At 33.2% G+C, this 72089-nt stretch overlaps 5 protein-coding genes across 5 annotated transcripts; 2 read left to right on the top strand and 3 right to left on the bottom strand.

The window, feature by feature from the left end:
• Positions 1–14608: 14608 nt before the first annotated feature.
• LOC125833681 (furcatin hydrolase-like) lies at positions 14609–21633 on the bottom strand. The gene is made up of 13 exons (XM_049512848.1): positions 21437–21633; positions 20839–20908; positions 17630–17688; positions 17444–17519; positions 17275–17352; positions 17091–17178; positions 16500–16755; positions 16282–16397; positions 15918–16138; positions 15792–15823; positions 15605–15707; positions 15407–15509; positions 14609–14916 (listed from the first exon to the last, which is right to left on the bottom strand). The coding sequence occupies exons 1-13, from the start codon at positions 21617–21619 to the stop codon at positions 14748–14750; spliced, it is 1554 nt and encodes a 517-aa protein (XP_049368805.1). The 5' UTR covers positions 21620–21633; the 3' UTR covers positions 14609–14747.
• A 9356-nt stretch (positions 21634–30989) lies between these two features.
• LOC125833587 (uncharacterized) lies at positions 30990–36961 on the bottom strand. The gene is made up of 5 exons (XM_049512741.1): positions 36633–36961; positions 34407–34608; positions 32427–32495; positions 32170–32302; positions 30990–31549 (listed from the first exon to the last, which is right to left on the bottom strand). The coding sequence occupies exons 1-5, from the start codon at positions 36850–36852 to the stop codon at positions 31055–31057; spliced, it is 1119 nt and encodes a 372-aa protein (XP_049368698.1). The 5' UTR covers positions 36853–36961; the 3' UTR covers positions 30990–31054.
• Positions 36962–39402: 2441 nt separating this feature from the next.
• On the top strand, positions 39403–46092 carry LOC125833584 (uncharacterized). The gene is made up of 8 exons (XM_049512738.1): positions 39403–39641; positions 42068–42542; positions 43282–43447; positions 43533–43583; positions 43732–43914; positions 44048–44147; positions 44697–45463; positions 45553–46092. The coding sequence occupies exons 2-8, from the start codon at positions 42079–42081 to the stop codon at positions 45904–45906; spliced, it is 2085 nt and encodes a 694-aa protein (XP_049368695.1). The 5' UTR covers positions 39403–39641; positions 42068–42078; the 3' UTR covers positions 45907–46092.
• A 928-nt stretch (positions 46093–47020) lies between these two features.
• LOC125833772 (histone H3.2) lies at positions 47021–47613 on the top strand. Its single transcript, XM_049512957.1, has one exon. It carries the CDS (start codon positions 47055–47057, stop codon positions 47463–47465), a length of 411 nt encoding a protein of 136 aa, XP_049368914.1. The 5' UTR covers positions 47021–47054; the 3' UTR covers positions 47466–47613.
• A 20840-nt stretch (positions 47614–68453) lies between these two features.
• LOC125833570 (disease resistance protein RPM1-like) lies at positions 68454–71303 on the bottom strand. Its single transcript, XM_049512727.1, has one exon. It carries the CDS (start codon positions 71301–71303, stop codon positions 68454–68456), a length of 2850 nt encoding a protein of 949 aa, XP_049368684.1.
• Positions 71304–72089: the final 786 nt, after the last annotated feature.

Below are 72089 nucleotides of genomic sequence, written 5' to 3'. Positions count from 1 at the left end.
GTGTGTATCACACGCACCTTAGGTGTTTAAGCCACATAGGATATCAAGTCAAAAAAGGTTCAAGATATTGTGTTCTAGTAAGTTTAAGGGTTTAGTTGACAAAATGATAAGTAGGAGGGTTCAACTGACAAAATGAGTCAAGTACAAAGATCTCTCAGGTCATTCTGCTATTAAAAAATAAAAGATATTTTTATAAAAATATTTCTCATTTACCAAACAAACATTAAAAAATATTTTTTCAAAAATAATTTTCTACTCACCAATCAAACATAAGAAAATAAGTTATAAATCAACTTGTTTTTTAAGAAAACATTTTCCACGCACCTCATGTCTTTTTCAATCGCAGAAAACATTTTCTACGCACCTCATGTGTTTTTTAGTTGTTGAAAACGTGGGATCCTCCCTTTAATTTCTTTGGCACTTGTTTTATTGATCCTCCCTTTTTCTTGTCTTTCTCCTTGTCATTTAACTTAAAATGAATTACTTCTTTCATTTGAGATTTTCATTTAAAAAATTATAACTAATCATATTATCTTCATTTTAAAAAATTATAATTAATCATATTATCTTCATTTTAAAAAATTATAACTAATCAAATTTTATAAAATAAAAAAAAATCCTACAAATTTATCACTAGACAATGTCTAGTGGCCTTTTATTAAACATAAAAAATATCAATAGAGATAAGTGCAGGCAAGAGGGGCTAGGCCTTACCTTACTAATCCTAATGAAGTACCTAACGTCTACTACCTAACAAGCATGAAGAAAATAAGAGCTAGAGAGAACTAAGTATTTTCTGATCACACAGAGTTTGTAATACACTCCGTGATGATATTACAAATGAGGATGCTTAAATAATGTAAAAATCTGTCAATCAAGAAGAAAGTTGAATTATCAGCCTCAAACTTTCTATTACAAACGCATGAATTAAAAAAGATTGATTGCCCATTAAAAGTAACTTGAAGTATTTTTCTCTTGTCTTCTTCTTCTTCAAACTTATCCAACAGCACTTGATAATTCATACTTTCTTTATGGATTTATTGGATCTTGTTGAACCTATTGATACTGTCAAATGGTTATGTTTTGCCTGTCGCATCAGTAGGTGCCTTGGAACAAACTCCTCATATATTTTACCGTCCCAACTATGTTGCCTTCCATGTGTCTTCTTTTTACTTTTGTTGCTTCCACTTCTTTGTTGCCTAGGTGATATATCTCCTTCCCTAGCCACTCTATCAAAGCATATGTCCAGCATATCTTCCTCATCTTCATCAAGAGAATCCTCGCCCAAATCAAGCATATTGTCTTCCGCAATTTCATCAAGAGAATCCTCGCCCAAATCAATTGTATTTGACACTAAGGCCCTTGACTCATTCTTCTTTGCAATCACACATTTTGGCACAAAAACAAGAGCTTCTGGACTTAATTTGCTATTCAAAGTAGGTGGTGAGACTTGTTTTTCTTGGATCAAATTGTTGTCATTCTCTGTTAACCTTACTTGCTTTCCAATAGTCTTCGATAAAGCATCAAAGTTATTCGAACATAATAGGTCTCTTGAGGCATTACTAATATCTGGCCTCTTCTCATTGCCATGAAAATTTTCAGTCGCGCCCTTTTCACTACATGGAGAATTATTTTGACTAGTTAGGGAAAGGCTTCGATTACTAGTTAAATTTTTGTGTGAAACCAGTGTCCAATTTTTAGTTGCATTCTTGGTTTCAACTTTCAAAACATGCTGCCCAGAATTTTCAGCATCTTTAACATCAGATGTATCCATTAGTTTGTGTCCTGAATCCATTATTTTTTGGTCTGGACCAACACGCGGTGCATCAACCCCAACTCTTGGTGTTTCTTCTTTGTTTTCGGTAGTTGTTTGGACATTAATATTACTTGTAACAACATCCACTGAGTGTGCATGATTTTGCTCAGAAGTGACAACAATCAATTGTCGATCTAAAGAAGTATCTTTACTTTGATCGACATCTACAACCTTTCTTTTTTCATTTAGTATTTCTCTCGCATCACCTTGATACTCACTGTCGATAGTACCTTTTGAAGCAACTTCAATGGTATCATCAATTTGTTTGTTATTTTGATTTCTTTTCGAGATCAAACAACAACTATCTTCATCATGACCTTGGTGCTTACAATAATTGCAATACAAAGGTAGATTATCATATACAATCTCTTGAAAAACCTCGATCAACTTACCAAATTTTCCATCCACAAACTGCAATCTTATACGATTTGGAAGTTTTTACATTATATCAAGTATAACCTTGACCCTAGTTGTGCTGGGTCTTGACTTGATTTGCGTAGCTTTATCTATAGCTATTGGTTTCCCAACTGCTGATGTTATAGACAACAGAGACTTTTTTGCAAACAGATCTGGAGATAAGTTCGGTAAAGAAATCCAAACCACAGCTAACGTCATTTCCTCTTTAGGATTATATCCAATGGACCATGGAAAAACCCTACATTGGTTCTCCTCTCCATTGTAGAGAAGATAATTAACTGAGCGAGATAAAGCTAGTACATAATCTTCATATTGATCAAATCTCAACAAAATTTGTCTTGGAGCAAGTAAGCCAATTAAACAATTGCCCTTGGTACCAAGATGTTTCGGTAAAATTGACCTTAATACCTTTAAATTTGGTGCACCATGGGATAATTTAAGCACCACTGCTTGATGCAATCCCTCTTCAATCACAAAGTTTTGCCTTTCCTCCATTGAAATTAATTAGAGCAGATTGTTTACGATTTACAGTATTGAAATTGAAAAGGGTGGTGTATATGGTGGTTTGGGGTGGTGGGGTGGGTTGGACAGTCTCGAAAGGAGGCCGTCCAGTGGCTGTAGCAGCCATGAGAGTTGTGCAACTGCTAGCTAGGAAGGAACCCTAGGTCAGCCGTTTTTTTGAATCTCGTCCTAATTGAGACGAAGATGATTATGATTATGATTTATTTCATTCAAATTTTATAATAAACATGGAATAATAGCATAAAAAGTAAGTTTGATTAAGTAATGTCATTAATTGTAATTTTATGATAAAATTAATTAAATATATCGACGACCGGTGAAATAAATTATATTGTCTTTATTATAATTTTAATATTAGAAAAATAAGAAAGTATTATAGTACCAAAAAGACATTTTTCAATGCATTATTACTTTTTATTACTTTATTTTATATTTAAAAATTAATGAGAAAACTCTCGAGTCCCAAATTGGGTTGGGTCGGCTCACATTTTTTGTGTTAGGTCCAGAATTAGGATTTGAGATCGAATCTCGAGTTAGGTGTCTAGGTTGGGTTCGGAATAAGGTGTCGAGGTGGAGTTTTGAGTCAAGTGTCAAAGTCAGATTTATGATCGAGAGTAGAGGTCAAATCACATATCAGTTTGTCAGGTTCGAGTCCCGAATCCATCATGGGTCAGGGGTCGAGTGTAGGGGCCAAACTAAAATACGTAAGTCAGGTCCTAGATTAGATATCAAGTTCGAGACGTAATTCAAAAGTCAAGTCCATGATTAAGAGTCGGGGTTAGGTTTCAATTCAGAAGTTAGGGTTGGGTCTCTGTTTGAAAGCCGGATTCTGGGTCGGAAGTTAGGGTCAGGTACCGCATCAGGTGTCAAGGTCAAATTCTTATTCGAAAGTTGGATCCCGATTAGGTCCTAGATCGAGAGTCAGGTCGGGTCCTAGGTTGCGTTTTTGGGTCGGGTCTCGAGTCGAAAGTTGGATTCCAAATTAGGAGTCACGGGTTCTAATTTTGAAAAGGGATCCCACATCGAGTGTCGAGATTAGGTTCAAAAGTTGGGTCTTCGATCAGAAGTCGAGGTGGGGTCCCGATTAACATATTGGGACCCATTTTGGATGTCAAAGACGAATCTTGATTTGAAAGTTGGGTTTTGATTTTGGTGTTGGGTCCCAATTTATCCGTTGGTTCGGGTTCTATTCCAAAATGAATATCTCGATTTACCCTAAATTAGTCATTGAGGTCGGGTGTAAGTGTCGAGGTTAGGGTCAGTTTCAGTTTGAATATGTCATAGTGAGAGTCGGGATTAGGTCATGAATTGTGTGTCGGAGTCGGATCCTGGATCTCAATGGGGTAAGGAGTCGGGGTCGGGTCCTAGTTAAAAAATAGGACCCATTTTGGATGTCAAAGTCGGATTTTGATTTGAAAGTTAGGTTTCAATTAATTAGGTGTCGGGTCCCGATTCAGGCAGTGGGTCGGGGTTTATTCTGAATCAATATGGATATTAACCTTGAATTAGTTATTGGGGTTGGGTGTTAGTGTCGAAGTTAAGGTCGGTTTCAGTTTGAATGTGTCGGATTGAAAGTCGGGGTTAGGTCTCGAATCGTGTGTTAGAGTCGGATCCTAAATTAATCATTGGGGTCGTGTCTAGGTTTGGGTGTCATGGTCAGATCCCCCGTTTGAATGTCGAGTCCCGAGTCGAGAGTCTGATTCAGGTCTTGGGTCAGCTTTGTGTTTGAACTTCGGGGTCGGATAAAAAATATTTTCTACTCTCTAGCAAAAAATAAAAGATATTTTTTGAAAAATGTTTTTCATTCACCAACCAAGCATTAAGAATTGATTTGAAGTAATAATAAATTTTATATTGGTGATATATAATAATTGTTTTATGAGAAAGTAATTATATGAATTGTAAATTTTATTTACATATGACATAAATGGTTAGTAGATATAAATGTGAGTTTGTTTTTACAAAATTTAATTTGTGGGTCAATTTTTGTATTTGAAATTCTCAAATCATGCATTTTGGAGAATCTAAAATTTCATCTTAACATGAAATCACATGTTCTAACGTTGATTTCATCTCATGAGTTTATGTCGCGATATGAAATTGCATGTTCAAACAATCAAACGTCGCCTAATCTGAGTGTAGGTAGTACTCATTATTATCGAGGCTCATTTTTTCCAACAGAAATATTGATAGGAAACTTGGTCCACATGATGTAGATATCCTTTGACATTTGCTAAGTCTTAAATTTTTCTCATTATGAATATATTTCGATGTCATTCAAATCTTACACTAGACATGCTACTTGTTAATTTTGTATTTAATTAAGAAGAAATTTCTTCAGCCAAAGAGCAGAATGTTTGGGATATCTATTTAGATTATCATTGTAATCAACATAATTAAGACCAAATCTTTGAGTGTATCCTGAACTCCATTCGAAATTATCCACAAACGACCATGCAAAGTAGCCCTTTACGTCCACACCCTTCCTGTTTATAACAAATAAGAATTAAAGTTAAAACATGAATGTAAATTATTAAATTTACAAAACACTAATATATATATTCCCCCTTTTCCCTCGAGGCAAATTGAAATTAAAGTGAGTGTTATAGAGCGAAAACCTAAAGGGAAGTCTGTGAAGTTATCCGTTGTTTGTAACTAAATCTTCAATATTAATGTAGCATTTCTTTTTTAATATTGTTCAATTTTCATAAAATATATTGAATAAATAAGAGTAACTTATATATTAACTTGTAAGATAATTGCGTTTCAAATATTAGTATTAGCATAAAAGAAAGGGAAAGATAAACTATAATTAATTAAATTAAGAAGATAATTAATTACTTACTTAAGGGCTGCTTTAAGGGCCAAGAAATGGCGACGTAAGAAATCCACTCTTTGCAAGTCATTCACTCCTTTCTCAACCATTGTTACATTTGCATCACTCATACCTTTTTATGACAAAAAAATAATTAAAAAAAATTAAATTAAATTTCTACAAAAAATAATTCTGTAAATTAATTATGCCAGTTTTAAAAAATATTTATTATTATACCGTTCTCTGTTATGTAAATTTTTGGATTATTATACTTTTCTTTTGTATAGACAAGAACTTCTAAAATTCCTCTAGGAACAACATGGAAAACTGCCGATCCTGTCTGCATCCAAAAAAAAAAATATTAAAAACAAATGTTATATTATTAAAAAGATTAATCATTGAATAAAATTAATAATAATAATAATAATTAAGATTAAGAGAATTAAGGACATGCCGTTTCACCAATAAGCTTTCCATTTCTTTCAACTACATAAGAAAAGAAAACAACATAAGATGAAGTGTTATAGTTTTGTGACTAAAATATTATTACGTTTCTTTTTTACTTGTTACATTCACTTTTCAAGAGTTAAACGATATGAACTCTGATTAATATGCTATAATTTCACCATATTGATATGAGAAGGATTGTAACTTATTAGTATTTTTCATATAATTTTCGAACATTTACATGTTAAATAAAAAATGCTGAATTATTCTAATTCAAGTTAGCTCCAAAAATTTGTCAGATTAACTCTAGTGAAGTGAATCATGTGACAGTAAAAATGATTACATTCGCTAGTCTAATATACACTATTTCATTCCAAAAAGGTATATATACATATCATATATCAATATACAATAAGAATATAAGATACCATATTTATGGACTATTATTTTTGTGGGCGACTATTTGTTTTAATTTCTAAAATAATAATAATAATAGTCAATTAATTACCTGTTTGATTTACTTGAAAATCTGATAGGTAGCTAATGTTTTCTTTATTTGGAGTAACATTAAGATTTGCTGCATACATTGTTGTATAGTAATTTAGTCCCATGAAATCAGAGGAACCCTTCACCATCTCAGCTTCTTCTATTGTGAATTTTGGTAAACGATTTCCCACGATTTTGCACATAATTTCTGGATAATTACCATATATTAATGGATGTATAAACCTGAAATGTAATTTATCGATGTCACGCTTCATTTGAACTATTGAAATTTTATAATTCGATTCAATTCAATTTGTTTTTATCTATATATGGAGATTGTACTTACCATCCAAGCGAGAAGTCGATTGCTCGTTGTGTTGCGTCTATATCTTTCTTCCTCTTGGAATAGGGCTCGAACCAACTAGCCACTAATACTATTCCAATCTCTCCTTTCTGCGATACCTATATATAACATATACAAAAATTATATTTCTCAAATATAAAATATTTATCAGATGGCAAGAAAATAGAACAATCTATAATTATGATGATACTTTTTTTCCGATAGAAACGACTAAATTAAGAATATTCATAATTCAATATTTAGGAAAGAATCAAACTATAATTACATATTTTCATTTTTAGTCCTCTCAAAATAAAAGTTGTCTTTCTATATTTAAAAATAATTTAATTTTAAACTTCTCATTTATCCTTAAACAATGATTTAAAGTCACACAAATGTTTACAACTAGTTTTAGACTGCAATTCTAGAGGTTTTTTTTTTCCGGTTTTCCACCCGGTGTCCAAAGCATACTTTGAAGCCCCGACTAAATCTGGATCGCACACTGCAGGGCTCATTCGGAGGGTGACTCTCTCATAAAGATTTTTTCCGTATTCAGAGCTCGAACACGAAACATCTGGTAATTAAGGGTGAAACAGTTTGACCACGCACCACAACCCATATTGGTTCTAGAGGTTTTTCTTGATTGTACTTGATTACCATCCAATCAAACAGTACTATATAAATTGAGACAGAGAGAATACCTGATATTTGTCTCTATATATCTTGGCTGTTTGTGCATGAGCAAGAAGCAAATGATGGGCAACTATGTAAGGCTCAGTGGAAGAGTTACCAGCAAAACAACCAGTGGTTCTCCAAGAAGAGCATCTCATAGGAGGAAAAATGCCAATGTCATAACCAGTAATTGCATAGCCACTTGGTTCATTTATTGTGGTCCAAAGTTTAACTCTATCACCAAATTCTTTGAAGCACAATTCTGCATAATCTTGAAAATCATAACTACAAAAAAAATGTTACTATCTCTATTCTTTCAAAAATTTGAGAAAAATTGTTTTACACTTACATAATTTGTGTGTTTAGAAAGCCAAGATATTCATCTTCAAGGACTTGGGGTAGATCCCAATGAAATAGGGTAACCATAGGTTGTATACCTGGATGAATTTTTGGGATTATAATTTAAATATAACGTACGTATTTTCACTCTGGATCGAAATAACGAAAATAAAATATTAAGAGATAACCAACCTTTAGCTAGAAGCTCATTGATAAGATTATTATAGAAGGCAATGCCTTCTTTGTTTACTCCTCTACAAAGCTTCCCATCTGAGATGACATAGTAAAACATAAGAAGATTTATTATATTAGTGGGGAAATTGTTATTGTTACCTAGTTATGTATCACTGTACAAAAGAGATATTTAATGATAAAATATTTCTTAAGCGGGTAATATCTATTGTCGCAAATATATTTAGCAGTAATTGAGTTAATGTCATTGAATCTAGAGTTGCTAAAGCCTTTAGCGATATTTATATAAAATGTTGGTTTTAAATACCATATTTATTATTACTACTAAATATATTATAACGATAATTATATTATTGCTGTAAAATCTTTTATTTGTTGCAGTGCGTTCTATGGTAGTATTATTTATTTGTGGATGCACTATAGCCCTCAATTAATTACAATTTCATAATTACCCTTTGTGGCATAACATAACCTTTTGGTGAGATGACCTCTAATTATGACGATTTAAAATTTGAATAGAGGAAAATGATTTTTTTCATATTGTAAAATCGAAAATGCTGTAATAAAAAAACTTAAAGCTAAGAGAAGAGTAATCTTACATGGTAAAACTCTTGACCAAGATATGGAAAATCTGAAACCATTCAATCCTTCAAATTTCATTAGCTTGATATCATCCTAATTAGGAACATTGAAGAGAAGTGTAGATGTGTAGCAATTAGAAGTTTAGAACCATAGGCCAAAATATTTCGATTTGTTGTATTTTTTATAATATAAAGACGTAGTACTTGATATATTTATTAAATTAAAATACCTTGTAACGATGGTAAAAATCAATCGCTATGTCACCATTACTATGGTCAGCTATCCTTTCTATAAAATTAAACATCACATAAATCGTAAAAAAAAAAAAAAAAATCCATAAAAAACATTTTTTTGGCAACCGCATTACCAGGATGGTTGTGGGTAAAGGTATCCCAAATACTAGGACCTCTACCATCTTCATTAGCTGCTCCTTCATACTGTAAAGTGTAAATCAAAAATAAAATATTTGAAATCTTGTTTGATCCGATATAAAGTTTAAGAATAAGATATATAGACTTGTGATTTAAAATATGTCATAGACATTTTTATGTGAAATTCTTTTAAAATATATACAAACATAAAATTATCAGATAGATTAAAAAGGAAAGTGTGCTTAATAAATTAAAATTGAGGGAATAAGAATAATTTTAGAAAAACCTGATAAGCAGCAGAGGAAGTTCCAAAGATGAAATCAGATGGAAAACTGGTTTTATTAAATGGAACTGACACGTTATTATTATAATAATAATTGGGCACAGAAGAACTTATAACTGGTACAAAAATCCCAATTAAGAGGAATAAAGAGATCTGAATTAGTAATCCCATGGCTTAATTAGAGTATGTTTTAAGAATTCCATATTAAGTCCATTATATAGTTAACTTGTGCCTAAAAATTAAATATTCTATTTTTTTCGTTTTCTTTTAACAATTTTGACAACGTCAAATTATTATTATTATTATTTTTGTTTTAAAAAGTTAAAAATGGACAGACTTGCCGTCTATTTGGATTAGAAAGGAATCTTCATAGTAAATTTTTTACTAATTTTTCCTAAAAGATTTATAGCTAGTCTGATCCCTTGCCGTCCCTCTTTAACATACTTCATAAGCAATTAATTATAAGTTAATTAATTCTTAATTATAGATTATCGCTTCGAGCCATGAGAATGAAATCGAGTTTAATAGAGAAAATACAATACCCATCCAAATAACTAACAATTTCTCAACTAATTCTTTCAAATAATTAAAATGGATACAGTCAATGCATCGATTTAATATAAATTATACGATGCTATAGACATTACTTCTTCCTTTTTCTTGAATGGGATTTTCTGGATGTCCCAGAAATAAGGCCTCCAACTCTATGTTATAGCCTTCATGCCCTCGATCCGACGGTCCTCATTCTCCCACTTGTCGTTACTGTGAACAACAAAGTCAAGGATGCTTCCAGAAACCGTCTAGGTTCTTCCTAGGAAGATTCCTTCTTTCTTTTTTGTCCTACTGAGAGGATGATCACTGGCCATCGTCTGTGGTGTTAGATCAGAAAGGTGACCACATCTAGTTTCGAGGTTGGCCTAACCTAACTTGATGACACGCTTATAGAGTTTTCCGACCTGAAATACTGCGTAAAGTGTCTTTCTTGCTCGGTGGTTCGTCAATGAAGTCATTCTGGATCCCTGACTCATCTCATTCTGAGCCTTTGGTCAGTTTGACATTGGGTCAAATCTGCCGTCTGGGCATCGTCCCTTCTCTTGATCTACTTCGGTTACAACTCGATAGTGAGTTTTGAGGGTCAAGTAAGGGATTGGGTTGAGAGGAGGGTCACAGTCCTGCTATATACGAGATACTTAATAGCTAAGACGAACAAGTGATGTAATTTGATCCAAAATTAGCTGACATTACATGTTGTTGTAAATCGGTCCAAAACCATAGAACCTCAAACAATTGCTTCAAATAATTCAAAATTTAAGTTTTATGAATTCAATCTTTATCGTGTCTCAAATATGAAGTATTGTTCCCTTTATTGAATAGCATAAGTACCATCAACCATGTATCAAATTTATGAATAGAATTTATGTTAAAGAATGACAAAAGTCACATTGATAGTTAATGGGATGGGTAGAGTACTCCTTATAAGGCTTGGACAATTTTCCTCCTTTTGAACTTGCTTTTGGGGTGTGAGTTAAGCTCAAGACCTAATTTCACATGGTATCACAGCAAGGCTCATCTCACCCAATGTTGGAGCCCAAAAAATCAATATTGTCCATGTATCAGATGTTTGAAAGTTCTCCATTATATATTGTTACAAGAATTTTATTTCTTCTCCTTTTATTACAAGAGAACATTGTTGACACCCAATTTTGGCCCTCCACAATATAAATTAATCATCAAGCTTCTTCAATTTCAAACAATTTAAAATAATTGGTTTTTAAATAAAATAAATATAGTTTGCAAGTTATTTTAAATAGTTTCATCACTTTTTTTTTATAATTTTTTAAATAATATATATGTTTTACATAATTATGTAAGTAATTAGTATATTTCATGAATATTCAAAAATCGTCTCAGAAATAAGTAAATTAGTTTTACTTAAATATCGTGCCAATTAGTTTGGTTTAAGTAATATTTTATATTTTTTAACTAGTTAGTTTATAATTAAGTTTATTAATTTATTTTGTTAAAATTAAGAAGTTTGTTAACTAATTATATATTAACTCATCTTATTTTAATTTTGGCCGAATTCAACCAATTGCCTCAACTTGGTCGAAATTGCAATATTACGTGGTTATATTCTTAAGACCGAATTCTTGAATTACTTTTCAAAACCCGTTTTCATCCAATTTCCAGACTCAAATCTCAGCCCACTAAACAATTCCAAACACAATTTTCAATCATGCCCACTTTTAACACCCATCAGCCCATTTTTCAATTCCCAACCCATCAAATAAATACCCAATTCAATTCCATTTTCAGCTTTCTAATAAGCCCAACCATACCCAAAACCCAAGCCCACAACAATACAATACATATAACAACAATACCATACGTACATACAATACACAGCAATTCCAAAACAAACCCAGAAACCAAAATCCCATCAGCATTCCCAATTCCAGCATGCGACTCTACTATCCCATTATCATCTTCTTCATCCAGCAAAAATCCCAGAAAATCCGAAAAATCCCACCAAATCGCAGAAATCCAGCAACCTTATTCAAAAGGGAACTTCAATTTCAAATTCAAATTCCTCCTTTCCATTCGATTTCCCCGCAAAAATGATTGTTCTTTTCCCCTATATAAACTCTCGACCAGTCAGTGTTTGAAGGTTTTTTTTTTTTTTTTTTTTGGTTTTTTCTTTGGATCGAAAATTGGATTTTATTTTGACTAATTTGCTATTCTAAAAAAACAGAGAATTTTCATCAAGAAATAGGAGTGTTGAATAGTTGAAATACCACTTTAGGTTTAAGATTTTCTCAAGGGAAACGTCCTTCCCTTTGTTACTTTCGAGCAGTTCACCGAAACTCATCTCACAGTGTTGGAAGTTCTTCGTGGTTAAGCTCGTCGTCCCAGTCGCTGCCCAGAAAAAGGTAATATCAGTTTTCCTTTGTTAAATTCCTCTATATCTCGTATTTCCATTATTTGAAATTTTCGATTTTGATCATGCTGCTGCTGTTTTCTTTCTGGTTCCCTTAATGATGATACCGAGTTGTCGTTTTGGCATCTGAATATAGCTAAGTGTTACTCTTCTCGCTGATGAAGTAATATGTTGTGCTATAAATTTAGTTTAAGCTTGTTTGAATTTGATTACTGTGATTTATTAAACCATTGGCTCGTGATTGTGAGTTTGTGACTCATGTGCTAATATTAGCCAAAAGTTATCTTACCTTGTTTCTTTTCTTATATTATTGTTGGTATATATGTATATAAAGGTACTGTTGTCTTTTCCCCCAAAAAATCTTGATATTCCTTGTCTTGATATGGGTAGTTATTTGTCCTTCTTTGTTTAATATAGAATATTGGTACAAATCCAATTGTCTTTGCGATTATTGAAGCTTCTCTTCAACTCATTTCATTTTTGCTTTTTCCCAGTTAACTTTTGTCCCTTTGTTTGTTTGGTGTTAGATTCCTTACTCTTTTCATGAACTCACACTTTGTCATGTTGGGAGTCATATATGTTGGGTTTATGTTGTGACTCGTGCTTATTGTTCGAGCTAGATTTCAACATGATTTAGAGTCGGAAATTACATGATGTTAGTTTATTTGTGAATTAAGATCGGATATTGATAGTAGAGTTGTAATAAGGTAATTTTAATAAACATGGGTTTGAAATCACCAATGTGCTCCTTGAGATTTGCCATTTTGTTGGTTTCTTTGGGAAGCATATTTCTATAGTATGATTTGTATGGCGTTTGGCTATTTTTGGTGGTGTAGCATTAGATCATTTGCTGAGCTTTAATTATTATAGTTCAATTATTTTGGGCTTGATCATGAATAAGCTAGAGTTATAAGGAACACATATCTTTTGGTTTGGCAATGTTATCCGTTACTAGTTCATAACCCGATTAGCTTTCCTTTTATCATATATATATATATGAATAGTAATCATTCTAGTCTTTGGTTTGCTGATACTTGTCTTGAGTTATCATGGCTTCATCATGTTCTCTTATCTTATGAAAATTTATCTTCTTCTTTGCATGTGATACCAATTCGAGTTCACTTTGGACTCCACTCTTACATATCCTTGAGTCGTTTCGAGTCGTCCTCATATTTATGGTGAAAGAGAAGTTGAAACAGGCCCCGGAAAGTCTGAAAATGGACTGTATACCGGTCATATACAGCTGTATACACTGATATACAGGTCGAAAATGTGGGAATACAGGGCTGAGGCGAGATACAGGTGTTCGGAAGCAAGAGATATATGAAAAGAGCTGATATATACGCTCATATTCACTAATATACACCAGGTGTATACAAAAACGGGTTTGGTATTAACCGCAGAAAATTTTCAGCAAAATTGACCCAAAAAGGGGGCCGAAAGTCATTTCTCCTTTACCTTTAAATTATTTAATTGTCTTTATTTATTGTTTGTTTTTCTTATCATTAACTCTAACTTTAGGATTGTTAATTAGCTTAATTAAATTCCCCAAAAGATGAGTTATTTTCTTTGTGTTGGTTTAATGTTAATACATTTCATGTTTTGTGTTCATTTATTTTAGTGATCAAGTATATTGGTCAAAATTTTAATCTTCAATTAAGTTAAACCTTTTTGTACTTAAAAAGAGACGTTCTTTAATGTTTTTCACTTAATCCCATTTATTCATTTTAAAATTATTTTTAAGTTAAAGTATTTTTCTTAAATAAACTTTAAAAATGTTAGTTAAAACCTTTTCAATTAATTAAAAAAAAAGAATATACACTTACCTAGTCATTTTCTCAAAAAGGTTAGACAATTAATTTAAAACGATTTTCATGCTTTAGTTTATTAAATTGGGTTAAATTACTATTTCAAAATGAATTAAATAAATTTTGATTAATCTATTTTTATTAATAGTCTAATCACTTGTATTTCTAGTCAAATGTTTCATTTTTGTGTCCCTTTCTCTAAAAAAAAATAAAAAAATGTGTCATTTATTTAATTATTTCTTCAAAGTTAATCAAATATTGTAAGTTATTATTTTTTATGTTAAATCATTATTTTCCTAAAAATAGTCAAATATATTTTAGTCAAGTTGCAGGTCAACCGCATGTTAGCGGGCACTTCGAATGCTTAAACCCTTCTCGAAGTGTAAATTGAACCCCGAACCCTCTTTGGTATTTTCAAATGATTTTTTCTGTTTAAATCTTTGAAAATTATAAGTTTTCTTAATTTCTTTAAAAAATTAAGTGGAGACTCTTTACTAAGTATTTTTCTCAAATTGTTTTATACTTAGAACATTTCAAAAAATGATTTTTCTAAAGATAGGAAAGTTACGGCACAACAAACATCCCCTCAATTTATCCATAAATAGTACTCCTTAACAAACAGATTAATACTGAATTTAAGGACAATAGACACACGTAATTAGGTTGTACAAGATTTGATATAACTAAATGACACATACATGATATTACTAATAAATTTATTTGAGAAGAAATTTCTTCATCCAAAGAGCAGAACGCTTGGGGTATCTCTTTAAGTTATTCTTGTAATCTACAAAATTGATGCCAAATCTCTGTGTGTATCCTGATCCCCATTCAAAGTTGTCAAAAAATGACCATGCAAAGAACCCCTTAACATGTACTCCCTCCCTGAAAATTAAATTAAATTAAAAAACAAATATTAATTATACCATTCTAAAACATTAACAAAAACAATTTGGCTTATTTATCTTCTTTAAGGCAGGGGTAAGGTTGCGTTCTCCTAGACTATGTTGACGTTGTTCCTAATTGAAATGACAAAAACTATTTGGTTTAGATTTATGTTTTTCTTTAAGCGCATGTTATACAAAGTTTACTTGGGGAAAATTCGAGATATACAAAAATAAATATCTAAAAAAGTCAAAGGGATTTTGTTATAGATACATAGATTGAAATAAATTATTCTATTTACTTAATTTACTAAGGTGTCAATTGACTCCACTTGAATAAGGACATCTAGCGTTGGTATGTAGGCCCACTGAGGATAAATTGTGCTTCAAAAGGTCTAATGTTTCCCGGGTTCAAACCGAAACCTTTGGTTATAACAAAAGAATTCCAACCATGCATCGATACTACACGCTAATTAAAAAAAAGTACTGACCTAAAAGCCCTATAAAGAGCCTTAATATGGCGTTGGTAGAAATCAACCCTCTGAGCATCATTGATACCTTTTGCAACATCATCAATATTGGACTCACCCATTCCTGATATATAACCAATTTCAATTTAATTAGCAAGTACTATAATTAAGTATAATTCAAACACATTAATTAGTTTATTATTCTATAATTTCACTTACCACATTCTGTGATGTAAACAATTGGATTCTTGTAAAATTTCTTAATATAAACAAGAAGCTTATAAAGTCCCTTTGGAGCAACATAGAATATACTCACACCAGTCTGCATGCAAATATTAAAAATTAATACTATCATAATTTATACTAAGAATATTTGAAAAAAATTGAGTGAGATATATATACTTACTGGATCACCAATCAACTTTCCATTTCGCGATGCTACAAAAACATAAATTAATTTTAAATACTAAGTAATAAACTTTGAAATAATACTTAATCAAATGATGCCACATAAATTGAGACAATAACTTACTTGTTTGATTGACTAGATTATCAGTTCCTGAACTGATATTGACAGTATTTGGTGGTTTAGAAATATGAGCTGCAAAATTAGAGGTGTAATAATTCAATCCTATAAAATCACATGAGTCTTTCACCAACATTGATTCTTTTGGGGTAAACTTTGGTAATCTCTTGCCAACAAGTTTTCTCATACTTGGTGGATAATCTCCATAAGTCAATGGGTGCATAAACCTGTCAACATAATATATATATATATATATATATATATATATATATATATATATTTCATTCACATTTTTAGTTTATAAAATAAGAAATACATACTTATATAAAAGTACACTTTAAATCAAAGTATTTTAAAAAAAAAAAATTACCATCCAAGCATAAAATCAAGAGCTCTTATAGATGCTTGTTTATCCTGTGGTTTGTTGGAGGCAGGCTCGAACCAATGTGACACTACAATAGTTCCTATTTGACCCTTTTGAATTGGCTGCACTTGCGTCACCACCAAATAAAAACAAAGTTAGTAGTAATAATTACTATATTTTTTTAAAAATTACTTATTTTAAGTCAATTCAAACGGAGCACGCACCTTGTATTTTTTCCTGTATAGGTTAGAAGCAGCAGCATGAGCTAGAAGTATGTTGTGTCCCGCTATATAAGGCTCAGTGCCGGAGTTTCCGATGGTGCAGTTATTGTTCTTCCACGCAGAACACCGCCCAGGTGCTAAAGAACCAGAATCATAACCCGTTGATGTAAAAATCCATGGTTCATTCATCGTTGCCCACAACTTCACTCTATCTCCAAAATTTTTGAAACAAATCTCCACAAAATCTACGTAATCATCTCTGTAAGCAGAGGCAGATTCAGAATTTGAACGTAATAGATGAATGAAGCTCTTAAAATTCTTTATTCCAAGCATTCCACGTGACATTTTAATAGCATAATTAGATTAAAAACATTTTGTTACATTTTATCTGTCTTTAGTTTTAATATCATAATATTCAAAAAATTTACATATTTTATAAAAGTTTGTGTCGAATTGAAATCAAACAAACAAATTGAAATGACTTAAGTACTAAAATATCAATGTTTTTCATATATATGTTTATATTTTGTATTGAAAATATTGATTTCAACTGAACGCACGATCAGTAATTATGGTATCGAGTAGAGTACTTACACGATCTTAGGGCTTAGAAAGCCAAGATATTCATCTTCAAGGGCTTGAGGAAGATCCCAATGAAAAAGTGTCACTAGAGGTTTAATACCTAAAATTGCAATTTATAAACTTAATTACTTTTAATAATTCATTTTAATTGCGTGGGAAATTAAGATATAGGGAGAAAAAAGTAATTATTAATTACCAAGGGCTACTATCTCATTTATGAGACTGTTGTAGTGGTCAATACCAGCTTGATTTACTCCTTTTTTAACCTGACCCTCTGGATAATATTAAACACAAAAAATAAAAGATTAATTAATCAACTTATAATTAACAAAAGAATAAATAATATTAATACTAAATTATCTTACTTGGTAAAATTCTTGTCCATGCAATAGAAATCCTGAAAGCATCCAGTCCTTCAAATTTTGCTAGTTTCACGTCCTCCTACATTTGTTTTAAATTTTTTATTAAGATGAAGTTAGAAATTAAAAAATATTTTTTTCGTCTAATTTCTGTTTAACTAAATTAATAATTAATTAGTGGTAGTAGTATACCTTGTAACGATGATAAAAATCCAGAGCTATGTCTCCATTGCTACGGTCCAATATTTTTTCTGCATATAATTCACAATATTATCAGCTAGCGTTTGACAATAGATTTAGTTAAGTTATAACTTTGAAAAAAAAATGAGTTTTTCAAGTTATAGAATACTGTGTTATGAATAAATTACTTAATTATATGACTTAACATAATATAATCTCTAAAAATTCCTATAATTTGAATTAGTTACAACAATTTCCTTTTTCCTTTTGTCTCTTAATATTCGGATAATCACTTCACTTCTATCAAATATATTACAATTTTGTTTGTGTACAATGTATCTGCTGCAAATGTTATTGTCGATACATAACCCCAATTATTTCAAACATATATCGGTATTCAGTATGAATCTGGTTTATAATTATGTATCTAATACATAACTTATATATTTGATACATAATTTATGTATTGTTTGCTATGTGTCAAATGAAAGACCAATGTATCCGTAAATTATGAAAAATTCAAAATTATTATAATTTAATTATTTTTTAAAAATAAAATATAATTAGCTCCTAAATTATTGAGATTTCCATACTTTATACTCTCTCCGTTTCAAAAAGATTGATCTCCTTTCCTTTTTAGTTTGTTTAAAAAAGAATGACCTCTTTCCTTTTTTGGTAATATTTTAATTTCAGTTTTCCACGTGACATGTTTAAAGTCACAAGATTTAAGGGCAATTTAGTACATTTGACATAACTTTAATTTAGAACTACAAAATTTAAAAATCTTCTTTATTTTCTAAAACTCTGTGTCAAGTCAAATCAGATCACTCTTTTTAAAACGGAGGAGTACCATTAATTATTAGCTGTACTTTCACAATACTGTAGCTTAAATATAATGGCGCCGCAGTCTGAACTCTGAGGTCCCTTCCCATATTTCTACTAGTAACAATGAGTATGTCCAAATTATTAATTATTCTATTAAGAGGAAGAGGGACCCATGAGGGAACCAAATATGATTATTTTACCAACCATTATTATTCTATTAGTTCAACAATAATTGTCTATTATATTAAAAATATTTGTTCAACAATATTACTTACTTAATTTAAAAAATCAAGACATAATTTATCTTTTGTGTTTATTTACCTTTGTTATTAAATATTATTTATCATCTAATACATTTCTTAAAGCATCAAATTTAATAAAATAAAAGAATAATATAGTTATTATCTTTATTATTTATTATTTTTTATTTCTTAAAATATGTATTAAGCCAGTAGTGAATGACTATTATTGGAGAGAGAGTATTTATTATTCATTCGATGGATGGGATAATGAATATTTGTCGTTGAGGCATTTTAAATAAAAAGTTAAAATTATTTAATTAACATTATAAATAAACAGTAAAATATGCCGTCTGACTTAACATTGTTGTTTTTCATATTTACAATAACTTATAATTTTGTTGATATTGAATAATTTTTGATAAATTCGATGTGAGTTATCACGGGTCTCTTTATCTTGAATCTTATACTCAAATGTACCATGGATGTGTAAAATTTACCTACAGATATTAAAGGTACCAGGATTTATAATTTCGATAACAGATTCACGTGAATCGAATAATTTTTTTATATTATTTATAAATGCTTAGAAATTTTTATAAAAATTTAACTACTATTATATGTCCTTTTTAGGTCACATTAAGTGAAATATTAGATTATGATATATTTTTTATGAAAGAATATATATTAAAGGTTATTTCTCACTATTATCTTTTAATTTATTTCCAAAATTATTCCTCTAGAAAATACAAAATAACTAAGAACCTTATTATATTAAGAGTAAATAAAAATAAAAAATCTCAATAATTTTTTTTAACCTTTGTATACTTTATTTATTTTAAACTACTAAAAAATCACAATAATTTGCATTATTTGAACTAAAATGAATATATTAATTTAAAGTTAACATAAAAATCCATAAATTTCAAATATCGATATCTACTAATAACATAGATGAGGTCCCGGTCTACTAACCCCACCGCACATGCTGGTGGAAAAGTAACTTTCAAGCTTATTAATCATTGTACTAATTGTATAGAACAAGAATTTGAGTAATTTTTCAAGATAATAATTTATTTGGCTCTGCATAACGTACTAATTATTTCGATTCTAACATAAATAAAAGGTACGGTTTCCAAGTTTTAACTGGCCCCTATATTTTTATTTGGTTTAATCAAACGTTGCTTGATTTGGAAGTTGACTGAACTAAAGTCAACTCTCTTATATGATTATATGTGGGTAGTGCAATATGTCCCTAATTAATTGTCCACTTTTGAATTAACAGACCTATTAAAATAGCAATTTTTGACATAGTGAGTTTATCATTTTACCCCAATTAATTATGAAATGGATGGATTAAAAATTTAAGATTTTTAAGTTCATTAATTAATTGAGTATAATAGGTAAAAAAAATTATTTTTTCTTGATTTGTTAAAATGGACAAATAAAAAGGAATAACGAAAAATTAAAAAAATAAACAAGTAATTAGGTGACAGAAAGAGTAATTAAATGGAAAAGAAAATGTTAATTATAAGAATTGATTAAGGATTAAATGACGCAGTCTTTAAAAATGGGATGAAAAATGCAAATTTAGCATGTGTTTTAATCATAAAATTTGCATTAGATTTTGAAGATGTATTTTGAAAAATTTGTTTGGTCAGAAAATTTAACTAAATTTTGAAAATGTGATTTTCAAGTTATCAAAAACTGACTCAAATTGTTGCCACTTGTGGTAAGTACTTCTTCATTATTAATCAAAGGTTTTGGGTTCAAGTTTCCCGGGATACAGAGTTGCTAATTTTTTGGAAGCATTTTATCCGTCAATGTGAATTTCCGAATCTAAATTTAATCGGACTTCAATATGGATATCGAACACCCAATTTCAAGTTTCAACTTTACAATCTATGGACAAAAAAAGAGTAAATAATGTACACTATCAATGTAAATAATTGTTATATCATCAGGTTATTTTCACATAATGTAGCGAATAACATATTGATTTTTTAAAGATTTCAAATCTCACGTTTTAAAAAAATTTTACCTAAATATTTCTTTGAATGATTTAATGATATAATTTTTTTTTATTTATATCGATTATGTATAAAATTTAAACTCTAAAATTTATGAGAGAGAGAGAGAGAATGTAAGAGTAGAGACCAGGATGAGTGTGGACGAAAGTATCTACAATACTTGGCCCTTTGCCATCTTCATTCCATGCACCTTCATACTGTAAATTAACACAAAAAAAAAACTTTTAATTAATTTATACACATTTATTTTTATTTCCATCGAATGTTCGATACTCGTATTAAAATTTAATTATTTTAGATTCATACGGCATAGGATTGTATTAATTCGAGGGAAAACACTTCATACCAAACATTTTTTCATATCCAAAGCTTAAACATGATATATCTGATTAATAGAAGAACAACTCCATCGTTGGTGGTACGAAGGGTAAAGTTATTACTTAGTACTAAGGTGGAAAACATTATTCTCTGTCTCCCTCCATCTTGTATACATTGCCTCAAATAACTACTTGTCAATGTACAAAATCAAGATACAATTATTAAATTTCACCTATGTTATCCTTAAACTTAATTCTTTTCAAAAATCTAAATATCGTAACATTGTCAAAAAAAAATCCCCCGTTATTAGTTTTATTTATCATTTCTTGAAAAAAAACGTGTAAATGAGATAGTAGACAAATAATATGAGATAGATCGGACTCATCGGACCGGAAGAAGTAAATTACCTGATAGGAAGAAGTGGAAGCTCCAAAAAGAAAATCAGGTGAAAATATAGTACGATTAAATGGATCAGAAATAGTATGGCTTGGCACTTTTGCATTTGCAGCCAAAGAAAACTCTATCATAGACAAAAAATTGGCCAAAAATATCAAAAGGCTAATTGCCCAAAATGAACCTTGAAAAGCCATAGCCAATTATTATCTATATTTTTTCCCTTCTTTGTAACCCTCTTTATATAGAGTTAAAGATTTGGAGGCCAATAATAGACTAAGGGGTCGTTTGGTTAGGTGGGGGATAGAATAGGGAAGGATGTTTTACGGATTGAGATATTTTATGAGATTATTTTATTTTATCTTTCATTACAGATAACTTATCTCGCCATTTATATTAAAATGGTGGGATAAAATCATTTTGGAACTAAATAATATTCTTCCTCTATTCAATAATAGTTGTCAATTATTGACTTGACACATGAATTAAGAAGCAGTAAATGATAGGGGTAATTTTACCAAATCACCCTTATTAAATACAAGTCATCTAAACATTGAAAAATTAACAATATTTAATAACAAGGGTAATATAGACACAAAATAATAAATTATTCATTAGTTTTATAAAGGGATAAGGGTCTGAAAAATACCCCAACTTTGGTCAAATTTGTTGTTGCGATACTAAACTTTCATGAAGACCTATTACCTCTCTAGACTATTAATAGTGTATTTTTTATCCCCTGAACTATTTAATAGTGTATTTTAAAGGTATATATGTGTCCACGTGGACACATTACTATTTATAATTTTACATTATTTTTTATGTCCACGTGGACAAATATATATGTTTAAAATATGGTATTAAATGGTCTAGGGAGGTAATAGGTCCTCATGAAAGTTTAGTATCGCAACAGCAAATTCGATCAAAATTGGGGTATTTTTCAGATCCTTATCTCTTTTATAAACTAAACAAATATTACTGAACATTACAAAATAGTATAGTGGGCAAGTAAAGATGGACAGAGGGAACACTACCTATTACCAAATGCAAAATAAAAATAATCTCAAAAAACATCGCAAAAATTCTTATTCTCATTCCACCGATTAAACAATTCCTAACAGATATTTCTTTCATTTTTCTGTTTCTGTATTATATTATTTTTCAATTTTGCAATCAATATGGACTAACTTTGGTGTGTGTTGGATTGAGGGGGGGGGGGGGGGGTGTATTTATTGAGAAATATTTTATGGCTGGTTTTTAGCTGTATTTGTCCATCATTCAAGCATTAACTCACGTGTCCCAAATGAATAAATTTCATGGCCGCCCTTTAATTTTAAAATTATTTCATTTTTTTTTTATCTTTTTCTCCTTTGTTATAGTATAAAATTAAATTTATTCAAATTTAAAATTTAAAACATGAAAAACTAACACTTAACCTCTTTACACTATATAATTTTCCGATAAAGAGTGTGCACCGAAACAACCTTCGCCTAAGGTGGCTCTGCCCTTGACACTACTTATTTACTGCGTAGTTGCCACTTTATTTAAACTTACAAGTATAACATTTAATTTTGCTAAATAAACAAAATTTTGCCAACAATATTCAACTGGCAGTGGATGAAATCACCTCAAGTACTATTTAGCAAAATACTACATAATAAAGTTAAGAACTTACATGTAAAGAAATTAGACTCTAACTATTCGTCTAGCGAACTTTAAACTTACGCATGCAATTGATACATAAATGAACTAATTAGCTATTTTTTTCTATTCGCTTTTAACCTATTTGAATTTGATACATTTATTAAAAAAAATAAAATTAACATGATTATTTTATTATTTTTTAAATGCTGAAATAGTAAAAGTGAATCTACGGAGTATATAAATTTAAATATATAGAAATCTAACCAGTAATTGGAATGGTCCACTTTATTATTTTATATAAGCATTTGTACGAGTACGACAACTTGTGAGTTTTTCACCAACACATAAAAATAAATACACCCACTTTTTTTTTTTAATTTTACAATTCAATTGTCACAATCATCATTAATTAATAATATAAGTACAATATCATAAAGTCCATAATCAATCAAGATTTCATCTTCAAGTTTCACCAATGTCATTATTATTAAATGGAAAAAAACATAGCAAGCTAGGACGGGAACGTGTAACTAGAGCTGTCAATATAGACTGATCCACTCTATTCGGACTAATTCATACATGCTTTGAAATTTGACGGATCAGGCCGGGCTAGTTCATTTTTGGTGTGAGCCAAAAAATGATTGGCCTAGCCCACAAGTACGTGGGCTACGGGCTTCCCGGGTCAGCTCTCTATTCGTAAAAGTATATTTTTATAAAAAAAATTAATTAAATTATAATTTTAAAATATTATCATAAATATCGACAAGATAATATTACATGATGTTAGTGTTACTACTTGTTAATCAAATCCACAAATAAAATTATCTTTATAATATTTAGTAAGTTGATTTCAAGTTAAGCATAAATTGCTAAATAAAAATATTAACCTAATTGTTTTTCAATGATCATAATAAAACACAAAAACTATGACAATATTCCATAGGATACGGTCTTTGTAGTGATTCCTAGAAATTTTAGGGAATTTTATATTTTATGTAATTCATATTTTATAAACATAATTTGTATTTAAATTGTAATATTTCAAACTTTAAACTGATTTGGAGTTTAGACTCTTGTTATTTTTAATACTCAATTTTATTTTTTTATTTTTTAATTAATTTTTATTTGGCCCACGGGCCGGCTCTATCCATATTTCTAGAGCCCTACAAATCGGCAGGCTTATTCAGGCAGGGCTAGAAAGCCCTTTTCTTAAATGGGCTCCAAAAATCGTAGCCCAACCCTATCAAATCACGGGGTAGGCCAGGCCGGCCCAACGGGCTTAGCCCATATTGACGGCTCTACGTGTAACTAATGTCATGACTTGCTATCCGTGGCTCGGACAAGTGAAGTTTGTTCAAGTGGTTAAAACACTATTGATCTTCTTGTGTGATGGATTTCAAAAATAACTATTTCCTCTGTCCCAATTTATGTAGCACTTTTCGAATTTCGAAATTCAAATAAGTCTATCTTTGACCGTAAATTTTTCATATATCTTTTAATTATTTTGATTGTCAATTATTTTTATTTGTAGTATTTTTTACGTAAATTTACAAATATATAAATTTCATTTCAAAAAAAATGAAAATTTCATACACAAAATTCCTGTCAAACTTGAATTGTTTGACTCCCAAAAATGAAAAGTACCACATAAATTGGGACATGAGTACAAAAAAAAAAAAGAGTTTAGTCACAAGTGGTTGGAATATATCAAATTTGTTTATTATATTTTTAATAAAATAGAATATAAATTTAATTTTAAACTTGAAATATCTCGCCATATCCGTGAATCAAAAGATCCCTCGATCAATACATCATAACAATACTGGTGATTGGATCAGAATCTTTGAAACTAATTGCCAACTATTAATTTGGATTTGCTGTATGAAACGTCTCTTTAAAATATCATCAAGTGTTTGAAAGTTTCAAATCATCAAGTATTTTGAAAGTATTTTTGGACTAGGTCCACCGAATTGTATTGAGGTCAGATTAAATTTAAATTCATATAAAATAAAATCTCTTTATTATGATGTAAACTGTAAAGGATTTTCTAAATAAAGAAATTTCACATAAAACTTGAACACAAAACTTCTGATTAAGAAAAAAATAAAATTATTCTACGATAATCCTTTATTTAAATTGTAAGAATTTAAGCCTAGAACTTTTTTTTTTACGTAAACTATACTACTTAAAAGGACAAGGAGGACGTAGGAGATTAGCAAATCACAATGAGATATTGAAATAAACCCAGCTTTTCTTTAAATTAATAATGTTTGGTAATGCTGATTAGGCTCTTGTATTTTAATTGATTTATTTTGATTCTACATTATGCCATAATCACAATACTTAGCATAATGTTTAATCACAGTTTGTCTTTTCTTTTAACACACACAAGTCTGAACGATGTATATATTAATCTGATTTAATCAAGTTTTTATCATATTAAATTACGTGTCATGATCTGTGCTCACGTTGTTATAATAATAATATTAGTTAAATGCAATTGTATTAATCATACAGATGGAATAATTTGCAATTATTGTTTAATCACTAAGATAAAACTCAAACTTTATTTTTAAAAAAATCAGAGAAGTTACTCGAGATTTTAGTTTTGTAGAACAAAACAAAATTCAAATGATAATATTTTCTTTTGTTCCAAAACTGGCCCTTTCTGGTTTTAAATTATTGGATGGTATGTTTTTTTATATGAATATCTTATCAAATCTTTTTTTTTTTGTTTGTGCCGGAACTCTTTAATATATTTAAATAATGTTGGGTTTTGAATCTTTACAAATAAAGTGTGATGTGAATAAAAAAATCGAGAAAAATATGAACTTTTAAAAATAAAGTGTGATGTGAATTGTATAGAGAAAAATTGAAGTTAAAGTTCATTTTAGATAGAAATTTGTGTGCTTATAGAAATGTTTTTTCTAATTATTAAAAGATTTTATAAGAGAGTTTTCACTTGTATTATTATCATTGTTTGGCTTCACTCTCAGTTTTTATCAATAAATTTACTACTTCTACATAATTTTTTACAAAACAAATATTGGGTTTTTGTGTAATTTGTTACTTTTGAGTTTGACGGAATTATTAAAGTGTGAGGTACCAATAACATATATTCATTTTATTTTGGGAAGAAGTAATTCATAACTTCTGATACAACGAAAGAAGTAAATTTATAAGGATACATAGTTAATTTTTGTGGTTTGAATTTTCTTTTTCTTAAACAGTTTCTAATTTCTATTTTTTTTCAGTTAATAAAACTTTTCTAATTTAATGATCTGAATAACAAATACTAAATACGTTTAATAAAAAGCGAAAACATCATTTAAAAATCTTATTTTTGTCGGTAGATATGAGATGTGCTGTTTTTTAACACTACTTTTAATTATTAATGTGAGATACAGTGATTTTTTTCCATTCTGGCACTCTTTTAAACTTATTTAATTACTAGTGTTCTTAGGCCCCTACTAAGCACGATTTAATATGTGTATAATTTACACATATATGAATAAAATGGAATATATATAGATACATATTTAAAAATATATAATTACACACATATATATTTAGAATTTATATAACTTTTTAAGAAAAAAAATAAATTACGATAGATATTATTATTATTATTATTATTATTATTATTATTATTATTATTATTATTATTGGGTGGGGGGGGGGGGGGGGGTAAAGTTAGTATGGAAGAGGACCTTGGATGAAAGATTTAGAGGGACCCGAATGCAATTCTATTTTTATCGGCATTGCATGTGTTTAAGCTTTTTATTAGGTGGGGTTAGGCTACACCTATGCTATATTTTTTAATTACATGTGTCGATTACTTGATTTGAAATTTTAGTTAGAGTCTCATTGGATTGACTTTAAAAAAATAGTACTAGTTTTTAAGTTAAAATAAAAAGTCAAATTTAAATGATTTTTAAATCAAAAATAAAAAGTACGGAAGGTCTACTTTTGATTTTTAACTTATTTTAAATTATTTTTATATTTATCAAACACTTTCAGAAATAAAAAATTGACTTAAAAATTGGTTTGATCAACTTTTAAGTCAATCTAGACACCCTCTTAGTAGCAAAAGAGTAAGATTATAGTCATTTATGTAAGTTTTACAATTTTAAATAGAATAGTTGAACGGCCTTCTTAGCCCATTTTGTGCAAGTGGAACCCAAAATCCATTTCACAAAAAATGAGGGAATCCTAGAAAAATATTGTCTGCCATGTAATAGATATGCCTCTCATACTAACATGGATTGTGAAGCAACGGTGAGACTGTTTTGCAGTTGATCAAAAATTTCGAATTTGAACCCTAGATATGGAGAAAATCATGTTGAGAGTATTATCTCCGAATGAGCTTTATAGTGCGTGATTCAGATTTATTCGAAGCTTCAATGCAACTCCAAACAACAAACACCAAAAGAAAAACTAAAAATATATATATACATACCTCTCATAGAATAAAATATTTCTTTTCACCTATGATAAAGAAAAAATAAAAGATGATGTTTTTGAAAAAGTTGAAGGCTAAAGTGAAAAGTTATTCAAGAATGGGCTACAGTGATTCATGCATATTTCATGTTGATAAATAATTTCAAGACGCAATCAATGGATAGTATCAATCAACTTTTACGTAGATATTTTAATTAGACTGTATTACTTTAAATACGTTATATTTAATTTTGCTATGTTATTTTAACATTTTTTTCACAATCAGTTGTTGACCTCAAATGTATATTTAACCAAATATATCTAATTAAATGATCAATTATATCATATCAATACATTTAAAGCCATATATCAATTATATTATGTCTAATTCGTGATCTTTATCGCCATATCCTTTCTGATTTGATTGTCTTCTTCTTTACACCTCCTTTTTATTTGATTTGGTGTTTAAAAGTATGAATGTCAAATTTAAGAAGTGATAATGTCGGCGTGAATATGATAGTTCGGAGTGAGTGCAACAAATATCATTTCATACATCGTGAAGTAGACAAAGCACATGACTTTGTTACCATGAGCCGATTGTTCATCATTTTCATCAATAATCATATCATCACTTTCATATTCACTGAATAGTCCATCACTACTTTGGCGTTTACATAAAAATTAGGGCTAACCCATCGCTGGCCCCCTAAACTTGGCATCAACTTTCACTTAGACACCTCAATTAGGCGATGTTCATTTTAGACACCTCATGTAGAGTTTCGTTATGTTATTTTGACTCTTTTCGCTGACTCAACATAGCATGTGTTACACGAATTTTATGCGCGTGCAACACTCTTTTTTTTCTTGGAAAATATTTTTGCTCTCTTCTTCTTCCTCACTCTTCTCTTCCTGTACTTCTCTACCTTCCATCACCCAACATCACCATACAACTTTTTGAAAAAATTCTGCAAAACTTTGTTGGGTTATATTAGAATCCAATTTCTTCAACAAAAGAGTCAATTTCTTTAGCAACCTCATCAGAAAAAATGAAGATCATCAGCATTCTCTAAGAATTTGCAACTCTTTTTCTTTTTAAAATCAAATCACATAAAGTTTAAGCTCTTCTACATTAATGTTGTCTGCTACTGTAACTAAAAATCTCCCGCCCCCAATAATAATGAGAAGTTCTCTTATTTTCAGTGTTCTTACTGAAAATTCCTAATTTTCAGTGTCTGAAACAACGAAAATTGGAGGAACAAGCTATTACATCGTCTACATCTTCACCATTTAAATAACTAAATCCCCAACATTTTTCCATAGCATTCCTAACTAAATCCCATAACATTTCTCCATAGCATTCATAACTAAATCCCCAATTTTTTCCTCCGTCTGCATCTTCACCATTTATATAAGATTGTTATTTTTGTTTCAAGATGCAGTTTTGATTTAAATAAAAAAAAGAGGAATCAAGGAATGGATTTTAATGGATTTGCAGAAGAACAAAGAGAAAGAACAAAAACACATCGAAGAAGAAGCAGAAGATGTGGGGGGGTGAGGACTAGGGTTAGATGTTTTGAAGAAAAAAAAAGAAAGTAAAAGTGAGTTTTTTAAAAATAAAATAAAATTCCACATGTCACATGTTCATTCATTTATTTATCCACGTAGGAGGCGTTTGGATACACACACTTAAGCTAGTTCTAAGAATATAAAAAAAGTGTCAAAATGACACATTGAAACCCTACATGAAGTGCCTAAAATGAACATCGTTTAGTTGAAGTGTCTAAGTGAAAATTGTTGCCAAGTTTAGGGGGCCACCGATGGGTTTGGCCTAAAAATTATGTAATATAATGCAAACAACTACTATAGAGGGTGTTTATGTAAAAAATAAAAATTTGGTGTAGAATTTAAATTTTTAAAAGATTCCAAATAATGAAATTTGACCCAAACACTATTTTTTCTAATATTTGAAAATTTGAGTTATTTGCCAAAAATATTTATCAAATAATAATAAATTATATGGAAAAACACTATTTACCAAATTTCCCTCCAAATTTTACTTGGCCAAATGGGTCCTTAGTTGGGGTGTCTAACTGAAAGGTAATGGCAACTTTAGATAGTCATCAATAAGTTTAACCTATTTTCAAGTATCAAATAAAGTATGACACAATTAACTATTTTATATTATTTAATGCATGTTCATTTGACATAAAATATTTTTTGTTAGGAGTTATCTTACTAAAGTAACTTTATTAATAATATTTTAAAATTATAAATTTAATTATGCATTATTTTATACCGTTATTTAATATTATATTAATATGCAAAAAAATTCTTATTTTACTATAATAACAAATAAAATGACTTTTAATTTCTACTATAGAGCCAGGTAAATGAAATGTTCCCTCCGTTTCATATATTTGCTCATTTTCTCCTTTACATGTCCTTAAAAAATCACAAATATTTCTATTAATTTAACGTTTATCTCTTTTTAATTAATACTCTTTATACAATTTAGGCGGAATACATAAACAGATCTCTAAACTTGTTGGGATTTTCCCCTCAGGTACCTCAACTACGCCATTTTCCTATTGAATCCTTGAACAAATTATAGATGGTTTAAGGATTCAATAGGAAAATGACGTAGTTGAGATACCTGAGGGGAAAAACCCAACAAGTTTAGGAGCCTATTTATGAGTTCCGCCTACCATTTATGTTCTCATCCATCAATACCTAAATTAACAAAAACATCATTCAAAAAAAAAAATTAAAAGAAAAATAAAAAAAGTTTAAATTAATTTTATAAAATTCAATAATATGAACAAATAATATGAATAATCAAACAATTTATCAAATGAAGATACTCTTGTATGTGCCCATGTTATCATGACCTTTTCAGTCATATAATAGTCTAGTCTATAGAGTTGGTAACATTTACAAAAAATACGGGAAACTATAGTAATAAAAATATGACATTATAATATTTTATTTGAAGATATAACTAAAGAATTTTAAAAATATTTGGAGTACAAATTAGATGATTCATATGGGGACTTTATCAGTAAAAAACTTGAAACCCTCCGACTTTTATTGTTTTGTTTTGAATTATAGATTTAAAAACCCAACACAATTGGTTTAATTTGGTAACCCTTCTGCAAATCTTGAAATTATCAAATATTGTGAAAGAGAAACTTTTAACTATAGTTTTAAATACAATGCTCAAGTTATCATCTAGCACCAGCATTGAACTACAAAGGGTACACTGCTTCTATGAAACTGCATTCTGTATCTAGCTTGACAGATTCCGAACGTTGAATCGATGGTCAAGCCACTCTCTGGTGGATCTTTCACATCTCGGAAAATGGAGGACGGGAAAAATCAAACCCAAGATCCTCATAAGATAGCTACTATGATTATCATCAATGTAGAAGAATTTATAAGGAGGCACAAATCAGATACTGCAGCTTACTCGGATCAGTGGTGTACAAAGCAAACCATTTTACTCTTAACACTAGGGTAGACAACATAATCAGCTTAAGGCAACGACGAATTTATAGTGGAGCTATCTCCCCTTCCTCTAATTCATCTTCCATTGGTAAAATGTCACCCAGCAATGACCAATACTTTTCTCCAATTGGATCCATCTCTTTCGTTGACAAAACTTCTGAATCAAAAGTTATGCATGTATCACCAACTACAGATGCAGTTTCCTCGACAACTGATAACATGTTTAATGACTTGTTAGAGGTCTGGAATGCTGTATTTAACCTGTCACAACTCAAGAGATCTGAAATGTGTGAATCTGATGATCCACCATCCCCTATATCCTCCTCCCTAAACATCACTCCCTTGGGACTTGGACAATCACTGCAATTTAGCACTTTTGGCTCAACTTTTCGAGGAATGGGAGATTTGATTACTTCAAAATCATAGTTGTGCGATGGCAGAAAAACATAAATGACAGGGTACTCCAAAATAGCTTTATTGGCTAGTTGCTCACGCAATGGAGCTTTTGAATTCAACTCATAAAAAGGTGATTTCGACCCCTGCAATCAAACAAATATTAAACTCAGACATTTCCTTCAGCGTTATTTACTATAAATAGCTCATTCAAGGATCATATATATACCAAAAAACACAATACACATCCAGGAAAAAAAAATTGTACCCACAAGAAATAAATGAAGAGTAAGCAGAATCAAATCACCCAAACATTGTTTAACAAACATCCAGGATCATGCAGCACGTGCACTGACAGATGTCATTGTTATCCAAAAAACAGGACTAAGAGTTGATCTATTCAAAAAGTAAAGGCTCTTTAAGAGAAAGTACATGAGCAGCTTTTCGCATCAAAACAGCATGCAAAGAAGAACAACATAATGGTTTTACACACAACACAAGCATCAACTTAAATAGAAGACGATACGCTTCCTATTGTAACACTTAAATAAATGAACTACTTACAGAAGTTATCACGTCTTGAATTCAGAACAGAAATCACAGAAGGCGAGAGGATTGTGTCTCTGAATGTGCGTATTTTATCCAGAAGTTGGAACTTTGTACTCAAATATATGTAGAGAACAGATTTTATAAAGCAACTTTGACCGTGCATACTCAAGAACATGATCATATCAAACAAGATTTAAAACAAAACAAAGAGAGAGACCTTTGAATGTTTGCGAATGAAAAGTTTAAGACAGTCCAAAGACTCTTCACAAAATTGCTTCAGTGGATGATTCCAGGGGCCAGGTTTCAAATGAGTCTCAAGCACATCGATGAGGCTTGTGTTTTCATGTACTCTGCAACGAAAGCAATTGTATAACTACTCAAAGCTTCTCAAGGTGATGCTAATAGTATACAGATCAATACTATTTAGATCAAAATAGAGAATACTCAAAAGGGATAAAGTTCTAGGACATTTACCCATGGTCAGTCAAGACAACGTCTGTTGAATTAAACCGCCATTCAATTGTCCAAGATATGAACTTATTCCTGGGGAAAATACATAAAAGTCCTGTGCATTAATATTTCTGAAAATATACTGATTCATACCAAGATAAGTTAATAGATGCTCATATCCTTGGTTCACAAAGAGCAGGGGAAGAGACGCCAATGAAAGACAAAACAAATATACTAATACTTGAAGATAAGAATGATGATAAGTCAGCAACCAAGTCTTGACTAAAGCTAAACTGTAGCAGAGTTCTCCATCACCTACAAGACAGTCCTCCCTAGATTGTTAAATTGAGAGAAAAGTTACATGGGAATCAGACATTGCCTCAGCAACAAGAACTTGGTAGTAAGAAGCTGATCAAGAGAATCATCCATGTAACTCAGGAAAGTAACCAAGGAAATCTTTCAGGGGACATTAGACAAGCTATAATATGCATCTTACTCCCTTATCAAAAAGTAGTATGCATCTGACTACTTCTCAAGCTGTCACAAGCATAGTCTTTCATTCAGACTTTGCCGCGTTCACTAAAAGTCCAGGTAGAACAGCACCCTCTTCAGGCTATGCAATGTTCCAAGGACAGGCTTCCACCAATGACCGACAACATGACTCTTAACTTTCCTTTGAGACAAGAATCTCATCCACTACCGAGTCTACGATACTATTGACACACACTAGCAGGGGCAGCTGGTCATGACTGGATGCACAAGAATATATTTATCAAAGCCCCTCTAGGAAAGGCCTTTTTCATCGATAAATGCTATGTGGCCCAACAACTATAAGCTTCAATCACATATTTGCACCTAATACTAATTCAGTTATGCATGCTCTATCAATCATGTACGTGTTTTAAATACAAGTGTTACGCTACCTATGCCAGAGAGAAACCTACCGATGCACCTCACCTCTGTGGCAATGGCACCAAATGTATTATCATGCGGATGTCATTTAGCAAAAGCATATCCAAAGTCTTGCAAGCAACTTCCATTAAGCTAAGCGAGCTAGAAGATAAAGTGATTCTTTTCTGTTCTTTGCTTTCACCTCAATTTTGTTTGGTTTCCTCTTTGGGAGTACTCCCTCCGTTTAAATTTATGTGGCACCGTTTGACTAGGCACAAAGTTTAAGAAAGAAAGGCAGATTTTTTAAATTTGTGGTCTAAAACAAACTTAGACATTTGTGTGGTTTTAAATCATTTCATTTAGGGTATTGGAGAATTTTAAAGTTAAGTTGTTTCTAATTATAGAAAGATGACATTCTTATGTGCGAAAACCTAATCAATTACAAATTGTGTTTAGATTAGACTAGAAACATTATTTTATTTATTTTTTCCTTCTTTCATTGTAGAAATTCCCATCAGAGATAAAATTCCTTCTATTTCGCCTTATACCGTGCATTCTCATTAATTTATTTATTTTTCTGCACTTCAACAATCAAGAGTTGGTAGTTTAACAACATTTTCAACTATGTTGGAAAAGGATGTTAGTTTTTTTAAGGTGACAACTCAAAATAGAACTCTAAGTTGTATCCATACCTTAGTGAGAGGATCAAGTCATTACGTAATTCTGAACAAGTGATATAAAATTATTTCCACAGATGCTACTAGAGTGACTCTAAACAAGGCGAAGTGATATGACAAAAGATGGAAATGGAAGAGTGGAAGGGAGAAAACGATGTCAAATGCTAAGGTAATAGTTAAACCAAAAGGCCGTTTGCAAACTTTGCACTTTTATGACAAGCAGTTTTTTACTATAAAAATACATACAAGTTGACACAGGAAGGGGTTCTCCATTTCTTCAGTTTCTGGGATCCAAAATCAAGTCATTTGAAGGGATTCGTTCCGCAAAACTGGTAATATTATAATCAAATCAGAGAAACAAATACCATAAGCATGATGGGTTGACCAAAGAGCAGAATATCACTGCAACCTTATGCATTTGAGATCAACAATTTACCTGTTGTTGTAATAAGTTTGATTTTTCTCCCTCTTTGACATTCCACTGGACAGAAAGTGTATTTTGGTTCTGCGACTGTCTGCAGCTCTACGAAGGTTTTTAAGAGGGAAAGGAAGCTTAAAACGAGAGTAGCCACATAGCTTCTGTCTCATTCTTCTTGCGGATTCAGCAAATCTTTTAACATCCTCAAGCATATTATAATCTGCAGTAGGAAGAGGTTCTCAGATAGCACATCATAATCAGAAAAATAAAGAGAGAAATGCAAAGTAATACTATAGTTCCATTGAGTGCAAATGAATCTAAAGTAGGAGCACCGAATAGATAATAATAACAACAACAACAACAACAATAATAATAATAATAATAATAATAATAATAATAATAATAAAACACCTTGATAAATGCTGCAATGACATTCTCAACAACATTTCATTACATCTGATGCAAGTCATGTTTCAAGAAAAAAATATCAAAGTAAAGCAAAGGTCTTTTTCATCGATCAAAGACAGAGACTTGCATAAAAATGTCAACAACAAAGGTAATCAATCTTTAGACACTGGTTTCGCCAAAATGGTCAAAAGTAAAGAGTTCAACAGAAAGCATTACATGGGGAAAAAAGACCGGAAAAATCATTTTGAAGAAGATTCCACGCAATTTGAGTCAAGTTTGTGTTTCATGATTTTGACAAGTGCAGCAGGTCACAGAAAGAGAGGGAGACAAATTGAGAGTAAATGAAGGTCCTATTCCTCAATCAAGGAGTGCAGCTATCTTGAAGAGTAAAGACGTGAATCCGGTCATTCAGAGGGCAGTGAAGAGGCCAGCAGGGTGGCAGAAGAGATATTTGTCACCAAGGAGGGAAGGAAGTGCTTATTAAGAGCAATTTATCGAGTTTTCCTACATATTTTTGAAATTGGTAACATGAGTATTCATACATATTGCATGTCCTTTTCGATGCACACTCTGTTGTTATAGGAAAGTTGGAAAGGTTGCAAGGAAACTTTTTTTGGGATGCAGCAAATGGGGCAAAGAATTTTTACTTAGTACCATGGGAGACCATGACAGCTCCTAAATGGTGGGGGGAGGCTTGGGGTTAAAGACTTGAAGGTTTTGAACAAAGCACTTTTGTGTAAATGGTGGTGGAGATTCAGGGTGGAGGGAGAAGCTTAATGGAGAGCGATGTGACAGTGAATCAATATGGAGTAGCGGAAAGGGGATGGAGAACAAATGTGATTATTATGTCTTCAGGGTGTGGTGTGTGGAGAAATATAATGAGGGGGTGGGTAGCCTTTAATGATAGCATTGCTTTTAAGGTTAAGGTTAGGAATGGAGTTAGATTTGGGAGGGAAAAAGGTGTGTTGGTGTGGTGCTAAAGGATAAATTATCGGTATTGTATAGGACCTCTTGCTATAGAGAATTGTCCGTTAGGGAACAAAAGGGGGATGGGACTTTTTGGGTTTCAGGTTCACTAGGAATTTCCACGATTGGGAGGTGGTCGAGCTTCAAAGATTGCTATTTTACTTTACAAGCAATGTGAGCCAATTGACAAACCCGATGCTTTGAGGTAGGAGTTGGGAAGTAACAAAATATTTTGTGTCAAGTCCTTCTATGAGAAGTTTCTTGTTATGGTGAAGAATAGTTTCCCGTATGATTAGGTCAGTGTTGAAGATAGTGTGCTTCCACGTGATTGGCAACTAAAGGGATGATTTTGACAGAGAATCTTAGAAAAAGAAAAGTTTGCATAAATTAGTGTTTCCTAGGTACGGAGTCGGGTGAGGTACGTGGATCATATCTTGTTACATTGCAAACTATCCCTGAGGTTATGGCGGGATATCTTCATATGGTTTGGTGTTTCTTGGGCTATGCCAAATTCAAAAAGGAGTTGATGTTTAGCTAGAAAAGTGGAGCTAGGAGACGAAGGCACAAGGCCTGGAATATTACTCCTCTTGCCCTTTTGTGGGTCATTTGGAAAAAAAGAAATAGGAGAGCTTTGAAAGGGCAGAGATGAACTCCAATTAACTAGTACCACCATACCAAGATAATAAAAACAAGAATCTTTATGCTCAAATTTCACCAAAATGCTCCAAAGCAAACCAACGAGTTCCACACAAACCAGCAATTAAAGGGGAAGGATGTTGGCAGTTTCAAATAAAATCCACAGATAAGCAAAACAAGAATTGATTTAAAAAACAATAAAAATTCAAACTTTTGCACAAAATAATGACATACCTGATAAAAGGATGTTATCGTCGAATTGAGAAAGAGGGAGAACGTTAGTGAGTGATTTTTTGCCATTGCAAGCAGTCCTTTGCTTGTGGGAATTGACGCAAGGGAGACTACAAGTGCGTACAGAGCAACCTGGGCATTTATACTTCCATGGATTCAACTTGCACTCTTCACATTCAACTGATGAAATTGGGTTAGGGTTTGATTCTTGTTCCTTCTCCATTACACAGCTTACGTTGGGTCTTCAAAAAAAATTCAACTTTTTTGGTGTTTGTCTGCTGATTCTTCAGTTTCTGCTTTCAGGGTTTTGTATTGGCGCAAGGGTTTTATAATTGGAGTTCTAGACACTTCCAATTCTAAACACTTTCCAATTAGATGGACACAGTATAATTATTCGTGTATTGTTTTAATACACAATTATAATTATAAAATTATATCATAAATTTTAAAAATAAAAAATTAATTATTTAAAATTTATATTAGACAAATAAATTCTTTTATAAAAGTTATTTAATTAATTATTTGAAATATATTTTTTTTGAAAAATATTAATTAATAAACATGTGTTTTTAATACTGAAAAAAATAATTGATTTATATTTTTCTAATTATTATATTTCAATTGATTTAATCATAAAAATTAAAAGCACAAGATTTCTACGAACGTCATGAAATGCATGTTTGACAGAAAGACTAATATATACATAAAATGTCATAAACTATTAAAATATTTGACAAATAGATAATCTATCAATTCTAATTAAAAGATAAATGACTTGCAATGTGAAGTCTCAAGTCAATACTATTAAAACAAATGAAACTAAAAATACACCATATGCTCTAAATTCAAAACAAAAAATTTAACATGTACTCTTATGTCAAATTTCAACATAACATACATAAATATGATTTAAAATAACATGTTAATGTAAATTTATAATCTTACTCAACAATGAATTCTACTTTAATTTAAAAATTAAAATACTAGCAAAATTGTGCTAATGAAATAAATAAACATAGCATAAAAATATAGATAATACGAAACTTACATAGAATCACGTAAAGTAAAGATTGAGAATGAGAAAAAATGAAATATAAATAATATATACGATAAAAAATAAACATTTAGAATAATAAAAATAAAAAAATAATAAAAATATAAAATAACTAAAAATAAAAAGAAGAAATTAAAATCTTGTAATTATATCATGTAATTACCAACAATTCACATCCCCTTCTTGTTAAAGAGTTATGCCGATTACACTCAATTACTTGCTGACCATGTAATTACATGATCAACCAAACATATTAGATAATATAATTACACCAAATTATATCAAATCTAATTATCGTAATGACTTTCCAAACATGTCCTAAATCTACTTGATGTCAGTAATGGTGACGAAAATAATGGGTTGATGAGAAGGAGAATAAAAAGATGCCATATTTTTCACCTTTTGGTTTGTCAATAACTATTTTCTCGATATAGTTGGAAAATAATGTTGTCAAGTGAGATATACTTTCATATACCACCATCAAATATAGATTCAAGATTTAAATTTTATTGTATTTTAAAATTATAATTTTGACATATTATTTATTAAAAATTTAATTTTCACACACAAATTTATATTTCACATAAAAAATATTAAATTTAAATAAATATAGTGCTACAATGGTTGGGACACAACAGACAAATACAAGACTGGGAGACTGAAGTGAATTGGATGAGCCAAATTGCAAGAAGAAGAGGTGGTGTTGCTGAAATCACAAGTTGTGCGTTTGCAATGGTTGTGAATAAATTGTGGACAACTAGAAATTACATTCGTTTTAAAAAACGACCATTCTCTTCCGAACAGATCATAAAAGATATAGTGCTGCATATACATATTAGAGGAAGGAACAATTCAACATGGAGGGAATGCTTACAGATGCTGCCAAGATATCCCTTTTGAAGATTATAAAGTTTCTTGTTTTTCTTTGTATTAGTTTAGTGAAACTAGCAGGATTGATTGTAAGAACAGTTTGTCTAGGCTACTAATGCTATACTTGTATAAAGTTTGGTTTTATGAAATGAAAGCTGTACTATTGACCAAAAAAAAAAGTGAAATTAAAAAGCTCTCCATGTCATACACCAAGCAATAAGCATAACTGCATAAGTACCCCTAACAAAATATTTATTTAACAAAACATACAAGTACTTATTAAACTCACACAAAACTCAATTATATTTCTTAACTTTTTTAAGCACATTATTAGTAACTGCACAAAAATGTTCTAAGGCTCTTAGCAATTAGAGAAATATTAATTTAACTGTCAAAAAGATCATTCAGATAATCTAGAAAGAAAAAAAGATTACGTAATGATATTTTCCATCAGACTACTAAACTTTTTTATTGAATATAAGAAAAGAGGAAAAAAGCAAAACAAATGTCTTGATAGAGTAAAAAATGGATAAAGAAAGCAGATGAAACATCACCACTGGAAAAAGATAAAAAAAAATATTTGAAAGAAAGACCTCACCGCCAAAATATAACTATTTTTTTCTTAATCAAAGGTCTCGATTTAAACTTGGATATGGATAAATCCTTATAAGAAGCATTCTCTCCGAATGCGCCCCTACTTAATATAAATTAAATTTAATTAGATTTCAATATAAATATTGAACTCCAAATTATAAAATATTTTTTTTTTTTAAAAAAAAAACTCACACGGTAGAAAATCAAATACTATATAGTATAGTCGGAATAAAGTTATTCCTTTTGGAATAAAAAGGCATATAAGCCAATTGGCGAAAACGCGATCCATAGAACCCCTCAAAGATTACTATACACTTTTCTTAGATCTCACCAGCAATCCCCTGAATCCCAAGAACCTCCCAAATCTTCAGTCTCAGATCTCATCAATTTTACATCAAAGCTGTTTAAATGCAGTTACTTTAGGAAATTTTCTTGATTTCTTGATTTGGGGTGTCTTGTTTTCTTGTGCTCGATCGGTAACTTACAACATCAAGGTAGAATTTTTACAATGTTTTTGGTCGTTTCTTGGATTTATTGCAATTGGGTAGTGTTGATTTACTGTGAATTTTGATTCTTTAATCTTGCTTTATCCTATGGTATCAATTGGTTATCGTAGGATGCTACCAAGTCTGATTTTTTGATTTGTGTATGAATGGCCTGATTTTGTTTTGCTTGACCAAAATTTGATCATGTGGAGCTGTTATTGGGTGCAAATGAATCTTCTAGCTTACTATTTTGGTTAAAGATTAAGAATCTTTTGTGGGAATTTGGATCCATTGCCTGATGAGACATTATTATCTTTGATTTCCACATCTGAACAAGTTATATCTTCATTTTTGGGCATTTCATGTTGTCAATAAGAAATCATCCCAGAATTTTGGGAAAAATGCAGAGGTTAGTGCTATGCATGTTCTCTTAGAAAGTAGTATAGCGCTTAAGTTTTAGTAGATGGTCAGGAAAGAAAGCTAACTGCATCAGATAATGGACTGAAGTAGGATTATCTCGCCTCAGGTCTGTTTTTTTAAAGCAAAAACTTTCAGAATTTAATAGTTGCAGCAGCTTGAATTTAATTTGTTGGACCTATGAAAAGAATAAAAAGTTAGGCAAAGCAAAGATGTATCCTTATGAATCTTTTTGTAGGCAAACTTAGAGCAACATACATACTTGAATGAAATTGTATTTCCTTGCTAGCCGTTTGGTGCAACATGGCCTTTGTAAATGATGTAGATTCCATGTTAGATATGATCTGGGCTTTGCAACTTTGTAATTATTAATGCACTGTCTTAAGTGTTGTTATACCATTTTTAATATATCATTACTTGTCAAAAAAAGAAGTTCACTATATTGGAAAACCTGAATGCAGTTGTAATGCTGTAAACTTGAAATTTGTCTATGTTTTAACTTCTATGTGATGGACTCGAATCTGCGTGGAGATGGCATGTTTGTGTGTGTTTCGAGGCTAAGTGGGTGCCATAGAGGCAAACATTTGCTGGATGCAAGTTTATAATTGTACAACTTTAAAAAATTTAAATGAAGCTCAATGTTGCATACTTGTAAATTGGAGTACTGTACTCATTAGTTTGAAACTTTGTATTAATTTTTCTTTTCATACTTCCAATATAATCTGGTGTAGACATCTCTGCTGATTGTCATAACCATATAATAACCAATTTTATCTGCTTATTCAGAAAAGAAGAGAAGAAACCAACAAATTTGATCACACTTGATACATTCGATAGACTACACCATAACTCCTCTAAACTAGGCAAAAGGGCAACTAATCAGGCTTATAATAACAGTACTATACGGATAGAGCGGTTGTCGTTGTGTTCATGAATCTAGAATCTTGCTTGTCTTTAATTTTGGAGTTCCATTATTCCTTGTGTCAGTCCAATGCAATAATTGTATCATTAAAAACACAGCTTGTTTTCTCTCTGTATATGTCATAGTAGAAGAACATTCTCGAGCATTAAATGGAGCTCAGAATCTATTATTTTAGTAGTGGATAGATTTGATGATTATCTTTCTATGATAAAGGCTCTTTTACCATAAATATCTCTTTACATTAAAGGTTATTCATGGTATTGAATATATTTTGAAACATCTGTCAGCAATAATATGGTGTAGCAGGTCTTATGGACAGTAAATATATATTAGTGAAGCGGGATTTTTTTCTGATTGGTCAAGGCTCTTGAGTTTTCCCATGTGTCATCAGTCCCCAATATTGATCTGATTCAAAGGCCTGCAGCTCCAGTCCCTACTTCATTTGTTTAGCTAACTCACTTTTAAACATGGTCTAAGTTTGTAATTATTCCTGATCTGGTGGAAGTTTAAAATTTTGATCACCTTCCTCCCCCTCCAACTCAGAAAGAAGAAAAGATCCATTTCTGGAAATGTTCAACACATTTTGTTTTGCATTTGTAGGAGTGAAGTTTTGGCAGTAATATTATTGTTTGTGCCTCTCTAATGTAAATATCTGCAGTCTTCTACCTATAGGTAACCATTTCAGGCTGATCATGAATTAGCAAGCTGACGTTCCTTTGAGGTTTTTGAAAACTTGACTTAGCAAAAGATTTTTGAGATTTCCAAACCCAACTTTTCAAATATTCCTAAAACTCAAAAACTGAGATTTGGAAACTCAATTTGGAAATTTTCATAAAAAGTCTATTTCAAATTTTTTTTCATAAAAAGTCAAATTTGTTCCAGAAACAAGTCAAACAAACACTAACTAATGTTAGTTTCTAACTCAGTATTTGTAAAACTCCAAACATATACCACCTAACGCACATGTACTTTACTTTTTTTCATAGTGGTTGTACAGCTAGTTCACTTTACTGCATGCAGATTCTAGTTTCACTGTTTATGTTGCTAAATCTTTTATCTTTGCCATGATTCATAGTGGTTTTCTCTCTTCTGATAGAATTATTTAAGATGTGGAGATTCAAACCTTTTATGCCCAAGGAACAGACTGGGCTTGAAGGTCGCAGCATTGATATTGGCAATCTCAAAGTTCAAGTGCGCAATGCAATTGCAGAGGGCGGATTCTCTTGTGTTTATTTAGCCCGAGATATGCTACATGGTTCAAAGCAGTATGCATTAAAGCATATGATTGTTAATGATGAAGAATCACTTGATCTAGTATTGAAAGAGATTTCGGTGATGAAATCGCTCAAGGGTCATCCTAATGTTGTTACACTTCACGCGCATACCATCTTGGATATGGGTCGTACAAAGGAAGCTCTCCTTGTCATGGAATATTGTGAACAATCCTTGGTTAGTGTCCTTGAGAACCGAGGAGCTGGCTTCTTTGAGGAGAAACAGGCCCTCTTAATATTCAGGGATGTGTGCAACGCGGTCTTTGCTATGCACTGCCAATCCCCACCCATAGCTCACAGGTAAAGACAAAAACTCTTAAGCCCGATTAGTTTTCTAAAATGATGACGAACTTTCTTTAGCACTAATTTCAGTTGAGGTTAGGCGTTGTTTATAATAGTCTTCACTATGTTTCATCTGTTCAGTGATTTGGGGCTTCATAAATCATAATTCCTCTTCTTTGCTTGCACAATTTCAATATTTTGCATCTTATGTTAAATATGTTGTCATGTAATCCGCATCAGTCTTCAACTCTCTTTATATTTTCTTTCAGCTTAATTTTGTTCATTGCCTTGAATTTCATCTGTTGCGCTTTCCCTTGTTTGTGGTTAGAGCTACTGAGTGATCACTTTTTTTTTTTTTTTTGGAAATGGTTATGTTGTATTCTTCAGCATTAAGAATATGCTGGTGACCTTCAAAAAACGAAGGGGGACAAAAGAAGAGAAAAAAAAATACTTACAACGATCCTAATAATTCTAAAATCTGTTCTGTTTCCTTTAGACCTTTCTCTTTACACCAAAAATAAAAAGATACAATACAATTCCATTTAACCTTCTGCTTAATGGTTCTGTTGATTCCATATACAATCTTATGAGTTTGAGTTGTTTCGTGTTATTGACATAAGCAGCTAGGAACAAAAGTGAACAGTTAAGAGATCCAATTCATTGCAAAACCGTGACTGACTACACTGAATTTATTCACATAAGTTTCTCTTCTGATTTTATTATTCTTTCATTCTGTACTGTGTTTCCTGTTCTACAGAGATTTAAAGGCTGAGAACCTTTTGTTGGGTGCTGATGGATTGTGGAAGTTGTGTGATTTTGGTAGCACTTCAACCAACCACAAACGTTTTGAGAAACCTGAGGAAATGGGAATTGAGGAGGACAATATAAGGAAACACACGACACCTGCATACAGAGCTCCTGAGGTTGATTGAGGACCTTGTTATTGATTATTGTTATCTTTGATGGTATTGATTGCTGACTTCTATATCCCTTCTTTTCTTTCCTTAGATGTGGGATTTGTACCGAAGAGAACTTATAAATGAGAAGGTAGACATATGGGTAAGTTTAGCAGGCTGAAGGAACTTTAAGATGATTTCAGAAACAGCAAATCCTTTACCTAGATTTTATCTTTAACAATCAGAAAAATAATTCTTCTACCTAGATTTACGGGGTTATCTTAGAACACAGCGGCACTTTTGTCTTGCAGGCCCTTGGCTGTTTACTCTTTCGGATATGCTACTTCAAGTCTGCATTTGATGGTGAATCAAAACTTCAAGTTTTAAATGGCAATTACCGGATTCCAGAATTACCAAAATACAGCACTTCCATCATAGACCTAATAAGAGATATGCTTCAGTCATCACCAGATGCCAGACCAGATATCACGCAGGCAAGCGCTTTGCTTGATTGGCCATTCATCTGCATAAACTTAGGTTAGTTGTAGAGTGGTGCTGCCCATAGCAATCATAAGGGCTGACCCTACTCTAAAGCTTTCTAACTCAATTTGTTTTATTTTATGGCAGGTGTGGTTCCGTGTTAATGGCCTGTTGCCCGATGAACTTCAAAAGTCGTTACCTGAAAGACCCCCTGAAATGCAGCAACAGGGTATTGATGGGCATGAAGGTGAGAACGATTTTTCCAGATCTTTCGTTTTTATTGTGAATTACTTATAATAGGAATTTCTCAGGTTTGTGATTGATTAACATTTTATCTGTGAAGTTTGTTGGATGATAACATTGATAGATTACTGCATTCAGTATATCTACTTATTTAGCCCGCTATAATAAAGAACCAATTTCTGTCATTTAAAATTCTTTTCATCAATTATATAAAATCTTAAGTCTCCTTTTCTGGTTCTGGTCTAGAAGTCACCTGAAGTTCCTTAGTAGTCATTTGGACAATAGTTGGTTGAAGTTGAAAAAAAGGTGTATTTGAAGTTGAAATTGACAGATTAGCTGTTTATATGCTTCCATGTTTCCTGTACAGTTGAAATATTTTTGTGATGCTTGTAATGTTACATATGAATTACACATCTTTCTTCTATTGTGGGGAGAGAGGAATGGGAGTTTTCATATGGGACGTGACACCTCTACTATGTTGCGACTGGAGACACTACTAAGATACAAAATCCTGGCTCCACTTCAATGAATCTAATATCTGCTGGATTTTCAGGATTTTCAAGAGCTGCAGGTAAGACTAGTCCAATGCCTAGCAGAAATCCTCCGCCACCTCCTTCGGCTGCTGAACCTAATCATAATGCATTGCCTGCACCACATAATTCAAAAGCCGGTGGAGCTACTGGTCCAATTGGTGCATTCTGGAATACTCAGCATGCAACAAATGCCTCTGTTTCAGAGGAGACAACCAGACCCAAATTTGACGAAGAGATAAGGCACAGTTCCTCAGTCCATGACAAGAGTCATCCCAATAAGGTTCCTGTTTCTAATCGAAATAGCCCTTTGAAAGAGGAAAGTCTCAGCTCCCACCCAATGCAAAATAATGTGCGACCAAAACTAGCCAATAGAGCAGGGGAAGCCCCATCAAGGGATTTTGAGATAAACTTTTTCCAGGATGGTTCAGGTCAGAGTGTTGGGAATAATAAATCGTCAAAGTTAGACGGGCCAACTCCCCCCCAAGGTGAAGGATTCAATTCCTTTGTTGCAGAATTCTGTACCAATAAACCTAGCCCTGGAAATAACACAAAACAACCGGAGAAGAAAGAGCTCATGGAAGCTGAGGTTGAGAAGCTGAAGCAACAGCTGTCACGAGCCAACATGGAGAAGGCTGAAATAACATCTAAATATGAAAAGCTATCTGCAATATGCCGATCACAGCGACAGGAGCTACAAGAGCTTAAGCAAGCTCTTGCTGCCAGAACTCCATCACCAAATCGAGACAACACGAGGGACCACGCGTCTCCTGGAAGTCAAATTCCACCAGTACATCCTTTGCTATTAAACTCTCATTGTTAGTAAAATTTATAATTGATTATTCAATAATTATTAATTCAAAATTGATTTTGATACAGAAAAAAGATAACATTGAAGGAACAGTTTGGGAACTTCAGCAAGGATTATTTGGCCAGAGTCAGGTGAGCTCAGATTCAAAGTCCTGGCAAGCATTTGCTGATGATCCAAAGCAACAAGCCACTCCAGTCAACTCTACTCCTAGATCTGTCAGGACAAAAAATGGCTACCAGAACAGAGAGACATCTGAAACTAATACATCAGCATTTGGAACGGATAGCTTTAGAGCTGTGCCAGCTTCCAGCTCTCAGATAAAGGCCAATTTCAACGAGTCGAAAAATTCTCAGCGTTTTGGTGAACCAAAGAATATAGATAGCAAATCAGCTTCCCAACCTGCTGGATGGGCAGGTTTCTAAAAGATGTTATAGCTAAACTTAGTCCGGCAAGGCAGTCAGTCAGTCAATTTAACAATTTGAGATTTCCTTTACAGGATACTCTTCCTATTATAGAAGAATGAATTGAGGGGATGTAAAAGAAACACTGGTCCAGTTGTTTTGCGCTCTTGGTTGTTTGTGTAGATTTTGAACCTATTATCATATCCATTAGCTTCTGGTGTAGTTTTGATTTGTTATCCCCAATTGATTGTTGTAATTTATTTTGTTGTGTTGATCAAGCATATGCACTCTTGCAGATAAATTTGGATCAAACATATAGAATGAGCTTGTGAGTGGCACCCAAGGGTGTGACTTGGTAGAGGTGTGACCCTAAGTGGAAAACAAGTAAAACTAGTGTGAGAAGTGTCAGTTGAAAAATTCAATGTCTTTCTTTTCAACATGGGATCAGTTGGGATTTATCATCCTGATGATGAACTCTCAAAAACAGGAAGACGTTTATTCAAACTAGTTAGTGCCCAGTCGATGAAGGAATATCGTGTTGCATCTCCAGCGAGAATGGCGTTCACCTTCTTGTGATTTTGCATTAGCCAATAAATGCTCAATAACTTCATTTATATTCAGCAGTTGTCACTTGTTGTAGCTTTGGTGATATCTATGTACCTTTCCTCTTAGGAGTTTGACATGGGCATCTACTAGTATATGCTTGCCCTATGTTCCTCACACGTCACATCCGTGTCGGATTCTTCAAAAACACGGAGAACCTGACACGCACCCGTCCGCATTTTTCAAGAGTCAGAGCAACATTGTTATTTGGAAAAGCAAGAAACACAAACAGGTCCAATCTCATATGGGCTTACCATCTTTTTTAGCCTTAGGCCCAAAACAAGATATGCAAAGGCAAAAATGAAAATGAAAATCCACATGGCAAATATCCATTTGTTAATAAAGTAGCACGCGGATTGGTATCCTAGCAAACATTTACTAATCAAATCTCTACCGTCCAAATTTTATGATCCAACGGATGTTATCAATTTCGAACTCCCTTCCAAATTTCCTATGATTCCCGCTTACTTCACTCCTATATAACATCTCTCAAATTCACCTTTTTTGCACAGTCAAATCACTTCCCATTCTCTCAATTTGTTTCTTCATTTTAGCATACAATCAAAATGGCTCGTACCAAGCAAACTGCCCGCAAATCCACTGGTGGAAAGGCTCCAAGGAAGCAACTAGCTACCAAGGCTGCCAGAAAGTCAGCTCCGGCCACCGGAGGAGTGAAGAAGCCTCACCGTTTCAGGCCAGGAACTGTGGCCCTGAGAGAAATCAGGAAGTACCAGAAGTCTACCGAGTTGTTGATCAGGAAGCTGCCATTTCAGAGGCTAGTGAGGGAAATTGCTCAGGATTTCAAGACAGATCTGAGGTTTCAGAGCAGTGCAGTGGCTGCTCTACAAGAGGCTGCTGAGGCTTACCTCGTTGGTCTCTTTGAAGATACCAATCTCTGTGCAATCCACGCAAAGAGGGTTACCATCATGCCCAAGGATATTCAGCTTGCTAGGAGGATTCGAGGAGAAAGGGCTTAGGAATCTTCTTTTATGTTTATGATTAATTTGTGTTCTGTATTAGGGCTTTGTTGCTTCTTCTGTTGAATGTTAGTGTAAATCAAATTATGTAAACCTCTGGTTTAGTACTATTTTGAGATCTGATTAATGAAATCTGTAGTTCATTTTATTACAATTAAAGGTGCTGCTCATACTATGATTTGGAGTAAATATTGCGTTATCTTCTTTATTGCTTTCGTCTTTTTGTAGTGTAGATTGTAGCGCTTTCATTAATTGTTCTATTTTGTACAAAGTTTCATTTGTTAACATTTTGATTAATTGTATGCTGCAATTGAGGGAAGCAATATAAGCATTTAGATTTCAATTACTATAAGAAAGGGCCAGCTGGTGCTGGACACTTTTGATAATCCTACATTATACAGAAAAGTATATTAGAAAGGGTGGTTCATGTATGGAACCCTAATACTTTGTAGTGCCTAATGTTAGACAGTTAGAGCTATTTTTAATTCAACAACTACTTGACAGTCCTCATTCATTAGCAGTATCATTCAGAGGTTGAAGTGGTAGCTGTTTTGCGTTTGATTTTAACTTCTTGAAACATGGTGCTGCAGCTGTTGCATTTAAACTGAGACTGAGCTATTCTTTTTCAGATTTCATCTCCAGCTAACACAGGGCTGCCCCAAATGTAGACCACAAAGTTGTAAGTTGCTCAACTCATTTAAACTTTTGAGTTATGGACTAGCTATATATTCATTATGATTATCAAATTGAAGAGCTTGAATTTTGTTTGGGCAAATGTACTGTTATGTTAAGTGTTGGTGTAATTATTATCATCTTGAACAAAATTAACATATATAAAGATAAAGTGTAGAGCTGTTTGTTCACTTAAATTGTTAAGTCTGTAATATTTTGCTTTAGTTTAAAGTTTCCATGAACCTGCTGCTATATATATGAGAATGCTTCTGTGTATGTAAAGAATTCTGTAACAGTCTAAATTAAGAAGATTGTGCCTTTCTTACATCTATAATGGGAAGGCTGCTTCGCCTATTCTAATACTTCTGTTTTCTTAAACATTACTTTGCCTTTTACCCCCACCAATCCCCCCCTTGCAACTTTAAAGTGTCAACTGTTTGAAGCTAAAACAAGATGTACATAACCTGATTAGACATTGACATTTGAAATTTTATTTTCTGTATTTAAATAGACAGCTTTAGCATGTTGACATTGAGGAGTGCAGCACTTCCACGCAGAGGTTTTTAATGACATCACATTAAATTTTTTAAAGGTGTTCAGCCATGAATACAAGTATTAGGAGAACAGCGGAAGCATTCTAATTCATTGCAGATCTGGAAACAAACCAGACTATAGGAAAATAAGGCTCATGTGCTCTGCTGCTCCTAACAATCTCTACTCTTATTAATTCAACATTGACTAAAAAAATCCTTGCTATGTTGAATGAAAAGTGTACAACCTTTGCATTTACTTACTCCTCATAAGGTAATTTTAGTTTTGTTGTCTTGCAAAATAAGTCTTGTTTATTTTTTCTCTCCTTTCTAACTTGAGATGAACCAGTACTTTCAGATGTCTTGTCTCTGCAAGTCTTTCTATATTAAATTTGAACTTCGAGCTGATTGAGTTTGTGAATGTATGACTATGAAAAGGGGATGTGTTAGTTACTAGTTACAGTCTTACAGATTAGAGAGCCCCTTTACTTAATAATTATTTCTTGCTTAAATAGGTGATCGATTTTCTGTAGAGAAAAGTGTAATCAGTTTGTTGGCTCCTGATGTTTTAAGTAATCATCTGGCTCGAGTAGCCAAGAGAAAACGTAGAGCCAGGACATAAGTTTGCATGTCCTTCGAGCTGTTTTTATGAATGTAACTTCTCTATTTCAAAGTAAAAGATCATTCATACATACAAAAAATGAAGTGAATGCTGATGCTCTCCAAAATTACAAGACAAAAAAGTAAGACAACTCAAATCATCATAATCTCAAAACCTTTTCCTATTCCAACAGCGCTTGGGAGCAGGAGGGTCATTAGCAGCTTTAGGCATTTGATGAAAGTCTACCAATACAATCCGTCTCTTGGCTTCCCTTTGATCTGCTAACCTTTGCTCGAACTTCCTCTTGCTTGATTCAAATTTCTTCTTCATATCACTGTCGCTTTGTGTTTCTTTTTGCATTGGTCTTGCAACTGCATAGCTTTGTGATGTTTTCTGCATTGGTCTTGTACTTGAACTGCAGTTGCTTTGTTTTGGATTAGGAGGAGGAGCAACTTCTACATTCATCTTCATCAACGGAGGCAGTATGCTCTTTGTTGAACCAGTGGTGCACTCTTTTCTCCTGCATTGGGTAAGGGTCTGTTGTGCTCCTTCTTCTCTCTTCTTTTCTGTGTCACTCTCCATCTTCTTGAAACCTTTGTGACTCTGTTTCTGGAGTTGCTTGTCTCCGTCAAGGTGCTTCTCGAAAGAAAAATCAGAAAGAAGTTGTTTTACACGGGGAGGTTTGGTGGACTGGTTCCTCTTTCTTGATTGCATAGTAGTAGTATTATGGGACTGTGGTGTTCCTTGTTTATCCAATTGTTGAACCAAGTCAGTTTTCTTCAACTCTGTGCTGCTTTCTGTTATTTCACTGCAATTGTTCTGTTTCTCCGCAGGAGCAACTTGTACAGACTTGCGGATGACTATTCTAATCTTCGTCACCAAGGGTTTGTTGCTTTCGGCAGTTATTTGTTGTGTTCCTAACCCATCCGCTTCTTCTTTCTCAGGCTCTTCAATGCTGGTCACGTCATCTTGATCACCAACATTGTCCTCGATAACCTCTTCTTCTTCTTCTTCATCATCATCATCATCATCATCATCAGTTGATGTTATCGAGGGATTCATCAGGAACTTGATTATTCTGGCTTTGCGCTTTTCGAACTGTGGCTGATACTTGAATGCACCAACACGCAGAGCTAATTCGATCAAGTTGAAAATATCGTCAGGCTGCTCCTCGATCTTGTAACAACTCATGAAAACTCTTTCAATATCCATTGTTCTCACACTCACTCGAACAGGAACAACAATTATGAGGAAAAAAAGTAATTTGTTAAAAGTGTAATAAGAAACTTTAACTCATCAAACCCCTCTTATAAAGGATTTTTAGAAACTTATTCCCCTTTTCCGATGTTGTTTAGGAGTGGCAACAAATTTAGAAACTTTCTCTTTTTCCCGTATTATTTAGGACTGCCCATAAATTTTCAAAATTATTTTTTTCCCTTTTCCTATATGTTTTAGGAGTAGGGTGCCTTGCAAGTTGCAACCTTGAAGTAACAATAGTGATATTTATTTTATTTTTATAGTCAAACGGCCACTTAGCTTCTCTCTTTTGCTATTCACACTAAGATCCTTTTTGCACAAGTACCAGCGTAAGAGAAAGTATGATTAAACCAACAGTTCAGCTAAGATGATAATATACAATTACTAAATTCTAAATCATCAAAAAGATTTAAGACTCGGATTAAAAGATAAAAGAAGACTTAGCAGATCACCACTGAAAGAGTTGAGTTTCTCTGTGTATTTTTTTTTTCCTTCCTTTAGTTGTACAAAGACTCTTCTAAATTGGCATGAGCCAGGGCTTGATCGTAGTTTGATCTTCAAGTAATTCTAGTGGATTTTTTGGGCTTGAATAGAATGGGTTGAGCTCGTCTTGTCAATGTAACAGATTGTCGCAAATGTAATTGGACTTCATTTAAGTCATATAATCTTGATTTTTTAAAATCAAATTTGATTGTTTATAGACACAATTAGTGCTGCAGCTGTTGCATTTAACCAGAGACTGGGCTATTCGATTTCATCTCCAGCTAACACAGAGCTGCCAAATTTAAACCACAAAGTTGTAAGTTGTTCAACTCATTTGACCTTTTGAGGTATGGACTAGATATATTTATTTATGACTTGGTAATCTTCTTCCTGCGGTAATAATTGAACATATGAATAATCAGACGTTAACTAAAACCACATCACTTACAGTGAAGATAGCAGCAACATGTTTACATCTAACACCACCTTAGAAGCAAGAAAACAAAAGCCATATATATCAATAAATATAGATTGGGATACTTCAATCATCAAGAAAGTGAGCAGATAGAGGTATGAAATCTACTCCTAGTTATTTTAAGTACTAGTAATTGCTAATAAAAAATACGCAAAGAGACACATGCTAGATCTTAAGAAGTTTCAAGATGTTGGTGTAATATACCATAAATATAATAAATTACACTTGAAAATAAAAAAATGACAAAAATGAATAAATAAATCTTTAGACTGAAGCGTAGATATTTCACTTTTTTTAAGGAGATTCAAGCCTACTGCGGCACAATCTACACCGACCCAACACTAATACTCTTGACTTGTCCCTTTCATGATACAACAGTCCAACAACGTTGTACAACTCAAGCAACTTCGGATTAGTTGAAGAGTCCAAATCAACACAAAAGAACACCTTCCTTCAACATGTTATTTTTCTCTTTTTGTATAGTGAATAAGTTGAAGACTTACAATATTCTTCTTTGTCTCAACTCTCTCTTTCACTACACTAACCTCACTACATACTACAATATGAGATACCCTTCACAAAGAAAGAAACACCAGTATTTATAGGGTAGGTATTCTTCTTTGTATTGAATAAGAATGATGTGGATAATAATGTAGGTAAATGAATGACCCAAAAATTACATAAGTTACAATGTATAATGAGGTAGAATAATGAGTGAAATTAGTGGTAAATCATGAGTTACAAGAGTTACACCAAAATAATGATCACATTCTTGTCAATTTATACCCACCAACATATGCACTTAATGTTTAAATTTTAATATTAAAATGGATAAACTCCAACACAAGATGATACTTTAAAAGACAAAGTAGAAAAGCACTAGGTCAAATGAAGGAGCGCAAAGGACCCCTTTGGTGTTAAATTTGACGAGATTCAAGATAAATTAATGTGAAGATTTGATATCTAGGAAGATAATTCTTCATTGGTACAAAAGTCAAGATAGTAATTTTGTAGGTGAAATTTGGATAAACCATAAAATGGTTTCACAAGGTAAACCTTGACATTTTGACACATAGTGATGTCATGAATGACATCGATAGGAAGAATCCACTCCTATAAATAGGGAGCTCTTGATTCATTTGTAAAGCACACCTCTCACTTGTCTTCTCATCTTCAAAGACATTTGATTTCCTTTTTCTTTTGTAGTATTTCACTTGTACTCTTTTGGAGTGAAATAAATATTGATTGATTGTGTCTGAGGAGTAGGCAAAAGAAAATAAAATTTTGCTGAACCTCGTAAATTACTGATGTTCTTTTTATTATTGTTTCATTTACTATTTATTAGCTACTTTTAGATATGTCAGTTGTGATTTCATCACTCTTTATATATTATGCCTCCACAACATTTGAAGCCCAAATACAATCAACCACATCAAAGCAACAAAATCAACATATATAATATGAGAAGGGAATGTGGGAATGGATAATTTGATTAAGCTAATTTTATGGATGTAACTTTTCTATTTCAAAGTGAAAGCTCATTCATACGTACAAAGGGAATACCCCACACTAAATCTCTCTCTCTCTCTCTCTCTCTATATATATATATATATATATATATATATATATATAATAAAGGAGAAATGTAGACAAAATGATGTGGCACCTCTTTATGTCATGATCCAACCCATCGGGCAGTGCGGGAACCTACTCTAACACCTAAGTAGGAGACTCCTTGATTCCCAAATAGTTAAAGACATGCGAAAGATTAAGAAAAGTGGAGATAAAATTGCATTCACGAGATTTTTATAAAAGAAACAATTTTTCAATGATTCAAGTTAAGACTTGTAAAGTAATTAACATCCCAGGGATCTAGTCTAAACAAGTACAAGAGCTTCTAAGATTACAAGGTATACACATGATAACAAGTGACACATCTCCCACCACATGGAAGGAAAAATAGAAGTTGTTGGAGATTATCTTCGTCTTCACCTATGAAACATTACTGACCCTGCAACCAGACTATGCCAAAAGGCATAACAAGAGTAGTATCAGTACAAACCACACGTACTGGTAGGCATCATCGGTCAACCCGATGCCCACCACATAATATAAGAAATCAACTAGTAGGAAACATGCAATAAGACTGTTCATACCTCCACCTTCATATCATTATGCCCTTACCATTTATGAATGCTTAAAAATATACTAGTACTCTTGACTCTAACCCCTTTCTCGATCCACTCTTGATCATAACTTAACCATTCTACCTCTTAGAGATGTTCCAGATGTAACCACTACTGTCACGACCCGATTTATCAAGTCATGATGGCACCTACTATAACCCACCAGCAGGTAAGCCAACCCGTAACCCGGAACAACAAGTAATGGGTCTGAGGGTAGAAATTAAACAAGAGTAGGAAAATAACAACATAAACAGGCGGAAGCAACCCAAAACATATATACAAATAAAGATCTCTCCCAGAACCTGGAAGTCACCAGTACAGAGCTACTACAAAATGAGTACCAGTCTCAAAACTGGACAACAGAGACTGGACTGTCTCGAAAGGAAAAAGACAAGTCTATATATACAGATGGAGACTGAAATAGTACAAAACGCCGTGTGCTCACCCCCGTCTCCGGATAAGTCTACTCCAAGCTCGATCAACGCTGGCTACTAGTGCTCGGACCTGCATCACAAAATAGATGCAAAGCGTAGCATGAGTACCAAAACAACAGGTACCCAGTAGGCATCATAGGCCGACTGAGCAAGATAAGCAAAAGTGAACTGAAATGCAAATAAAAGGTCACATCAAGTGCAAAGAGTAGTAAATGGGGGTATGTACACGAGCGTATAGGCAACAAAGACAAGTAATCTAACTAACTCCGTCGAGCTCCCATAAACCCGACGGGTACGCTCGTGCACAATAAAAGAAACCACCTGCACGGACCCCCATAAGCCCAGCAGATGCACCGGCAGTTAAAGTAAAATAATGGAGCTAGAAGGTCTATCACAATATTACCAATTTCCAGACTTTTAACTGAACCATTCCCAATCATATTCCAGGATCTCATTACGTCCCGGACTTTAATCGGAATCTCTCCAACCTCCAAAACCTCAACCTACAGATGAGAGTAATCAAGACTAAACTGAAGCTTTATTGAGGAATTGGGAATACACCACGTGCAAGCTGGACCACGGACTCGAACCGGGTACTATAGCTAATGAGTCAACCTATATGGGCTGGACCACGGACTCGAACCGGGTGCTGTAGCCAAAGGTCGGGCACGGGTGGGCTGGACCACGGACTCTAACCGGGTACTGTAGCCAAAACCAGATCACAGGTGGTAAGTTGGACCACAAACTCTAACCGGGTACTGTAGCTAAGCCTGAACATAAGTAAGCTGGACCACGGACTCTAACAGGGTACTGTAGCTAATAGAAAAGCAGGGCATTATAGATACAAGGTCATAAACTGAGTTACCGACTATCAGACTCAAGTCTGCTATATTAGTCTACAAGGAGCTGACCGTCCGAAACGACGTCGGAAAAAGTTCTACTGCCCAACGACATCCGAAATCTCGCAAGTCTATGGCAACACTAGTCTAAGCCTAGACTAAGGCCAAACATACTTCAAATCAATATTATCATATACACCACAAGGTATGGATGTTCAATAATATCAAGAGACGTGCTGTCATAATCCAACACTTTCCCGAAATAAGGTCTAAGGCAGGGATTATAGAAATTTAGCATGCTCGACACCCGAACCCCTACATACTCAAGCAAATCAATAAACAAATGCCTAAACATGCTCAATCTCACGAGGGAAAGCCATAGCCTACCTGAAAGCCGACCAAGCGTGCTCCAACTCACGGTACCAGAACTTTTCCCCTCCGAACGGTCTCCAAATGCATCCCCACTAACAAAAGGTTAATCACCTCGTCATTACGAATATATTGACACTAAAATTATATTTTTCAGAGACGGACCCAAAATCGGGTCTAAAACGGGATTGTGGGACCCACAATTGGAATCCCGAAAATGAATCCGTGAAAACGTCCCAAATACCTTACTAAACTAATACCCCAAAATTTAGCACAAACAGATGCCTAAAACATAGCAAATCAGCCACAACAATTAACACTAGCAGCCCCTTGATCACCCATTTCTGGAAAAACGAGACCCTTCCAACCCAAACAGATTATACCACGACGATCCTTGTGAAAAACTCTACAAGTTAGCCTCAAGAATGACTCAAGACGGACCTAAGATGATCAAGATCTCACATTTCAAAATTCAACAACAATTTATTTCGAAAAATCACCCTAGCAGTAGCTAAATTCGATTTCTTACCTCAAACGAAGCCTCCCCTCGCGTTCGTGAGATCACCTCTAGATTCCCCACGAAATTCTCTTGAAGTTAGCCTTTTGAATCACTTAATTCGGGCTTAAAATGGAGGAGAAATCTTATGTTGAAAATGTGAAAGAAATAATGGACGAAAATTTCCAGATTTCCATCCACTGCCACGTGGCGTCGCGTGGCTCTGCCACGTCACAGCCGCGTTAGAATTCTACAACCCTTCAAACTTAAATTTCGATGTTCCGGACTCGTTCGGAGTCGGAAAAATACAAACCATATATGGAATCTGATTGAAAATGATATTTCAGACTCAACGGTGAAGGCGGAATTTCCATTTGGAGATCGCTTCGATGAAAAGTGGGTGCCACACCCAGTATCGTTTTGAGCCAGATTCCACAACTGCCATCTAAAGCCTCGGGAAGTGAACAAAGGGTCGTTCTAGACCAAAATCGATATTCCGAAGCTAACCTAGCTGTCAAAATTTTCATCTGAGCACGTCTTCCAAGAAGGTTGACCAAAGTCAACTTTTCAAGTTATAAAATCTCCAAAACAGGGAAAAAGGGCCTAAAACCCAAACGAACGACCAGGCGACCGAACAGTCAGTGCCAACAAGTCATAAATGACTTGGGGTCGCTACAGGAATGCTCTATACGAGGGAAAGAATTCTTTAATTTAAAAATGACCTGGAGGATCATTACAACTACTAACCCGGCCAACTACTCACAACATACCCTTATTTTCTCCACATCACCACTCAACCCTTGACCCCATAGTACATGTTATTAAGGCTCGCTAACCGTTCAATACGAATCCCCTTCCCAGGTATTACCCAGCTACCTAACACTTGCGACACAAACACCTCCTTATTTCTCCAATTGTAAGCAAGCACCAACAAACTCTCTAAAATAATACACGGTAACACTTGAAACCCTTGGTCTCCATTTATCATATCTTATTCCGATTTGAGCCTGACCATTCATAGTTCATTCAATAACGAGATATATACCAAATAAGCACAACACTTTAATATAGTTATATAAAATATGGTTCAGTCATCATTTCAGAGCAACTTACCGTCTTCCATTATCAATGACAAATAGACATGAACATAGTAATCATCAATGGTTCTCTCAGGAAATCCATACCCAAACTATTAGTGTGTCGGAACGTAATACCCGATCCAATATGCATATGTGTCAGAACGTGACACCCAGTCCAATATATGTGTTGGAACGTGACACCCGATCCAATATATGTGGTGGAACGTGACACCCGATCCAGTCAGCACAACCACAATCACAATCACACCCATAATAAACACTACTCACTATCATACAATCAAATAATAAGTTCATGGCATATGATTATTCATATACATATATTCATTGTATTGGATTCGATTTACGTTCCTCGTTTCTCATGTATGTACAAAAACCTGGAAGCAATAACAAATATACACAACACAAAACTAGAAGTCGAACATCATCTAAACCTATTCCACATGACAAGGTTTCCTTCTATGATTCTCATCTTATTCAACAACTGATAGTATATAACCAATCATCCCTGTTTTCTGTACCCGTAGGGCTATGCATGAATTCTATCATTAATTGACAATATATTATGCGGTGAACACAAATTTAAGACTACTTAATTTAATAAACCTAGCCTATCTGGGAGCTAAGCAACTGCACAGGATTATGACTTCAATTCTGGTTGTCGAACCTCGTGACGATGGATTTGACCGGAAATTTGCAAGCTATCGACATTCTTACGCTAAAGATCTTTTCCTCCCTCATTCCCAAGCTTAGAAAAGCCTTTTGAGGGTTTCTGGGCTGATCCTCACCTCTTTTTGGTGTTTTGGAAAAAAGAGAGAAAATAAGACTTTGCGTTATTTAAGTTCTGTCCCCATCCGTCCCGCTCTGGCGCTCCTTGTCCCGTTGGAGCGCCGCCACCCTAGCGACACTTATCTTGCTCTAGCGGAAGTAGGGGGCCCAGTTCTCCCGACGTTTTTCCTTTCCTAAATAACGACGGTTCGGGTCGTTACAATAGATACCAATTTACCCCTCGTTCGTCCTTAAACGACTAGCGAAGGGATAAGCACGAACCCTTTGTGGGGTACTTCTAACTAATGAGTCAGTCCATTATGGAACCACGAAGAATGGTGACTCTTCCAAGTTTTAAGCACAGAAGGGGTCTTTACTCAAGGGACCGGTTAAGAAAGCGAAACAACACATGGGGACAGAGATATGTCCAATTACCTGACCAAACCTCGCCAGAGCGGCAAGACTCTCGCTGAAGCGGGGCCGATGTGGCGAGGATTCTCTTGCAGTTGCGGGTGATCGGGGTCAGTTTAGTAGGGGAAAGGGAAATGGTTTCCCCATTTCCTCCTACTCCCATTCAAAAGTTCCCCAAAACCCTCTCAATTGCTTCGCTCCGAACATCAAACTCAAGGTAATGTTCGTGTTCCTTACTCCGATTACTTCATTACTTACTTAACTACGAATGCATGACTCTACTTGATTGCTTAGGAAAGCCTTAATGTGGTTTTCAAAATGTGAAAATAAGTTGCTTGATTTTCTAGGAAAATGTAGCATGTGCAGTTCCCTTACATTTCCAATGTCTCCACAACATTCTGAGCATAAGGATTTCGTAGAAATACGGTCAAAACATGTTTGAAAAGGGCGGGGGATGTCGAATAGTTCCTTGGTGTAAAACTCAAATTCGGACTCTATTTATGGGTTATTTTGCTATAATAATTGCATAACTAAGTTTTAGGATACTTTAAAGACTCTGATCTGCTAAAATTCTATTAAAATAAAAATTTTCGGGTGAAGGGGCGCCATGATCGCGCCTGGAGTTCGTCCAAGATGAAGGTCGCTGTGGCGGCCTCCATCCCGCTATGGCAGCCTCCTTCATCCATTGAGGCAGGATCCTAGGCGCTCTAGCAGAATCTGGTGGGACATTGGCTTCTTGCCACTTCAAATAGAACTTTATCTTCTTCCTTAGCTAGATATTTACTAATTCCATGGAGTCCTAATGTGTACCCTTCATAAATTTTGTAGGCTTGTCTATTATGACTGGTATTAACGAGGAGAATCTACCTTTCGTCTGATTTCCCGATGCTGCCAGTTGGGAGAGGCACCACGATTACCAGACACTAAGTTCTTGTGCGAGAGAGGTTTTCACTTGTTAAGCTTGGAGGAGAAGGCCCCCGTCTTTCATGCCCGACTGATGGAGTTTGGATGGGGTCCGCTTACAAAGGATCCCCCCGCTGCACGCTTTGGCTGGGTGATGGAGTTCTACACCATACTCCATACTGTTCGTTGGGATGACCCTCACCCTACTATTTGCATCCGAGGAGTTGACATCCCCCTGAACACTCAATTCATTAATGAGGTGCTCGAGGTGCCAGAGGCTTCAAATGTAGAGTATGAAGTTAAGCTGTGAGAGATGAATTTGGGTGGATGAAAGACACACTAGTCGAGATTACGCTCAGGGACATGGTTTACTGGGCTACTACTGGGGCATTACCAGTACTAACTGGTCACCGGATACTAGGAGGTGGCTACACTTGGTTTTCACGAGGATTCGCCCGTTGGGCAATCGCACCGACGTGACTTTTCCCCGGGCTCTAGTGGTGACGTGTGTTATGCAAAGAATCGAATTGAATGTGGGCCACAAATCATTTCTGAGTGGAAGGTTTTCTATCGGGGCAACAAGAAGACATTATTTCTGCCTGGTAACAACGATGTGTAAGCGCCGATGGGGGTGCCACTCTTGGACACCGATGAGGTGCTTCTTATGAATCCCCTTTTTCACCCTCTTTTGATTAGGAAGGCGTCCACCTCCGGGAGTAAGAAGAGGAAGACTGACTGGGCCGGTAGAAGTCAAGTAGTTACTTATGCGTTGACGAATGAAGGGAAGATGATGAGGCAGATTAAGGTCATTTTCTATTGCGTCGCCCTCCAGAGGGAGTTTCCCAGGCTCGAGCAGGAGGACTTTCGGGAGTTTCCCTGGTTGAGAGAGGCTTGGACTGGTGATACGACCCTAGAGGACTTAGAGTCTGATAGCGACACTTCCAGACTTCCCATTCCTAGGGATCCTGATTTGGTTTTGCCCCATCTTGGGCATGTAATGAACAAAATTCTATTTCTCTTTTATTTTTCCTTAGATTTTTGTAAGCACATGGATGCTAGTTTTCGCTATTTTCATAGCCAATAATTAGATGCTAGGTTTTTATAACTTACTATTTATTGTTAAGTACTGATTGAATTGCACGAATTAACTTATGTACGGTTCGAGGTTCATATGTGTGACTAGGGAAAAACAAGGGTGACAAGGTTGAGATTCTGTCCCGCTCTGGCGGGCTCGCCCTGGTTGGAATAATCCCGCCCCAGCGGCTCCGACGGAAATTGTACCCAAGTCAATAATTTCCTGGGGTTCTTCCCATTTTCTAAAGTTTTTCGTTGATTTTGAGGCTATAACTAAGCATTTATGATAATCCTCTTAACTAGGATAGTCATTGCCTACCCCGAGTCAACCCATTAGTATATACTCCAGAATCCATTTCCCATTAATCCAACACCACTAACACACACATTCTCAGCATATTCCCATATACTCACACAGTTATAGTCGTCGCAACACAAGTCCAGATTTTGTTTACGAATCACATCGTAGCTTATCTAGACCCTTGCACCTAACCTAGTGATGACTCTCTTCTCGACATCAGGTTCACGAAACTCAGGCAATTACAACTCGCACATTTTCGAACATTTAGGCTAGCATATTGTACACATCAAAATCCACACAAATATTACTGTGCATATAATCATATCATAGCATCCAAGTAATGTACCTTTCTCACCAAACAATTAAATCAGACAACAATATGCACACATTCGTAGTTTCAAGCTATAACTCGCAGATAAGTTTAAGTTATTGATTAGTTCGCTCCATAGATGATCATTACTGATCATCCATATATTTATATCACCCTTAAGGCCATATACCAATTGGAACCTTTTCAATTACAATTTCATTCTTCCCAGCTCAAATTCCTTCATACATTATGAATCACTAATAAAAATCATAATTCTTGGCCATAGAGATTTCAAGAAACTAATTCAAGAATCCCAAGAAAGGTTTTCTTGATTGTTCTCCTTCAAGCTAGGGTTTCAAAGCTTCTAATCAAGTTCTTCTTCAAGAACCTTGTTCTTTCAGGTATGTAAGGCTATCATAGTGTTGGACTAGTTCATCATCACGCCCTACATCTACTTTTAAATCAGTTAAAGAGAAATCTAGGATTCTACCCCTAGATTTGAGTATTCTTGAGATAAGTTGATTTTGAGTTCTTGAATTTCTGATTTTTTAGAAATTATATTCCTAAGTATTGAGTTTCTATATTGTTATTGAGATCCTTGAGTTGATTTGTTCATGTCTATAATTCAACATGAATCCTATTTTGAGTTATAAATCTTGAGAAGGTTTTTCAAAGCCAGCAATTGAGATTTAAACTGGGTTTTGAGGTAGTAAAGATGAGTTTTGAGAAAAAGTTTAAAGGTTCTATTTCATAAAGACTTAAGAGTTTCTAACGTTATTTTTTTCATATATATTTACATATAGATATGTATCTATGTTAATTATTGGACATGAAAGATAAATTCATAAGTGCATATTTTCAAGAAGGTAAACACGTCTCATGTTTTGAAAAGTATTTCAAGTAATGTAAGAAGTTCATTATTTGTAATGGGTGAATTGAGCACAAAGTTATGTTAATTATTTGGGAGTAGTATCGAGCACCGAGTTGGGTTAGAGTCTTTTATGATTCGGAAGTCCCACAAAACTACATAGCCAGCGTAGGATAAAATAGCATTGATTCTTCATGCGACTCCTCACTGCCTCGGAGAAGGCCAATTAGATGGATCCATAGTCACGATATCATCATATACCCCGGCAAAGTATAAGATGGCTCTGGCAACATGAGGCGAAACGCTGTATCATTGCTAGGCTCATGGTAATGGCTGTCGGTTAGAGAAACTCCCCACAAGTAAAGTATATTATTTTCATGTTGCTTTCATTGTATATTTTACTATAAAGCTTAAATGGTTTTCCTTTCATGTTCATATATTGATTCAATTGAGTTGCTTTCAGTCATTCAGTTCAGTTATTTGCTTACTCAGCCATATTACATACTCGTACATTTCATGTACTGATGTCATTCGACTTGCATTCTTTTATGATGCAGATTTAGCCGTTCATGATTTTCAACAAACACTTCGTTGATCTCATTCTACACTCCAGTTAGCTTTGGTGAGCCGTCTTGTATTTCAGAGGACTTCACAATTACGTTCCAGTTAGTACTTTTGAGGTGTTGTGGTCTTGTTCCAACATCCCTCCTTAATAGTAGAGGCTTCACAGATAGACAGTTTTGGAGAGTCTTTCAATTTCAGATATTTTATTTAAAACTTATGTTTCATACTCAGTATATCCAGTTCAGTTTTGAAATTTATTAAATTGTTTTTAAACACTTCTTTCAATTTGATGTCTATGTATGCTTGAGTTAGTCTTCCGCTTGTAGTCAGCCAGGATGAGGGTTCGCTTGAGGGACAACAATGATTCTTGAGTGCCGGCCATGTCCAGGGTATAGGCTTGGGTCGTGTCAATACACCAACATATAAAAATTTATATACTAAATAAGTCACCTCATTATTACCACTTTGAGCAATTTTCAATATAATTATGTGTTACATCGTTTAAAATTTTATAGATATTTTTAAAAATATTCTATTCTTAATAAACTAATAAAAAGTTTAAATACTTCAAATATTTGTCCTGTAAATCCATTTAAACATTTTGAATATAAAAGTAATTTTTTCGACGAAAGATGCTCAGTTGGACATCATGAAATGGCTATAGCTCCGCCCCGAATCGGGATTGGGGGGGGGGGCATATACATCCAAAAAAACAAAAGTAATGAGTAGAAGACGCAGACAAAAGATGGAGACAACCAGATCTGCTGAAGGCTACGTAAAATGTTGCTTCCCCTATTTATATGTTCTGCTTATTAACTTGTCATTTCACAAAACCAATACATAAATAATACTATTTTTTTTATTTTACCCTTGAGAGTTATTAGTTTTAACAATATGAATTCGATCAATATAGGAAAATTACATAATTAATTCATTTTAATTGGTCAATTTAATTAATCAAAATAAATTAATTTATGTATTAAAAACTTGACTCCAAAAAAACACTAAATAAAGGTACAATGATAAACTTACATAGATTTTTAATGGACGTGAAATCTAAAAGGGTGAATTATGAGAAGCACCACTTAAGGACCAAAGTACCGCTAAGTAGAATATAAAAAAAATTATATATATATATTGTTACTATAAATTAAAATTTTCTTAATAATTTGTTGGTAATCTCTTACTAATTTTTTTTTCCGGAATATTTCACATTGGGGAGAGTTCGTATCCAAGGGGACACAAAACCGAGACCTCTTGGTTAAGTGAAAGGAGTATTTACCGCTCCACCACAACTCTTGTTGGTATTCCTTACTAATTATTTCACACATATATTTGAAATTTTATTATTGATGTAATTATAATTAATATCGTTAACAATTAAATTTATAATTACTTTCTATTTCTTAATTTGTCTAATTGACATCAATTTAAATAAACCATGTATTAATATTGACTTTGTAAGATTGTCTTCAATTCTTTGAGATGTTATATTAAACATTTCAAACTTAAACTAATTAAATTATCAAACAATTAAATTTTAAAAAATATTGTCCTAACTTTGAATGTCTTCTAAGATAACGATCACTATAATATTGGTTTTTGTAGTTAAAAGTAATACCAAATATTATATAAGTAAAAATATGATACTCTAATTGACATATTCAATCAAATGAAGTTTTAATTTTATTTTAAACTTCTAGAATAATTTTGATAGTTTGTGTAACAATTATTTTATTTAAAAAGTTTTCAAAACTATAATCTAATAAGAGGGATTTAAATATTTGTATTATTATGTAACGTATAATAATTTTTATATATATTTTTTCTTATCTTACAAAATATTATAAGAAATATTATATTATCAATTGAAAAAAAATAATTATTAAATTAAAATTTATTATCATATATTTTTTGAATTTACGAAAATAAAATGTATGAAAAGGATTAAATAAGTAATTCAATATCATCCCATCATCTTTTAATTGTTGAACCAATTCGGTCGCTTTCCATTTTTTTTTCAAATTGCATTGTAATTGTTGTGTATTTTCTGCATAGTAGCTTGTACATTCTTATTGATTGTCACTTCAATCTTCTTCATCAAGGGTTTCTTGCTTTGGATATGAATCTATTTTTCTCTCTCCAATGTTGGTCACTTTTTCACCCACTCTCACTTCTTCTTCATCATCAAGAAGACAAGAATGCAGTCGTCTGATGCTACTGAGACATTCATTAAGAATTTGATTATTTTATTTTTGCGTTTCTCGAACTATGTGCAATACTTAGATGTGCCATCTTGGTGAACAACTTCTATCAAGGTGAATATATCATCAGGCGTCTACCCATGGAAAAACAACTCAGGAACAATGTTTCGATTTCCATTCTTCTTACCCTAGTCGAACAAGAACAAAAACAAAAGATGAACAATTTATCAAAGTTTAGAAACAAGAAAAAAATATGTGATAGAATGTTTAGTATGCGTTTTTTATTAAAAAATTAGAAACTTTGTTTTACCCGTGTATTTTCGGAAACGGAAAGTTTTCCTTTTCCTGTACAAGGTTGGAGATACTTTTGGTAAATCACAAATTTAGTAACTTTTTACTTTCTTCAAGCTCAAGTAATGATAAAATTTACTGATCTTTTCTTTTGTCATTTACCAAAAAAATTACCATTTCACATGTTACCATACATAGTTCAAATGTGATTTTTTTATATAAATATAAAACTTAATTGATAAAATTAATTAATTTTTTTATAAATAAATTAATATTTAGTATTTTAACAGATTTTTTCACTTTAGTTTCCTACGATCATCACCTTAACGTATAAGCTAATATGCAACTATCCTCTTCGTTTATTTTTACTTGTCATATTTCGTTTTTCGAGAGTCAACTTTGACCACCATCTCTGCTAGACTAAATAACGAAATAATAAAACGTTACCCACGATAACATTATATACTTTTATTTACCCTGTCAATTATTAAATTTTCCTTGTTAGAATTTATGAATAAAAAGATGTAAACCTTTTATTCATCTCCACACGATCATTAACTCAAGAGACTTGCTTTGTTTTTAATGAAAAAGTCTTACTAAAATCATATCACTAATATTAATTTGACTAACAATATAATATTAATTAATAAATATGTATAATAAGTAATTATATATATATATATATATATATATATATAAAAAGTGAGAACAAAAAAAGTTAAAAGTTGAAATATCAAAATAACCCTATAAAGTTGAGTTACTATAATAATATCATTAAAAAAAGGTACTCTAAATTAAAATGTTATAAAATATTTATTCAATTATATATTAGATAGTAATTATATCATATTATACTAACACTAGAAAACCAAAAAAATTGTAGTAAATACTATTCATACAATCATTCATTAAAATATTATTATTTAATATTTAATTAATTAGATGTTTAATTTAGCTTAGGGGTAAAATAGTAATCCAGTTTTTCATCTTTGGAGCTTCCCACTTATATATATATATATATATATATTATTTTGATTATTTTTTGAATGGTGCGTTATTTATTAGAAACATAATGTAGAAGAACAAGAGTCAATTAGGATTTCTAGAATTTTAAGAGTCATATGTAATTGGTAAAATAATTTAAACTGAAGAATTGTTCTTAAATAAGTACATGAATCAATGTTTTCCCTTTTTAATCTTAAATTAAAGAATATGAAGAGTTGCAACTAAATCAATATATACCATTACCAAATACGAATTTGTCATCTTGAGTTCTTCCACTAGCAGTTCTACGTACTCCTATGGTAAAGTTCATTCTTTTCTCCTTTCTTTCCATCTTCTATTATTTGTTAGTGAGATTTTGATCATTAATATATATATATATATTTTCAAATCAGTCTATCTATGATATGAGATTGATAATAGAGTGTATAGCAAGTTTGACATCTTAACTTTATTTAGAAACACCGAAAAGAATTTTGAGAAAGATGAATTCATAAGGTTAGAAATATCAAGTATGACTTGTACATTGTCCTACAATGATCAAGTTTGATTGCCTTATATTAAATGAATCAAATTCATTTGATTCTACATTTTGTGCTTTTTTATAAATTATATTTGGACGGTTTGGTTCATTGTTTTAAAGTTATGCACAAGATTGATCTAATATTATAATGTTATAATTTCACCCTTGTTTTTAAAGGAAGAAAATAGTAAGATGGATTCACTGAGGTTAAGTTGGTATTACATTTTAAAATAATATTTATTTAACTTTATAAGAGTTTTTACTTATTGACGTATAGGGTACACGCGTTTTGCGCGTGCCAGAGACTAGTTAATAAATAAGTAAGAGACTACACATTTAAGTCGTATGTCATTAGTATATGAATAACTTGGATGCTTAGGCTTCTCCCTATAGTTTGTGAAACGTATATCTTGAATTCGTATAGATTTAATAATGTGTATTTACTATTTTCTGAACTATGTATGATGCTTCTTTAATAATATGTTTATTTAATGTCAATTTTGAATTGCTTCATCTTCCAACCTTTACCGCAATATTAACCTTTGAAATGTACATGCAATCAATCAAGGATTTGTTTTCCTAATAAAATATATCTAACCTTTTCATCCATTTTCTCAATACACGAAGAGTTTATAGCAGAATTAAACTTTTGATGTGATAGTGAACCAACATGAGGATGTACTCTTGGTTGCCTACTATATGCTACTTCTTGAAAAGGTATTTTCTATATGATTTTTTTTTTTGTTATTTTCTTATTGCATCTTTTAACAAAATTAAAATTGTATACTTTTGATTAAACTTGAAGATTATTTATCACATTCTAAAAGATAATGGAATTGTTGGACTTGTATATATGGGAATAACATTTGCCTCGAATGTGGTACATTGTTATTTGTATACTTGTACCTTTTTTTTTGTTGGTAAAAAACAAGTCAATCCTATTTAGTTTTAATCATTTTTTAAATATTATAAGTATCAACGCTAATTTTATACCAATAACTCCAATAATATATCCCCACAATGTTGTTAATTCTTTTATTGATAAATGTAGAGTAGAAATTCATTATATACCATTAGAAGTTACATTATCTTAATTAGTTTTATACAATTCAATATTTCCTACTCCCTTGTTTTCTTTAATTGTCACTATTTTCTTTAATAGTCATGCGATATAAACTTTAACTAATATTTTAAGATGTATTTTTCCGTCATATTGATATGAAAAAAATTTACAGTCTATACTACTTTTCATATAGTTTTTGAATATCTAAATTCTTATTTCAAAATATCAAATTAGTGTAATCTAATTTAACTTTTAAAATTAGTCAAATTGACTCTTAAAAAACGCAATATGACAACTAAAAAGAAACGGTGAGAGTAATAACTAAAATTGTATTAAAAAATTAGATGATATTGTTGTGTTTGACTAAACACATAGTAGAATATACATAAAATTAGGCATGCACAAATTTTATAAAAAATAATGGTCTTTCGAAACGTGGGTTAGAATATATGAAATTAGGCATGTACAAATTGTATGAAAATAATAAGGGATAAATGTGCAATGCATATTTTCAGAAACTAGTAATAATAAAAAAGACAAATAAATGAATTCTTTTTGAATTTGTATCTTCACGTGACATAATAGGAGAGAATGATTCAACCCCTAAGGAATGATTAAAACTATTTCACTTTCTAAATTTTTTCGATCTTGAATGGACGGAATACTTGCTGGAATTTCACTACGAATGCCAAGCCAAACTTTGATCACAACCGAGGTGTGCGACTCACCACTTGGAGACAAAGACTTATTGGTTTGCGGATAACTTGCAGATTACCACGGAAAGAATTGAGCTTCTCAGTGTATTTCTTTTTTCTTCTTCTTTTAGTCGTATAAATGCTCTTTTATAATGGCACAAACTAGGGCTTGAGCATACTTTGATCTTCAAGTAATTCTAGCAGATTTTTTAGGCTTGAAGAGCATGGGTTGAGCTCGTCTTGTCAACGTAACAGATTCCCCCAAATGTAATTGGACTTCATTTAAGTCATATAGTCTAACTATGCATAGATGAAAAAGTGCACAAACATACAAACAAAGAGGTTGGAAAATGCAACTCTGAGAATCCACAAAACTCTTCTAAACAAATTACTGAAAGTTGCACTATATTACAGCAAGTTCACTTTTGCAATGTTAAAAAAGCATAAAAAAATTATATACACTGCTTATTACAACAGGAAAAGTAAATTGCTTTCAAGTCTGATGAAGGATCAGAGAAAGATTATTTACACAGAAATTGGAAGGAGAGTGGAGCTCTACGTCCTTCAAGCGACTAGAGGGAATTTCGCCTTCCATAGGTCCTAGTGACAGCTCCAGACTGATCAGAAATCTGATTTTTCTCCTTTTCCTTTAGTGAATGTACCATCCAACAACCGTCCCTCCAATATGTATAGAATACTTCACGGATATGTGAAACTTTCCAAGCATCAGCACCTAGTTTGTCTGGACGCAGTGTCGTGATGAATTCATCAGGCATGTCAAAGAATTCAAGAACCTTCAGATTTAGGAGGTACTCGATTCCAGTTGGCACAGTTTCAAGCAAAGCACACCTCTGGATAACCAGTTTCTCAAGATGAGGTACTGCACCTTCCCCGATTGTCACCTGCTTTAGTCCTTCCAACTTGTCCAAATTTAAAAGCTTAAGCCTTTGAAATTTCCCTTGCTCAAAGTAGAGTTCCTTTCCTGTGTATCCTACAAGAAATTCAAGATGGACAAGATTGGGCAAATCTTGTAGATATTTCAGTGGATCTTTTGTTAAATGAGTCCACCTGAAGTAAATTTTGACCAAGGAATGAAGATCTTGAATCCACGCAGGCAACTTAACAATGTGTCCTGTCAAATACAGGCACTGAAGAAGAGGCGGAGGAGATGACATGTAAGAAAGATCAAGGATCTCATGCTCTTCCACTGATTTAAGATTTAAAGACTCAAGCTTGCGAAGCTTTTGAATTGATGAGCACACAGTCCTCCCATCTTCTTTTCTCAACTTCAGAATACAAAGTCGTCTCAGTTCACTCAACATCCCTACTTCTCTAAGTATGCCACTGCCAGGGGTTGCCTCAATACACGCAAGTTTCTGCAAGGCTCTCAAAGCTCCAATTCCTCGGAAAGCCTTAAAGCCTGGTGAAGAATTGTAAGGAAGATACGAATAGGATACGAGGCTATAGACTAAAAGGTGACAGAGATTTTCAAGTTTTAAAATCTCCACAGGCAACTCAGTGACATATGTCTGCTTCAGATCCAATATTTCTAGCTGTTTGAGTCTTCCAATGGATCTTGGAAGCACTTTCACATTGGTATTCCTCAAGCTTAGATACCTTAAGTGAAACATTTGGAAAATCGTCTCTGGGATCATATTTAGAGGAGCTCCTCTCAAATCTAAAACTCTTAGCATCCGGGAGCTACCGAGCACTTGACTTATGCAAGACAAGGACTGTGGATCTGCTACACCAAATGTAAGCAAAGAGCGAAGTTTAGTGACTGACCTTTTCACTTGTAGGTTGCCCAACATGCCATGCATTGACAGCCGTCGAGTTTTTTCAGGCCACAATTTATTATGCTCATCAACTGTTGCAGTAAAGTTACCATCTCTTGATTTTGAAAGTATAAGCTCGCGGTATAAATCATGAATCCTACCTAATTTCATGCTACCGTCATCATTGTACTGCACTGGATGGATCAAGCTTCTGTTGATGAGCTCATTGAGATAGCTGTCTGCAACGTGTTCAACTGTCCCCTGCTCTTTTTGTTTTACAAATCCTTCCATTATCCACCGGTAAATCAGTGTATTGCGCTCAATTAGATGATCCTCGGGATAAATGCTCAAATACAGGAAACATGGCTTAAGATAGTGGGGGAGATCATTGAAACTGAGTAACAAAACTATTCTCATACTCTCAAATTTGTCATTGCTATCCAGTTCAGGACCAAGGCTGTGATTAAGCATTCCCCATTCCCTAATGTTGTTCCTGTTCTTTGTAGCCAAAACCCCACCAACGGCCACAACAGCCAGCGGCAGTCCACCACATTTTTTCAAGATGTTCTTTGAAATGCTCTCCAAGTGTGAAGGACATGAATAACCATGAAATGCCTTTTTGCAGAAAAGAATCCACGACTCTTCAGTAGACAAGGGTTTCACCTCATAAACATAGCCATTGGTCTCTATGCTACAAAAGGAAGCCACATCCAAAAGACGTGTTGTGAGGATAACACGACTTCCATTATTTACATCAGGCAATGCATATCTGATAGCTTCCCAAGCTTGAATAGTCCAGACATCATCAAAAACTAGCACATACGTTCTCGATTGCAGGAATACTTTTGCTATTGTTTTAAGCCTGTTACTGCTCATGGTGTTTAGACCTTCAGGTGCTGGCTGCTTCACTTCATCGTAGAGCTGTTGAATCATGTCTTTCAAAACTTCTTCAACCTTGAAGGACTTGGAAACTGTTATCCAAGCAAGGCTATTGAAGTTTTTCTTGACGGATGCATCCTCATACACTTTCTTAACCAGGGTGGTCTTTCCTGAACCTCCCATTCCCACCACCGAAATCACTTTAAGTCTAGGATCATCCTCCACGAGCCAACCGGTTAGCTGCTGTGTGGGATTTTCAATGCCCACAAGCTCAGCTTCTTCTAACAATAATGCATCACCTCTGCGATCATTTGCAGTATCGTATGCATGGTTAGAATTTGAACCTTGCTCTGGGACATAATATTTGAAACGGTACCTATGATGTCCTATTGCAATATTGTTAACTCTTGATTTGATGGCTTGGATTTCAATGACAAGTTTATGGTGGAATTTGATGTTTCTGATTGAGAAAACCAATTTTGCAATGAAACAACAAGATCCACGGTAGTGATGATCATATGACAAGAGCATGGACTCATCAAGAACATCCTCAATGTCATTAGCGACATCTCTCACTTGCCTAACCCAGACTTTGACCTCAGCATCTCCCTCTTCGAAAGCATCAGCCACACCAAGAAAGGTTATCATTCTCTCCAATTCATCTTTGATATACTGGATATCATGCTTGACTCCCTGAAGCAATATTGATTCTTCCGCTAATAAGTTTGTGAGTTTGTCAAGTAAGAAAACGACAGCACAGTCTGCCATCTCCACCTGATCTTCACAAGTGTATGCTCATTTCTTTTTGTAATGAAAATAAGAACAGCCCCATCTTCCTGGTAAATTCTTATGAAGAGGCAAAACTCAAATTGTGGTCCCCTGATTAGGCATCATGTTAGTCACTGAAACTGGACTCCTTTATGCATTAAGAGGACCTTGGACAGATTACACTAGAAATTTCAGAACAATTACTCAGAAAGTTTTAGCAAACACAAGTAATTAAGTCAAATTAAAAGGAACTTCTCTAGAAATTTTGGGAATTCTTACTAAACTAATTTCTTAATTTACTCTGGCTGTCTTCTACCAGATCAGTTTGACTCCACAAAATGATATATTATATTTGTTCAGTAAAGTCCCATTGGGATAAAGCGCTATCTAACAAAGGCAACTTCATACCAGGGACTCAAGCTCGAGACCTTTGATTAAGAATGAGAGAGTACTTACCACTCCACTACAACTCTAATTGGTAACAAAAGGATATACTAGAAGCTTAAGATGAAAACTTACTTAATCTGATGGAACAGCTCTTCTTCTAGTTTACCAAAAACTAGCAGAGGGAGAAGAGATAGCAGACATGATGATAAGTAAGTGGCTTCAAATGTTACCTTAGTTGGTGGTTGGCATGTGTCACAAAGCCAATAAAGTTTCAAGTGAGGAAGAACATTGAATCTTCTCAATTGTTGAGTGGGAAATTGACTCATCACCAATTCTATGTTTGTTTATTGAGTGGGAAATTGACTCATCACCAATTCTATGTTTGTTTTTTTTAAGAAA

Source organism: Solanum verrucosum, unplaced genomic scaffold (genome assembly GCF_900185275.1).
Source record: "Solanum verrucosum unplaced genomic scaffold, falcon-dt-bn FXZP01000307.1, whole genome shotgun sequence".
NCBI lineage: Eukaryota > Viridiplantae > Streptophyta > Magnoliopsida > Solanales > Solanaceae > Solanum > Solanum verrucosum.
This window is presented reverse-complemented; position numbering and strand designations above follow the sequence as displayed.

What these genes read in the sequence shown, in the direction of transcription:
- LOC125833587 (XM_049512741.1), bottom strand. Translation starts at nt 36,852, where the DNA reads ATGGAGAAGGAACAAGAATCAAACCCTAACCCAATTTCATCAGTTGAA. An exon ending in CGATAACATCCTTTTATCAG is followed by an intron (nt 34,609 to 36,632) that starts GTATGTCATTAT and finishes TTCCTACTGCAG; the next exon opens with ATTATAATATGCTTGAGGAT. An exon ending in TCATTCGCAAACATTCAAAG is followed by an intron (nt 31,550 to 32,169) that starts GTCTCTCTCTTT and finishes GTTTGATTGCAG; the next exon opens with GGGTCGAAATCACCTTTTTA.
- LOC125833772 (XM_049512957.1), top strand. Translation starts at nt 47,055, where the DNA reads ATGGCTCGTACCAAGCAAACTGCCCGCAAATCCACTGGTGGAAAGGCT.
- LOC125833584 (XM_049512738.1), top strand. Translation starts at nt 42,079, where the DNA reads ATGTGGAGATTCAAACCTTTTATGCCCAAGGAACAGACTGGGCTTGAA. An exon ending in CCAGACCAGATATCACGCAG is followed by an intron (nt 43,915 to 44,047) that starts GCAAGCGCTTTG and finishes ATTTTATGGCAG; the next exon opens with GTGTGGTTCCGTGTTAATGG. An exon ending in CTGGAAGTCAAATTCCACCA is followed by an intron (nt 45,464 to 45,552) that starts GTACATCCTTTG and finishes ATTTTGATACAG; the next exon opens with AAAAAAGATAACATTGAAGG.
- LOC125833570 (XM_049512727.1), bottom strand. Translation starts at nt 71,303, where the DNA reads ATGGCAGACTGTGCTGTCGTTTTCTTACTTGACAAACTCACAAACTTA.
- LOC125833681 (XM_049512848.1), bottom strand. Translation starts at nt 21,619, where the DNA reads ATGGCTTTTCAAGGTTCATTTTGGGCAATTAGCCTTTTGATATTTTTG. An exon ending in ATTTTTATCATCGTTACAAG is followed by an intron (nt 17,520 to 17,629) that starts GTATACTACTAC and finishes AAACAAATGTAG; the next exon opens with GAGGACGTGAAACTAGCAAA. An exon ending in CTTGATTTTATGCTTGGATG is followed by an intron (nt 16,139 to 16,281) that starts GTAATTTTTTTT and finishes TTATGTTGACAG; the next exon opens with GTTTATGCACCCATTGACTT.